Source organism: Cryptomeria japonica, chromosome 4 (genome assembly GCF_030272615.1).
Source record: "Cryptomeria japonica chromosome 4, Sugi_1.0, whole genome shotgun sequence".
Classification (NCBI taxonomy): domain Eukaryota; kingdom Viridiplantae; phylum Streptophyta; class Pinopsida; order Cupressales; family Cupressaceae; genus Cryptomeria; species Cryptomeria japonica.
Genome location: NC_081408.1, coordinates 195,794,799 through 195,866,887, shown reverse-complemented (window position 1 = coordinate 195,866,887; position 72,089 = coordinate 195,794,799). Strand labels below are relative to the sequence as shown.

General features: G+C 36.9%; 1 long non-coding RNA gene across 1 annotated transcript; it reads left to right on the top strand.

Moving 5' to 3' along the window:
* The first annotated feature begins 33,830 nt into the window (after positions 1-33,830).
* On the top strand, positions 33,831-71,567 carry LOC131076293 (uncharacterized). Its single transcript, XR_009113343.2, has 3 exons — positions 33,831-33,997; positions 36,231-36,908; positions 70,928-71,567. It is a non-coding gene; the product is annotated as an uncharacterized LOC131076293 (long non-coding RNA).
* The last annotated feature ends 522 nt before the right edge of the window (positions 71,568-72,089 follow it).

Genomic DNA, 72,089 nt, shown 5'->3' with positions numbered 1-72,089 from the left:
TATAATCATGGGAGATTTCACTCAAGTGCATCGTAACATGTCCATCCCCAATCAGTTGTTCAAATTCTACCTGGAGATCTTCATAACCACTATAGCCTGCCAAGAGACATAGAATATAAGTCTCCTAAGAGAATTTGCAAGCAATCTTTCAATGCCATTAAAAAAATCGTTATTCCTAGATTTCCAAATTGACCACAGAATAGCAGAAGAGAGCACATACCAAAAGCTATTTCAACTTTTTGACAATCCTGACACATACCCAATCACACATTCCCAATTAATGATATTTGTATTGACAAAAATTCCAAACATCTCCCATTCTTCCTTGGCAAATAAACAATAAAAAAAATATGCTTCACTATCTCGGGAACTCTACAACAAGAGAAAAGAATAGGACCACCATCTGAGAAGTAAATAGGTAATATGTGAAGAAGAAGGCACCAAGAAAAATATATTTGTTTAGGCTCCATCGACTTGGCCCAAAGATGACCAAGAAGTCTACTCCACATAGAGGCCTCGAAGTTAACATTCCAACAATTATTAATATGATTCAAAATATCATTTATGTTAACAAGTTGGGTATAAATGTCTCTAGCTTTCACCTTAGGAAGAGGGGTGCCATTGGGCCATTCAAACTTAGAACACTTGTCTTCATTACCACAGTCTCTAGGAAGCGAGAGAATAGAGCATGCTTCTCTCAGCATAGTGTAGATTCTCCATTGGGAAAAGGGAATGCCATATTTGCTACAAAGATTAGGCCAAGAGATAAGGTGGCCATCTCTTAGGATATCCTTGAAGTATGTAACAACTTTAGTGGCCCAGTTTTTAGTCGAACATCCCTGAATGAGAGCAAGGGGTTTGCCCTTATTGTATAGATTCCACCAAACTGATCGACTACCACAAATACAATTGCCTTCATTAATGATGCCACTGCTACTAATAAGATGTCTAACCCATTCCCAAGCTCTCCAGATGGCCTTGAAGACCACTAAGACTAATGGATTGTGTTGAGCATCAAATCTGAATTAAGTAAATATCTTGATTTGTTGAATTAAATCACAAGAGCCCTCTATTTTAGAAGAAATCATTATTTTCATTGATATCATAATATCCCATGAGTTGTCGATCAAGAGTAATAGAATTCTATCGAAATATCCAAAATTCAAATAGTATTGATCAGACCCAGCAATGTCTCATCGATATAAAAGGGGTATCGAAGAAAAGGGAATACCGATGAACTCTAGAAAAGACTCACCGAAAGCAATGATTCCACCGACAAAGAGTATCGAAGAAAGCAGAGATGGTTTTCACCGATGGGAAAAGGCTTTCAAAGAAACAAAACTATCGATGCAACATGAAGGAGACTTACCGAAAGAAACTTTCTTATCGACAGAATGGTACCAATCAAACAGAAGGAACCTACATCGAAAGAAAATATAGATAAGGATATGAGTTTCGAGGAGACTAAAGGGCATGTTACCGATACGTGGGGTTCACCGATGAAACTTTATCAAGGAAGATAACTAATTTGTTCATCGATGAAAGATAATAGTGGAAGCAAGTCATCAAAGAAAGGAGGGTTTTGATGAAATGATAGACTCATTCATTGAAGGGGTGTAGTGATGATAGAAAAAGTGTTTCGACAAAAAGATAAAGGAAGTCACTGAAGCCCAAGGTTTCTTCGATATGAGACCCAATGGACATCAGATATATGTCGATGAGGAGATGGCTATAATGATTGAATGCAGTATTTTGATGAAAAGGGAAAATGCCTATTCAAAGTAATATTCGAAGCAAGTGTTGTTGATAGGAACAAAGAGATCGATGGACTGAAAAATAAATGATCGGAAGACATATTCTCATCAAAATGATTATTGATTGCCGTGAAGATCATAAATGAATCCCAGGGAGGTCACATCACCATTAAATTCAAACGTGTGCCCAAGTAACCGTTGTTAAAGTTGCCATTACTAAATGATTAAATTTGCCATAAGTGATGAATTGATACCAAAGGACACAACATTAAGGAATTCACAAGCGATGAGCTAGAAGTGGAAATTGGGCGGGTTCACAAATAAAGCTCAGTGATTCCAAGTAGTTTATCCATACATAGAGCCCCTTTGTAAATTCAAATGGAATCATCATCTAAGGCTAGTAAAACCAGAAAGGGAAAGGAACCTCTTGCTGCAGAGGAAAAACCCAACAGACAGAAAAGGGAAGGGCGTTCTTTGGCCCAGGACCTGATTGACCAATGGCCATCATCCAGTTTAAGGTCCAAGAAGATTAGAGCTGACGAGGAATGCCTGGAGGACCGGTTTGAGGACCTTGGAGATACATCGACCGAGTTGAGAGGGTATGAATTATTCATATATGGATACAACAGATTGCCCCTCAGCCTATAAATAATCTATGGCAATTCAACTTAGGCAGGTTAGCTGTGGCTAATGTCTTCATAAATGTAGAGCTCATGAAGGCATTGGCAAACAACTATGATCCTAAAACCAAAACCATATATAACTATATGGGTAAACCAATTCTCACAATTACAAAAGAAGTTATCGATACTGTGTTTGAATTGGATTGGGGGTTCGAAGAATTGATTGACCTTGAGAAATTGACAAATGAGTATTTTAACCTAGAGCACATTTACAAAACATGGAGACTCCCCATACACAGGCCTAGAAATGCAGGGTCCTTAGTGCCATTAGGTCAGGATGACAAGGCCCCCTATGATGTCAACTCTTTTCATCCATAATTTAAATATACTTACTATAGTGTTGCTCAAGTTTTAGGGATAAAAGCCCATCCTTTAATGGATATTGCAGCCATGGTCATTTGTGTCGATTTGCAGTCTAAGGACCCTCGCTTCTTTGATTTTGCTGCTTACCTAGTTGAAGTTTTGAATCATGGGTTAGAAAAGTTAAAAGGGGATGTCATTAATGTGCATTTTAAGCATTATTCCTTGCTTATGCATATGCTATTATATGTTGGCCAAGATGAAGGATTGTGGCCAGAAGAGTTATGTGTCCTGAGGGCATATGACAATGCCAGAATAAGAAAACCAGTGCAACTATGGGTTTCTTCATGGGACCAGAGGTATGCAAATAATCAATATTGGCACTTTGAGGAGTTCTTTTTCAAGACAATATATAGATTGTTGGGTTGCTTGTATGATCATGCCCTTGCACCAGAGATTCAAAAGTTCTTGAGACCAAAGGATTTTGCTGAAGATTCCTCAATTGAACATACTTGGGGAGATTGGTATTGTTTTTTAGACTGCACACAAGTAAGGGTGTACGGGTTTGAAGGGATACCATACCTATTACCACTTACAGTTCCTAACAGAGTGGCCTGTCTGGAGATTGTAAGGCAACTATCAATAGTGAGTACAGAACATCTGACAAGCCACGGGAAACAATCAATTATGCCTGGGTTGTTAGTTTTCTCATATTTTATTGTGAAAAGTTCTAAGAGTTATAGCTTACTGCAGACAAAGTTGGATTATTATGGCATGGCTATGGGGGATCCAAGGCCAAATTTTGATCCTGAGAGATACATAAGGACAACCCGGTCATCACAGAAGCTGAAGGCTAGAGAGCATAAATCTTACCTGATGGATGATCTCATTAAGAACATTGGAAGAGAAGAGGCCAGAGTAAAGAGGTTAAAGTTTGAGAAAGTAATGCAGGCTTATAAATGGAAGCTTTTCAGAAGGAAAATGGATAAGAATGTATTACAGAGGATTGAAGACCCCTTGGAGTTAGTCAAAAAACTCATCAAGCATGAAGTGGAAATACTTGAAGGAGTTCCACATCATGTCTTTGGGGAGTATATTGATACTATTAAAAATACAGAGCCTTTAGCTGATGTGTCTCCTACTTCTACATTTGGCATTTTTCCATCCACTCCTCGAGAGGATTACCCTCCTAATTATGAAGAGGATAGATAGATAGATTTGACAACAGGACAATTGAATGTCCGAGAAGTTGCTGATATTAGATTCCTGGAACATGAGGATTTCATTGCTAATAGTGACTTTATTGCTTCTAAAGAGTTTACTACATTCCTCTATCAACATAAAGGATTGCAGATCAGAAACAACATGAAAGATAATAATGAAGAGTAGAAAGTTCAAAAGTTACAAGAGGAGATGGATCTTGTGATGAAAGAAATGACACCTGAAAAGGGGAGACAATTGCTTAAGGAGGCCGGTGTGTTGTTGTACTCTAGATGGGACATGAAATTTGCCCTGTTGTTTGATGGATTCCTTAAGAAATAGGACCCAAATAAGTAGATGATGCCAAATGAGATTGATAAGATCTTCAGGGGGTCAGGATATGATCCAGATTAAAAAACTCTTCTACAGTGGGCTATTTATCCCAAAGATAAAAGACCTACATTGGTTGACACAGAAAAAGCTTTCAGGCATTTGACGGTACAACAAGTTGGGAAGACTGACCCTAGGATCACTACCAAACTGAATTTGGATGTGGCTAAACTGAACCAGGATCAAATAGAGTTTCTTATCAGAGAGAACTCTACGTACAAAAGTCTGTATGAGAAGGTCAATGAAGAAAAACAAAGGCTGCAAGCGAGATTACTTCAGATTGATATAGGCACTAGTCAAACAGGGATGACATATGGTGTTGACAGAGATGCCATGGATGCTTTCACAGATGCAATATATTGGAGGAACAAAGCCAAAAAGACATCTCAGAAAGTAGAAAAGATACAACAAAAAATGGACAAGTTAATTCTTGAGATCATTGAACATAGAGTCAGAAGTATGTTGTAGGTTGTAGAGAACTACTGGAAGACATACATTGGAACAACCAGAGCTTTGAAAGAACATGAAAGGCTCAGGTCACGGTTGCAAGACATGATGAATGTTAACAGTTTGATGAATCCAAGTGAGAGAGTTGAAGCCGAGGCTTACTTGAAATCCCATGATGAGTTTGCAAATCAATTAAGGAAAGAGCTTTAGAGGTTGGATGATGGGAATACCCCTAGGGTGCCCTCTTTTTACAGTGATGGTGAGTTGGCATCGTTAGAACAGTGGAAATAAGAGTTCGTAAATGAGAAGAATCGAGCAGTGGCAGAGTTAGATCGGGACAAAGACTTGCCACCTTATGTGAATCATATTTTATCCAATCACCTTATGTGAATCATATTTTATCCAATTATTTCCTAACGGAAAATGACATGAGAATGCTAAACAATGATATTGTAATGTATAAAGATGACAAGTACATTGAACACATAGGGGTGCTGAATTTGTTTATCTTCCAGTTTGTTAACAAAAGTGTTAGTTAATAGTTATGTATTGAAAAGCCACGAATCTTGGTGATAATGTATACTCTCATATAAATGAGGGAACTTTTGTAATATAGAGAATCATTAGAGAAAGGAGTAGATTATAGCCTCAAGCTTACCACTGTACTATTTTGGTGAATATATATAATATAATCAGTCATTTTTCCTTTGCATATGTGTTGCGGATTACTGCATTTTTTGCAGGCAGTTGCTTATGATATTATCTAAAGGAGATAAGGTTATTTGTGTTCTTCTAGTGAAATTTTGTGTTTCATATTGTAGATTTGGATCAAAAAAGATTTACTTGTGAATTGTAATTGTTCCTAGTATTTCTTCCTTGGATGGTCTCTTAAAGTTAGGGTTAAATTCATTCAGGCAGTTTACAATATAGACATTGAAGTTGAGCTCATAAGAAATAGTAACTGACAGACTCATCGAGAGGGGGTGGGTTTAAAAACTGTCTCATAACTTTACACAATAAGTCCTAAAGAAATATAAAGACTTTGTAGCCCAAACAGCAAAGAAAGGCATTGGTCATCTATAAAATACAACTCATCAATTAATTCTTTCACATTAAAAGTAATAGGAGTAGCCGAGTAGGAATTCTAGAATAAATTAGCAACAGTGTATATATATAAATTTCAAGCACAAAGATCAAACAACTTCTGCAACAACAATCTTGAACTCATCAGCTATATCTCCATCCTAGGAACTTATGCCATTCTGAGATAGGAGGAAGTCAGACCAAGACATAGACCAAGACACTAAATTTTCTATAAAAAGCATTAGTTGAAGGAACAACTAGTGAGTAGGTATACCCGCCTAGGTCCTGCAGAGCCTAAAGTGAGAGAGTTAGTAACCAAATAGGTTCACTCTATAAGTTGGCCAAGTCAATTGGAGGGTTTGATCATAGGATTCGACATTTCCTTACAACCAATCCAATTTGTTGATTTGAGACCCAACAGATTGGCGACTCTGCTGGGGACATTCATTTAAAAAGAAAAGGTACTCTGTTGTGGGAAAGAACTCATACACAAAATACAATTTCCTTTCAAGAAGAAAGGTAGTGACTCTAAGATAAGAAAATTTATGTATGGAAGAAGGTCAATAACACAAGGCCACCCAATAATCCAATTAAACTTTGACCAGAAAAGAAATAAAAGGAATTCAAAAGAGAAATCAGTAAATAATCCGATGGAGCCCAAAAATGACTTCATGAATGGAAAGTATAATCAGTACTATTCCGAAAACCATTCACATCCAGCCCTAAATAAACTGAATTATACAGCTCCCATGTACCTTAGAGATGAGGACTTGCCAGTTGTGGATAGAGCGCGGAAAGGGAAATTCCCCCTGGCTTTGAGAACCATCGTCTGAACTCAAGGATAGGAATTTCAAGTTCCTCAGGTTCAAGCAAGATGGATGCATCAGATTGTATGGCAGACTTGATGAAACAAATGATGGAAACAACCATTGAAATGAAGGATACTAGAAGAGTACAAGAATGTGTAGAATTATGTGCTAAATTGGGCATAAATATCAATCAGGATGATATTGATCATGATTTGGAGAGATATAGGGTGAGGTGTGAACATGTGGCCCAAGGATCAAACAGAGGGAGAAGTAATGGAGATAAAACCAATACAAAAAACAACACCTACAAGGTATCTAAAAACCCTTTATATGATCATAGGTGCAATAATCTTCCATATGCCAATACATTTCTTGAGCACCAGCACAATCATTTCAACAATTTTCCATACACCAATATACCTCTTGAATATCAGCATAATCATTCAAACAACTTCATATATCAAAACCATTTCCAACCACAAAATCAATTTCCCCCTAGTAATAACAATATAGGTTAGAACCATGCAAATTTCTTTCAAGGGGATATGGATTGATAAATGTGGAATGAATTAGGCAGTTTGATTTTCAGGGATGATGATGTATCCTCATCCTATTCCAAATGAAATTAGAACTGCAATACCAAAGTTCACTGGGAGCAATGCTATTTTAGGGGAAGCACATTGCAAAGCCTTTGATACAGTCATGGAAGATTTTTGCCTACCATATGAGGATGTTAAAATGAAACTATTCATGTAGTCACTGATAGAAGATGCACGAGATTGGTTTAGAGCACTGCCAAACTTTTCAATAAGTAGTCTTACAGAGTTTTAAAGACTTTTTCTTGAAGATTATGGAGATCACAATAGCCCTGAGTTTGTGCTACATGAAATCATAAGCATCAAGAAGGAACCTAATGAAGCAATGGCCGATTTCAATAAGAGATTTAACAAAGTTATGAATAAAATCCCTAATAGAATAAAATCGGTCCATGAAGTGAGCATCTTATACTAAATAAATGCTTTTGACAGTAAAACAAATTATGAGCTCAGAACAAAAAATCATACAACTCTTAAAGGAATCATGAAAGCGTCCATAACTATAGAGAATAATAGAAAAGCAGCTAGAACTATAGGAAGAAGAGAGGATGCAAGGTTGTTCAATCCAAAGGCCCCTAAACAAACAAAGGATGATGACAAGTTGGACAAGGTGCTGAATGTCCTCAAGGATCTACCTGTTAAGGTAAATAAAACAGAGAAACAATAATTCTATCGCCACGATAGGCCCAAATTGCATGTTATGCCTTATAATACCACATGGAAGGATGGGAAGCCAGTGGACAAGAATCTGAAAGAAGGCAACCAAATACTAGATCCTTTAAGAAAAGTGGTGAACCAGGTAGTTGATGAAGATATGTGGTGCTTAGCGTGTGATATGTCTCATTCCCCCTACCAATGCACGGTGGCAATGAAGTTTCAGGGAAGAGAGGAAGAATGTGAAGAATGTGCAGATGATTATGCAATAAACTTATTGTCCCTTTAGGAATATGATTCATCTGAGGGGAGCGAAGGAAATGATATAAATTCTAGGCGCATCAATCAACAGTGTTGTATGCAACAAATATTCTTAGATGAGGAAGATGAAGTCAAGCTAAGGATCCCTACAAAAGAAAAATGAGAGAGAATTACCATAGCTGCTGTTGAACAGGCCAAAAGGACTTACATGCTAAGGAACGGAACCATAAACCCTGAACAAGGCAAATCATCAGGTAGGTTCATAAGGGAGAGTAATAAAAGATCTAAACCAATAACTAAGCCAAGTAAGATACAGGAAGAGAAAATAAAATTAACTAAGGAAAAGGAGTCGCAAATTTCTAGGATGCAAAAGGGTGAAAAGGACGGGACGATGAACACTCCAGTACTGCCTGTTACAACATCATTCGATATTGTCAACACCTTGACACAGATGAAGGTCTTTGTTCCATTACTTGAGATGATGAAGTTCCCAGAGTACCGAGAGAAAACCTTGAAGGTGATCAATGGTGTATCTGAAGAAAAGACCAAAGAACATAACCAGAATGGCCAAAATAGTAATGACCCTATACTTAGGGTCAACAACCATATACTTAGGGTCAACAATAATAAAAAAATCCTTCTCAAGTAGACCCATTTTATTTAACTCTGATGATCAATAACAAGATGATAAAAAATTGCATGATTGACTCAGGAGCTGCTATAAATGTTATGCCCGTAGGAGTCATGAAGGAACTTGGAATGGCAGTGGACAAAAATTTTGGTAAATGTTACGCCATGGATAACCACTCCGTCCCAGTGGTTGGTGTCATGAAGGATGTTGAATTCAAATTAGTAGCATGTCCAGAAGCATCTTATAAAATGGACATCATTGTGGTTGATGTCCCTCCTAATTATGGCATGTTGTTATCCAGACAATGGTTGAATCTAATAGGAGCCCATGTCCAGTTAGACATATCATATGCTACTATACCGGTAAATGGACAGGAAGTAAGGATTGAGAGAGAACCTCATTCTGAATACATTATCGAGGAGGCAGAACCTGTTGAGACGGTATGTTTCATCCAGTTAGATATAGATAACTTCAAAGTAGAGTTGACAAAAACAAGAATCAGAGGCTTGACTCCAATTGAATTTTTAGTCGAGGAGAATAAGGATCAAGTATGGAAGATGCACTTTGATGGATCATGCAGCAAGGAAGGAAGTGGGGTTGGAATCATATTTATTCCACCAGATGGAGAGACATTCAAGTATTCTTTCAAACTGATGTTTGAGTGTACAAATAATATTGCAAAATACGAAGCTTTACTCACTAGACTTAATGTGGCTACCAAGCAGGGAATTAAATTGCTCAGTGTCTTTGGGGATTCGGAACTAGTAATATCTCAAATCAAACAAAAGTATGCCTCCAAACATCTTAGGTTGAAACAATACAGGGATGCTGTATGGGATACCATGGAACTGTTTGATGCTTTCCAGATAAGTTGGATTGACAGATCAAAGAATATCATGACTGACTTCTTGGCCAATGTTGCTTTGAAGGAAAATGATATAACACTGAATGGAGTCTCAGAGATGGAAATAAAAGTCAGGCCTTCTGTTCCAGATAACTTATACAACTGTCAAGTTTTTCATGATGACAATGATTTGTTAAAAAAATTTACACTATGTGGATCACTACCAAGCACAAGCTATCAACTTCAATGATTTTGTAGAGATGGCAGATGGGAAAGAGACTCTGTTGGGACAAGAAATCATACAGTTAAAATCTAATAAAATACCTAGAGGACTAGTCGCACTAGAAAGAGATTTCAACATACAAGACAAAGTTGAAATCAAAGGAGCCTCAATCAAAGAAACTAATGTTGAGCAGATTAATTTGGGAAGCAAAAAATCACCAAGACATGTTTTTATTGGTAATAAATTGACTCCTAAAATGAAACAACAGTTAGTAATGTTACTCAAAAAATATAAGCATGTATTTGCATGGTCTTATGATGACCTCAAAGCATACAAGGAGGATCTCTTCCAACATGAGATACCTCTTAAGCCTGATACTAAACCATTCAGACAAAACCAGAGGCCTATAAATCTGACTTTACTCCCTAAGATGAAAGAGGAAATAATAAAAATGAAAGATGCAGGGATAATTAAACCTTGTAGATATTCTACTTGGGTTTCAAATTCGGTACTTGTCAGAAAGAAAAATGGGGACATAAGACTATGTGTAGATTTCAAGAATCTGAACATATCATCATTAAAAGATAATTACCCTTTGCCAAACATGGATAACATGCTACAGAAAGTAATTGGATGTGATCTACTATCCATGATGGATGGGTTTTCGGGGTATAATCAGGTAAAAGTTAAAGAAGCTGAATAGTATAAGACAACCTTCACAACACCATGGGGCACATATGTATATGCAAAAATGCCATTTGGATTAACAAATGCAAGGCAACATTTCAAAGGGCAATGGATGTAGCGTTTGCAGAACTGATTGATGTAATAATGGTGGTGTATCAGGATGACTTAATAGCTTATTCAAAAAGGGATGAAGACCATTGTGATCACCTTAAGAAGGTATTCAAGAAAGCTCTGGAATATGGAATTTCCCTCAATCCAAAGAAATGTCATTTCATAGTTGAAGAAGGGAAGCTCCTGGGACATATAGTGTCCAAGGAAGGAGTGAAAATTGATCCTGAAAGAGTAGCTACAATAAATGAAATACCTATCCCAAAGACTATCAAAGCTATTCAATAATTTTTGGGACAAATCAATTTTGTCAGAAGGTTCATCCTTAATTTTATAGATATTATAAAACCTATAGTGAGGATGTTGAAAAAGGAAGCTAAAATGGATTGGGATGCAGAGGCATTGGATGCATTTATAGATATACAGAGGGCAATATCTGAGGCACCCATATTGATATCCCTAGATTTTAATAAACCTTTTTTGATTTTTTCATTTGCATCTTGTCATACAATAGCAACAGTGTTGCTACAAAAGAACTAGGACAATTGTGAATAACCTACTGCATATTTCAGTAAGTCACTGAATTCATCTAAAATTAAATATGACCTAAATGAAAAACAAGCTTATGCCCTGGTAAAAGCAGTAAAACAATTCAGACCATATTTGGTAGGTGCAGAAGTTATAGCATATGTTCCTAATGCAGCAATGAAGGACATATTTAGGCAAACTGAGGTCACAGGAAAAAGATGCAAATGGATCAACCAGATTCAAGAATTTAATATTGAGCTCAAGATCTCACAAGTTATCAAAGGTCAAGGATTGGCTAAACTTATGGCAGGAGCAGGGGTTGAAGAATTTCAGGTAAATAAGGTTGGACTAGATGAAGCCAGTTTCAATATTGAAAATACAGCTTGGTATGCAGACATCATGTATTATCTCAAGCACATAAGGTGTCCAGATGATATGACTGATAATCAAAAGAGAACATTAAAACTAAAATCTGCAAAATATGTGATCATCAATGGAGACTTGTATTGGAAAAATAGAGATGGGATATTGTTGTTGTGCCTAGATGAACACCAAGCAGAGAAGATCCTACAAGAGATGCATGAAGGGGTTTGTGGTGGTCATTTCTCAGCCAAAACTACAACACACAAGATATTGAGAGCTGGATATTTTTGGCCATGTGTCTTCAACAATTCCTATGCTTATGTTAGAAAATGTGAGGCTTGTCAGAAATTCTCGGGCAAAATGAAGTATCAAGGATCACTTCCACTAAGACTGATGTAGGTTGAAGAACCATTTCAACAGCAGGGAATAGACTTTATAGGAGAAATATCAAAAAAGTTGAGTGGAGGACACAGATGGATTTTGGTTGCCACAGACTACTTTACCAAATGGGTGGAAGCAATACCTACTAAACAGGATACCAGTAAAGTGGTGATAAAATTCAAACTGGAAAATATCATTACTAGATTCGGTGTTCCTCCAAGGATCATCTCTGATAACGACATGTCTTTCAAGTCTGAAGAATTCAATACCTTTTTTGAAGAGTATGGCATAACAATATCTCATTCATCCCCTTACCACCCTCAAGGTAATGGGCAAGCTGAGTCAAGTAATAAAAACATCCTAAAGATCATCAAAAGGGTGTTAGGACAACATAAAAGGGTGTGGGACTCAAAACTGAATTTAGCATTATGGGTAGATAGAATAACAACAAAAAAATTTACAGGGAGGTCTCCATATGAGCTAGTCTATGGTAAAAGGGCCAGACTCCCTTTGGATAATCTCTTACATGTACATAGATTCATATCACAAGAAGGGATAGAGATTGATGATCCTTTACAAGAGAGGCTGATACAGTTGGTAGAGCTTGATGAAGTCAGGGTGGAAGCTCGGGAGAAGAACATCAAAACTCAAAATCAGATGAAAAAATTGTATGACAAAAGAACAACAAATAGAAAATTTGAGGTTGGTGATCTAGTTTTGATGTGGAACGCCGGGAGTCAAGATAAGGGTAAGCATGGCAAGTTTGAGGCTATATGGCTTGGACCATATGTGATTATGGATAAAGTAGGGGAAGATTCTTATTTTCTCCAAAGTGTTACAAGAGAAGATCAAGAACTGTCAGTACATGGACAATTCTTAAAAAACTTCTTTTCTTGACAATAGCCTTCACCATGTATAGTAGTTTAGGTTTCGCTCCCATTGTAAAAACCACATTTCCTCTAATTTTTGCCCTATGTAAACCAGAGAGTCTGGATCCTTGAAGGTATCTAGTGTAGGAGCACCTTTCTATGGTCTTTCCCCATGTGCCCTTTGTTGGAATTTTGCTTCTTTAAGAAGCCATGTAAATGTAATAAGAGCTAAGAGCTCATTGGTTTTGTTTAGGTCCTAGTTTAGGTCCTAGGTTCATAAGTCTAGGTTGAGTTTTCTTGTGCAGTAGAAGGTAGGTGTGCCTTTGATGTGTTTGGGGTCCTTTTGACATGGTTGTATCCATAAGATAGCCCAAGGTAGGCTCAAAAACCAAGAAAAGCAACATTGTAGAAGTTGCTCAAAAGTTGTAAAAAGTTGCATGACAACTTTTCAAAGTTTTCATGCAACTTTTCCTCCAAATAGGTGATAACCTTAGTTTGGTGTTAGGAACTCTAACTAGGTCACACCAACCAAGGCAGAGACACTATAAGCTGTAGCAAACCCTAAAATGAGGGGTTGGATGTCAGATTGTACGACCAAGAGAAAAGACCTTGACTGTGACTGTGTTTTTGTTTGCCAGTCGGCACAAATGAAGCATTAACAGGTTGATAATGGATTGTTTTGTAAATTGAAAAGTGTTATGAATCTTGCATTGTGTTTATCCTTTCATTTTGAGCACTTTGGGTAGGTTCTTGTGCAGGTTTGTGTGTGTTTGTAATTATTTTGTGAAGTACTCTGTCACTATCCAGTTTTGGACTGTTTTGTGTAATGGAATGATAACTCCTATCCCCATTGTGGAAACACCATGAAACCATGGGGAATAGGAGTGAAAACCTTGTACAGTATACCAAAGCAAGCAGGGCCCTTGAAGATGTAGGAAAGTCTTTCAAAGACCCACCCCTAGGCGAGACTAGATTGTGCCCGGCTAGGAAGGGTTGAAGTTGCAGAGGTCCATGAGAGCAAGGTAGGGCAAGGAGGGAGGCACCCTTTGGAGGAGATGTAGAGGGATATGTGAAGCACCATTGGTGAGAAGGAGGAGCTTCCACCAATCCAGATAAGGTGGCAAAGATAGTAAACCATCACTGTGACCCAGGCAGGCCTTAAAACCCTTGTAAAAACCCTCAAAAACCCCAAAATTCACCTAGGGCAGTGTACAGACACTTGGAGGCCCAAAACCAGAAAAATATTTGAGCCCTTGCCAAATGATTAGTATTCCTTTTGGGAAATTTCACAAGTTTGTGCATCATTTTCAAGAGGGAGTCCTAAAAGTCTAGAATGGAGGCCTAATTGGGCACATTCCTTGTAGCCCTATTTTGTAGGAAAAAAACAAAATAGTGAGATCAGTAATGAAATGGAAGGTTAAAACCTCTTGGGGGAACATGAATGGATGGATAACCATGTCAGAGACCTATCCTAACCTTGCTAGGACCTAAGAAGGTGAAGGAGGAGATAAACCCTTATTAGCCTATGTGAGGGTTTTTGATGCTTGAGAGTAGATGTGACTTAGGGAGGAAAATCATAGATTGTTGGTGGGTGGATTGGGCAAGGTTAGGGGATTCCACAAGAAAGGGAAGTCCTAGAGACCCTAGGGTGTGGTTGAAACACCTAGTGATCCAAGGAGAGGATCAAGGAGCATAGACTAGGCTAGTCTATCCCATTCCCATTCCCATCAGATTGGTATCAGAGCACAAGTTAAAGATTTGGTGGACCATGCATGTCTCTATATTCTGGTGAATCAGTAGGGGAAAACATAATGGTCACTAAAGTAGAGCTGGCTACAGAGGTAGAAGAGCAAAAGGAGAAAAATAGACTCCTTAAAGATACTATGAGTGAAATAAGGAATAAGTTGCAAGAAGTGGTTGATCAGAGAGCACAAGAACTCTGGGGTGCGGAAACTAGTGACAGAGGCAAGAAGGCAATTGATCTTGATGACATCATACCTGAACCAGACCCCTTAATCAATGAAGAACCTTTTGTAAAGGCCATCAAGGATTTGAATACAAAAGCTTTTGAAGGATTGTCACATTTCAGTGGAAGGATGGACATTGACACTGTCATGGAATGGATTGAGGGTATGGAGAACCACTTTGAGTGTGAAGGTGTGATAGAAGCTCAAAAGGTTAAGGTTGCCAAATCAAGACTAAGGGGAGCAGCCTTGACATGGTGGAAGTACTTGCAAGAAGAGAAAGTTAGCATAGGAAAGCTACCTATAGCCAACTAGAAGGCCATGGTGAGTAAGATCAAGGAGAACTACTTACTAGAGGATTATGAAGTCCAACTTCATAAGAAGAGATAGGGATTGAAGCTGAAAGACCTTGATGTGACCTCCTACACAAAGGAGTTTCAAAAGCTTTGTCTTAGATCAAAAGTCCAAGAGGAGGAAACTATCAAGGTGGCTAGGTATCTAAGTGGCCTAAAGTGGAACATCCAAGAGGAGATAAGCCTATGGACTCCTACTACTGTCCAAAAATGTCATTAGCTTGTTGTCAAGGTGGAAGAGAGGAACAAAAGGAAGGGAGACTCTAACAATAGGGGTAGAGGCAGAGGTAGAGACCAAATGAATCACCGAGGTGGTTACCAAAGCAAGGCAAATGAGCAAAGGAATCAAGGAGAGTCCAAGTTGACTGAACATAGCAGTGAAACCAATCTCAGAGGAGGCCATTCTAGACGAAGAGGTGCACAAGGGGGTCCAAGTAGGGGTAGAGGTATCGGTAGGGGTAACTCCTACTTTGCAACAATGAAATGCTACAACTATGGTCAATTGGGACACTAGACCTATAGATGCCCTGACAAGCCTACCTCATCAAACAGTGGAAAGAGGGTTGCTTATGCTCATGAAGACACATCAAGCAGCAAAACACCTAAGGTGGACCATATTGAATCAGAGATTGGGGAGAATTTGATGTTCAATAGAGTCTTGATAAGACAACTGGTTAAGGATGAACCTAAGAATAAGAGAGCATTGTTTAGGGTGAGATGCAAAATCTTTGGTAAAGTTTGCAAGGTGATAGTTGATTTAGGGTCAACTGACAACATCATATCAAATGAGGCAGCTAAGAAGTTGAAACTCACAAAGATACCCCACACTAGCCCTTACAAGGTGACATGGTTGAATCAAGAGCAGAGTGTGCTTGTTAATGAACAGACTTGGGTGGAGTTTTCTATTGGAGGATACAAGGACAAGATCTTTTGTGATGTGTTACCTATGGATGCTTGTCATCTGCTACTAGGTAAACCCTGGCAATTTGATAGGAAGATGATCTATGATGGAGAGGAGAACTCCATTTCCTTCAAGAAGGACAACAAAACCCTTAAGATTCAGTCTCTGATAGAGAATGATGAGGGAACCTCAAGAACACCTAGTGTTTTACTTAATACTGGTAAAGAGTTCTTACACCTGCTACGTGAAGAGGAGACAGTGGGATGTGCCATCTTTGTGAAGCCAAAGGAGGAGGAAGATTAGTTGCAGACAGAGGTACCTAAGGAGGTAAAACAAATGTTGCAAGAGTATAAAGATATAATGAGTGATGGAGCACCTGCAACACTTCCACCAAGAAGGTCTATTAGCCATCAAATAGACTTTGTACCCGATGCATCCCTGACCAATAAAGCAGCATATAAGCTCACACCTGACCAAAATAAGGAGGTGGCAAGGCAAGTGCAGGAGTTGTTGGATCAAGGACTGATCAAGAAGAGCATCAGCCCATGTGCAGTCCCGATAGTACTAGCAACAAAGAAGGGAGGCAAGTGGAGACTTTGTACTGATTCAAGGGCAATCAATAGGATCACCATAAGGTACAGATTTCCTATTCCTAGAATAGAGGATTTGATGGACTATTTAGGAGGTGCCATGTATTTTACCAAGTTGGACCTTAAAAGTGGTTATCATCATATTAGAATTAATGAGGGTGATGAGTGGAAGACCACTTTTAAGACCACAGAAGGGTTGTATGAATGGCTTGTGATGCCATTTGGACTTACTAATGCCCCAAGCACCTTCATGAGGTTGATGAATGAGGTGTTGAAGGACTTCACAGGAAGGTTTGTGGTAGTGTACTTAGATGACATACTCATCTATAGCAGAACCAAAGAGGAGCACCTTCAACATTTGAGGTTAGTCCTAGAGAGGTTGCATGAAGAGAAGTTGGCAATCAACTTAGAGAAGTGTGACTTTTTGAAGAAAGAGTTAGTCTACTTGGGGTTTGTGGTGTCGAAGGGAACCTTGAAGATGGATCCAAGCAAAGTGGAGGCAATCTTGAATTGGCCTGCCCCTAAAACAGGGACTGAAGTTAGGAGTTTCCATGGTTTAGCCCAATTCTATAGAAAGTTTGTGAGGAACTTTAGTGGCATATGTGCACCAGTACTTGACACCATAAAAGGAGGCCTTAAAACTAAGTTCAAATGGACTGAACAAGTGATAAAGCATTCCAATTATTGAAGCAAGAAGTAGCCACAAAACCCATCCTACTCTTACCTACTTTTGACAAACTATTCACATTGGAGTGTGATGCAAGTGGAATTGCAGTAGGGGGTGTATTGAGTCAAGAGGGAAGGCCTGTGGCATTTTTCAGTGAGAAGCTTAATGAGGCAAAGAAGAGGTATTCTGCATATGATCTAGAGTTGTATGCACTAGTTCAGTCTCTCAAGAAGTGGAGGCATTACCTACTCCCAAAGGAATTTGTGGTGTTCACAGATAACCAGGCTTTGAGTTACATCAACACTCAAGAGAAGCTTAGCAATAGACATTTGAAGTGGATGGAGTACCTCCAATCCATTACCTTTACCATCAAGCATAAAAAGGGATAGCTTAACAAGGTGGCAGATGCTTTGAGCTGGAAGTTGTTGACTGTCCAAGAATTACAATTGCAGAGCATAGGGATAGAAGGTTTCAAGGATCTCTATGAAGAAAATGAGGACTTCTCATCAGCCTACAAGGTCTGCAAGGAGTTTGAGAATCATTTTCATGGTGAGAATGCAGATTACACTCTCCAAAATGGTCTCTTGTTCAAAGGCAATCAATTATGTGTACCTAGAGGATCCATGACAGAAAATCTCATGCAAGAGAAACACAATGGTAGTCTAAGTGGACACTTTGGAGTCAATAAAACTTTGGATCTAGTACAGAGGTACTGCTATTGGCCTAAGTTTCCAAGAGATGTGAGAAAGTATGTGGAGCAATGTGGTGTGTGTCAAAGGAAAAAAGGAGGACCAAGTAATGTAGGCCTCTATCAACCATTACCAGTCCCGAATAGGCCTTGGGAGTGTGTGAGCATGGACTTTGTGGTAGGACTCCCCAAGACAAAGACAGGTATGGATAACATCTATGTGGTGGTGGACAGATTTTCTAAGGTGAGCCATTTCATTCCATGTAGAACTACTTATGATGCTAGCTATATTGCACATCTCTTCTTTTAGGAGATTGTAAGGATTCATGGACTCCCATTAAGTATTGTTTCAGATAGGGATAGCAAGTTCATGGGCCATTTTTGGCAAACCTTATGGAGGAGACTAGGAACTAATTTGTCATTCAGCTCAGCTTACCATCCACAAATTGATGGTCAAACTGAAGTCATTAACAGGGTGTTAGGCAACTTGTTAAGGTGTCTAACCAAGGAGTATGGGCAGACATGGGATCTATTTATTCCACAAGCTGAGTATGCCTACAATGACAGTGTAAATAGGACCACTGGAAGGAGTCCTTTTGAGGTTGTCTATGGCAGACATCCAAGAGGAGTGTGTGAACTAAGAGAACTTGGTTCCATGGAGATGAAGAGTGGGCAAGCAGAGGACTTCACTCAAACCATCAAGAAAGTCCAAGAACAAGTCAAGAAAGCCATCCTAGAGTCTACTCAAAAACTGAAAGCAAAAGTGGATGAAAGAAGGAGAAAGGTTCAGTTCAAAGTAGGTGACTATGTGATGGTCCATTTAAGCAAAGCTAGAATGTAGAGCGACAAGCCTACTAAGCTACAAATTAAGAGGGTAGGACCTTGTATAATTCTATCCAAATATGGTGAAAACGCCTACAAGGTGGATCTTCCTACAGATTTGGCTATATCACCAGTCTTCAATGTTGTTGATCTGATACTATACAAGGGTGAAATAGCAGGGCAAATTGAGAATCAAGCAAAGGTACTACAAGACTTGGATGTGAATGCCTTACCTCAAGTGAAGCAACCCATAGAAGAAGAGATCTTGGAGTCAAGGTTGAAGAAGTCTACTAGACACCAGATCTACATGGAACACTTGGTGAAGTGGGTAGGTCAACTGGAGTCTGAAGCCACTTGGGTTGAAGAGAGCAGGTTCAAGAAATTTGGTATTGACTCGGTTCTCATCTCTCCCCTAGTTCCTTAATTTTGTGCAGAGGGGGAGTATGGTGTAGGACCACCTTTTTATGGTCTTTCCCCATGTGACCTTTGTTGGAATCTTGCTTCTTTAAGAAGCCATGTAAATATAATAAGAGCTAAGAGCTCATTGGTTTTGTTTAGGTCCTAGGTTCATAAGTCTAGGTTGAGTTTTCTTGTGCAGTAGAAGGTAGGTGTGCCTTTGATGTGTTTGGGGTCCTTTTGACATGGTTGTGTCCATAGGATAGCCCAAGGTAGGCTTAAAAGCCAAGAAAAGCAACATTGTAGAAGTTGCTCAAAAGTTGTAAAAAGTTGCATGACAACTTTTCAAAGTTGTCATGCAACTTTTCCTCCAAATAGGTGATAACTTTAGTTTGGTGTTAGGAACCCTAACCAGGGTGCACCAACCAAGGCAGAGACACTATAAGCTGTTGCAAACCCTAAAATGAGGGGTTGGATGTCATATTGTACGACCAAGAGAAAAGACCTTGACTGTGACTGTGTTTTTGGTTGCCAGTCGGCACAAATGAAGCATTAACAGGTTGATAATGGATTGTTTTGTAAACTGAACGATGTTGTGAATCTTGCATTGTGTTTATCCTTTCATTTTGAGCACTTTGGGTAGGTTCTTATGCAGGTTTGTGTGTGTTTGTAATTATTTTGTGAAGTACTCTGTCACTGTCCAGTTTTGGACTGTTTTGTGTAATGGAATGATAACTCCTATCCCCATTGTGGAGACACCATGAAACCATGGGGAATAGGAGTGAAAACCTTGTACAATATCCCAAAGCAAGTAGGGCCCTTGAAGATGCAGGAAAGTCTTTCAAAGACCCACCCCTAGGCGAGACTAGACTGTGCCCGACTAGGAAGGGTTGAAGTTGCAGAGGTCCATGAGAGCAAGGTAGGGCAAGGAGGGAGGCACCCTTTGGAGGAGGTGTAGAGGGATGTGTGAAGCACCATTGGTGAGAAGGAGGAGCTTCCACCAATCCAGATAAGGTGGCAAAGACCCTTGTAAAAACCCTCAAAAACCCCCAAATTCACCTAGGGCAATGTACAGACACTTGGAGGCCCAAAACTAGAAAAATATTTGAGCCCTTACCAAATGATTAGTAGTCATTTTGGGAAGTTTCACAAGTTTGTGCATCATTTGCAAGAGGGATCCCTAAAAGTCTGAAATGGAGGCCTAATTGTGCACATTCCTTGTAGCCCTATTTTGTAAAAAAAATAAAAAATAGTGAGATCGGTAATGAAATGGAAGGTTAAAACCTCTTGGGGGCACCTGAATGGATGGATAACCATGTCAGAGACCTATCCTAACCTTGCTAGGACCTAAGAAGGTGAAGGGGGAGCTAAACCCTTATTAGCTTATGTGAGGGTTTTTGATGCTTCAGAGTAGATGTGACTTAGGGAGGAAAATCACAGATTGTTGGTGGGTGGATTGGGCAAGGTCAGGGGATTCCACAAGCAAGGGAAGTCCTAGAGACCCTAGGGTGTGGTTGAAACACTTGGTGATCCAAGGAGAGGATCAAGGAGCATAGACTAGGCTAGTCTATCCCATTCACATTCCCATCAGTATCCATAGCATACCCCCATCCCCAGTCAGAGCCATTGTTGAGCATCAAATCTGAATTAAGTAAAATATCTTGATTTGTGGAATTAAATCACAAGAGCCCTCTATTTTAGAAGAAATCATTATTTTCATTGAAATCATAATATCCCATGAGTTGTCGATCAAGTGTAATAGAAATCTATCAAAATATCCAAAATTCAAATAGTACTGATGAGACCCAGCGATGTCTGATTGATATAAAAGGGGTATCAAAGAAAAGGGAATACCGATGAACTCTAAAAAAGACTCACCGAAAGCAATGATTCCACCGACAAAGAGTATCGAAGAAAGCAGAGATGGTTTTCACCGATGGGAAAAGGCTTTCGAAGAAACAATACTATCAATGCAACATGAAGGAGACTTATCGAAAGAAACTTTCTTATCGACAGAATGATACCAATCAAATAGAAGGAAGCTACATCAAAAGAAAATATAGATAAGGATATGAGTTTCGAGGAGACTAAAGGGCATGTTACCGATACATGGGGTTCACCGATGAAACTTTAGCGAGGAAGATTACTAATTTGTTCATCGATGAAAGATAATAGTGGAAGCAAGTCATCAAAGAAAGGAGGGTTTCGATGAAACGATAGACTCATTCATCGAAGGGGTGTAGTGATGTTGATAGAAAAAGTGTTTCGACAGAAAGATAAAGGAAGTCACCGAAACCCAAGGTTTCTTCGATATGAGACCCAATGGACATCAGATATATGTCGATGAGGAGACAGCTATAATGACCGAATGTAGTATTTTGATGAAAAGGGAAAATGCCTAATCGAAGTAATATTTGAAACAAGTGTCGTCAATAGGAACAAAGAGATCGATGGACTGAAAAATAAATGATCGGAAGACATATTCTCATTGAAATGATTATTGATTTCTGTGAAGATCATAAATGAATCCCAAGGAGGTCACATCACCATTAAATTCAAACGTGTGCCCAAGTAACCATTGTTAAAACTATCATTACTAACTGATTAAATTCACCATAAGTGATGAATCGATACCAAAGGACACAACATTAAGGAATTCACAGGCGATGAACTAGAAGTGAAAATTGGGCGGGTTCATAGATAAAGCTCAGTGATTCTAAGTAATTTATCCATACACATAGCACCTTTGTAAATTCAAGTGGAATCATCATCTAAGGCTAGTAAAACCAGAAAGGGAAAGGAACCTCTTGCTGCAGAGGAAAAACCCAACAGACAGAAAAGGGAAGGGCGTTCTTTGGCCCAGGACCTGATTGACCAATGGCCATCATCCAGTTTAAGGTCCAAGAAGATTAGAGCTGACGAGGAATGCCTGGAGGACCGGTTTGAGGACCTTGGAGATACATCGACCGAGTTGAGAGGGTATGAATTATTCATATATGGATACAACAGATTGCCCCTCAGCCTATAAATAATCTATGGCAATTCAACTTAGGCAGGTTAGCTGTGGCTAATGTCTTCATAAATGTAGAGCTCATGAAGGCATTGGCAAACAACTATGATCCTAAAACCAAAACCATATATAACTATATGGGTAAACCAATTCTCACAATTACAAAAGAAGTTATCGATACTGTGTTTGAATTGGATTGGGGGTTCGAAGAATTGATTGACCTTGAGAAATTGACAAATGAGTATTTTAACCTAGAGCACATTTACAAAACATGGAGACTCCCCATACACAGGCCTAGAAATGCAGGGTCCTTAGTGCCATTAGGTCAAGATGACAAGGCCCCCTATGATGTCAACTCTTTTCATCCATAATTTAAATATACTTACTATAGTGTTGCTCAAGTTTTAGGGATAAAAGCCCATCCTTTAATGGATATTGCAGCCATGGTCATTTGTGTCGATTTGCAGTCTAAGGACCCTCGCTTCTTTGATTTTGCTGCTTACCTAGTTGAAGTTTTGAATCATGGGTTAGAAAAGTTAAAAGGGGATGTCATTAATGTGCATTTTAAGCATTATTCCTTGCTTATGCATATGCTATTATATGTTGGCCAAGATGAAGGATTGTGGCCAGAAGAGTTATGTGTCCTGAGGGCATATGACAATGCCAGAATAAGAAAACCAGTGCAACTATGGGTTTCTTCATGGGACCAGAGGTATGCAAATAATCAATATTGGCACTTTGAGGAGTTCTTTTTCAAGACAATATATAGATTGTTGGGTTGCTTGTATGATCATGCCCTTGCACCAGAGATTCAAAAGTTCTTGAGACCAAAGGATTTTGCTGAAGATTCCTCAATTGAACATACTTGGGGAGATTGGTATTGTTTTTTAGACTGCACACAAGTAAGGGTGTATGGGTTTGAAGGGATACCATACCTATTACCACTTACAGTTCCTAACAGAGTGGCCCGTCTGGAGATTGTAAGGCAACTATCAATAGTGAGTACAGAACATCTGACAAGCCATAGGAAATGATCAATTGTGCCTGGAAACGATAAACTGAACCAAGATCAAATAGAGTTTCTTGTTAGAGAGAACTATACATACAAAAGTTTGTATGAGAAGGCCGATGAAGAAAAACCAAGGCTGCAAGCGAGATTACTTCAGATTGATATAGGCACTAGTCAAACAAGGATGACATATGGTGTTGACAGAGATGCCATGGATGCTTTGATAGATGCAATATATTGGAGGAACAGGGCCGAAAAGACATCTCGACAAGTAGAAAAGATACAACAAAAGATGGACAAGTTAATTCTTGAGATCATTGAACATAGATTCAGAAGTATGTTGCAAGTTGCAGAGAACTACTGGAAGACATACATTGAAACAACCAGAGCTTTGAAAGAACACGAAAGGCTCAGGTCATGGTTGCAGGACATGATGAATGTTAACAGTTTGATGAATCCAGGTGAGAGAGTTGAAGTCGAGGCTTACTTGAAATCCCATGATGAATTTGCAAATCAATTAAGGAAAGAGCTTTAGAGGTTGGATGATGGGAATACCCCTAGGGTGCCCTCTTTTTACAGTGATGGTGAGTTGGCATCGTTAGAATAGTGGAAATAAGAGTTCGTAAATAAGAAGAATCGAGTAGTGGCAGAGTTAGATCGGGACAAAGACTTGTCACCTTATGTGAATCATATTTTATCAATTATTTCCTGACGGAAAATGACATGAGAATGCTAAACAATGATATTGTAATGTATAAAGATGACAAGTACATTGAACACATAGGGGTGCTGAATTTGTTTATCTTCCAGTTTGTTAACAAAAGTGTTAGTTAATAGTTATGTATTGAAAAGCCACGAATCTTGGTGACAATGTATACTCTCATATAAATGAGGGAACTTTTGTAATATAGAGAATCATTAGAGAAAGGAGTAGATTATAGCCTCAAGCTTACCACTGTACTATTTTGGTGAATATATATAATATAATCAGTCGTTTTTCCTTTGCATATGTGTTGCAGATTATTGCATTTTCTGCAGGTAATTGCTTATGATATTATCTAAAGGAGATAAGGTTATTTGTGTTCTTCTAGTGAAATTCTGTGTTTCATATTGTAGATTTGGATAAAAAAATATTTACTTGTGAATTGTAATTGTTCCTGGTATTTCTTCCTTGGATGGTCTCTTAAAGTTAGGGTTAAATTCATTCAAGCGGTTTACAATATAGACACTGAAGTAGAGCTCCTAAGAAAAAGTAACTGATAGACTCATCGAGAGGGGGTGGGTTTCAAAACTGTCTCATAAGTTTACACAATAAATCGTAAAGAAATATAAAGACTTTGTAGCCCAAACAACAAAGAAAGGCACCGGTCATCTATAAAATACAACTCATCAGTTCATACTTTCACATTAAAAGTAATAGGAGTAGCTGAGTAGGAATTCTAGAATAAATTAGCAATAGTGTATATATAAATTTCAAGCACAAAGATCAAATAGCTTCTACAAGAACAATCTTGAACTCATTTGCTATATCTCCATCCTAGGAACTTATGCCATTCTGAGATAGGAGGAAGTCAGACCAAGACACTAAATCTGCTATAAAAAGCATTAGTTGAGGGAACAACCAGTGAGTAGGTATACCCGCCTAGGTCCTGCAGAGCCTAAAGTGAGAGAGTTAGTAACCAAATAGGTTCACTCTATAATTTGGCCAAGTCAATTGGAGGGTTTGATCATAGGAGTTGGAATTTCCTTAGAACCAATCCAATCTGTTGATTTGAGACCCAACAGATTGACAACAAAATGTCCTGCAACCAAATCATCCAAAGACAAAAGCCTCCAACTTGTTTTGGGATTGATTAAGCAATGTTATATCTAATCAAAACCTTCCATGGTTCTTTAACTTCTAAGGCCTTGAAGATCCATTTAGAATCCAATGCCATGCCTTGAATCTGAAGGTCTTTCAGGCCAATCCCTCCTTTAGACTTACTTATAGTGCACCAATCCCATTTAACAACATGAACCTTTTTCTTGCCTTTGCTATCTAACCAAAGAAAGTGTTTGATTTGTTTCTGAATATGAATCTGTTGATAATTGCTAAACAACCATGTAGATGCATAATAAATGTTATATGAAGAGAGGACTTTTTGACATACTTGCACCCTTCTTGCTAAGGAGAGAAAATGCTTGTTCCATTTTCTAAGTTTGGAGTCAATTTTCTCTCTAATCCAAAGCCACATATCTTTGAGATTGGGATTGACTGAGAAAGGGATGCCCAAATATTTGACCTGATGATCTGGACCACCCCATAAGATAGAGTATTTGCCAAACTAGGGGGAGGTTGGTGGTCCCAACCAAGCATAATTGACTTGGCCGAAGATATCTTGCTCCTTGAGGCCCCACAAAATATGTCCAACTTTTCCATCAGAGCTGCAAAATTGTCTTCAGATAGATCAATAATAATGGTTGTGTCATCTGTAAATTGAACATTGGACATCTCCTCTTTGTCCAGCAGGGATAAACCTTTCACCTTGGGAGATAAAATACTGTTTCTCAATAGGTAGTGCATTGCATCTATTGCAATGACAAAGAGGGCAAGGGCTAAGGGGCATCCCTATTTTATAGATCTAGAGAGCCCAAACCTTTCAAACCTAAGACCTTTCACCTCAACAAAAGCACTAGCATCAATTATCAAAGTTCTAACCATCTTGTAAAAATGTTTAGAGAAACCCAAACCTTCTAGCATCATGAAGACAAAGTTCCATTCAATCCTATCACAGGCCTTCTCGAAGTCAAGCACAAGAATAATTATGGGTTGAACTGAGTCTTTCGCCCAATTCATGGCCTCCCAACAGGTAACAAGGTTTTCCAAAATATATCTCCCCTTAACAAAACTACTTTGGGTATGATTAATTACTTGGGAAGAATATCTTCCAACCTTCTTGTAAGCACTTTTGCTAGGATTTTATAAGAAACATTCAAGAGGGTGATAGGTCTCCAGTTCTTGAGTAGAGATATATCACCCTCTTTAGGGATAAGCTTTATGAGACCACTACTGATCTCCATGCCCAATGATCTAGCAGAGATAACCTCCTTGTAAGCCCTCAACAACACTTCACCAATCCATTGAGAGTTTTTCTTGTAGAATTCAATTGTAAGCCCATCAAGCCTGGGGGATTTGCCATTGCCAAGAGAGGAGATGGCATTCACAATCTCTTCCATTGAAATTTATCTGCTTAACCTGTTACCGTCATCCCTACTCACCATGTTAGGAACGATAGAATTGATTTTGACCTTGACTTATGGGAGTTATTGTCCTCCGAACATAACATGGAGGAGTAGAACTGTTTGAATGCATTGTGGATAGCATTAGAATCAGAGATGGTTTGACCTTCTACCCAAATATCACCAATCTTCTCTTTAGTTTATTTATTCTTGAGCATCTTGAAGAAAAATCTAGTGCCTTTATCCCCTTGATCCACCTAATTTAACCTAGCCTTAGTCTTGAGACCTTGAATCTTGTGGTGTTTCAACCTTCTAAGAGCATCCCTAGTGTACCAAACAGCTTCAACCAAGGCTTCATTCCTAGAGTTTATTTGACATTGTCCTTCTGCAACTGATAGTGAGTCATGCAACTCAGTTCCTAATCTCTTGGAGTCTTTGGATTTCTTCCTCCCAATAGTTTGAAATTTTTTCCTCCAACTACTAACATGTGGTTCCACTTATCTATCTTGGACACCAACAACTTGTTATGGTTATTGAACACTTTGATTGACATCATCATCTGGGAGCAACCTAAAATTCAGGATAAAATTATCTTTTTAACACTCTGTCCCCCTCTCAACACTTCCTAAAGAGACCACAATTTGAATGGGGTGGTGGTCTAAGAGGGAGTAGGGCACAACCCTTACACCATTTCTTGAATCATTCCTTTTAAAGCGAAACACCTCTTTGTTGGCATAAAATCTATCCAATCTGGAGTATATTCTTTTGCTGCCTCTCTATAAATTACACCATGAGAACAAAATATCATTGCAATCTCTCTCCTTATCAACCATGGGATCAAATAGCTTCAGCTTGTTAGTCATTCTGTTCCAATAGAACTTCTCATTAGCTTTCCACTCAAACTTGTAACCTCCCATATTATTAGAGGGCCTTTCTATTATATTGAAATCTCCACCAAGCAACCAAGGGACCTCTTCTAGCTGAGAGGCCCATCTCCAAAGCTCAATCCTCTCTCTGAAGTCATTTGAAGCATAGACTAATCCAATTCCAATTTCCACTTAATTAAACTTAAGAATCACCCACACTAATCTATTGTAGGGAGAGCACCCCCGTCTCACTATGGAGTTCCTCCATTTATGACTAATCAGGATGGTTGCCCCTCTCTTATCCTTTTGATGCTTAGTGGTGAAACATTCTGCATCTCTTCATATACATTTCAGGTGGATTGTCCAGAGAGAATTGAACAACCTTAATCCCTTGGAGAAGCAACACATTAGTGTTCTTATACAGTTTGAGGAATGTCTTTACTACATATTTTCTGTCAGGGGATTCTAATCCCCTAACATTCCAGGATACACAATTCAACTCTGTCATTAAGGATCAAGAATATGTATCCATAGGTACCCTAAAGGTTTTAAAGCACTCAGGTATCTGGTTAGGTTTACCTTTCTTGCTAGGCCTAGAGGCAATAGAGTTACTTGGCCTACCCCTCTTCCTTTTGAATTCAAAAATTTGTTCAACTCCTAAGTCTTGAGAGACTTCCTTTTTTTTACTTCCCTTTTTATTTTTCACCTTTTTAGCACTGGCTTTTTGGATACAATAGGCTTCCATTGCTTCAACTAACACTTCTTGGTTGGGTTCTTTAGAGTAAGGGACAACTGCCCAAGAGAATCTCTTGTCTTCACTAGATTTATTATCATCATGACCCTTCTTCAGAGGGTCTTTGTAGTTAGTTGCTTCCATACAACCTCCTAGACCCGACCCAACACCTTGGGTAACATTTCCTCTATCTCAACATCTTGCCCAACAAGGGTGCAAGTGAGGGCACATGCCTTGGAACCACCAATATTCAGATCTGGAGAAGCATTGAGGGTTCTAGAACCAGAACTATAACAAGTGGTGGAATGAAAGTCTTCCTAAGATTTATGGCAGCTAACTGAAATGTCGTTCCCCTCACTGGCATCCTTGCACTATTCAAGGATGGGCTTAGGGGAAGGGTTATCTAAGGTGTTGCCCACAGATTTGGCAGGGATTACAGATCAAAATTATTAATTTGATCTTCAATTATTTTTTGGTAACCATCATTTTAAAATTTTTTCCATCACAATCTGTTGAGCATTCAAGTTCCTGGTTTTAGAAAGAGAGTCCCAAGCATCATTTCCATTCATGACTTCAATAATATTGTCCAGAATGTGATTGGGTGAGGTTTTGGCAGCTTCCTTAACCTCAACATGAAGAGCATCCAACTTTGAGATGGTATTACCCTTATTCACAAAGGGATAATGCCCAAAATCAATTGTATTGATTATGTCTCTTTTAGAAGGGGAGACATCTTTATGTTGAGATGTAGAGGGAGGGAAGAAATCAAGGGTCTTCATAGGCCCACTATAATGAGAGTTATCACCCACCTTATCACCTCAACTAGGGATGTTATGATTAGATAGGGGAAGAAATTTTTTACCATTAGAAGACTTATTTTTTAGTGTTTCCCAAAAGTGGGCAATTCTTCTAGATGTGCCCTTCTTTTTTACATAGAAAGCAGTCATTAATGTTGTCAAGGTATTCTATTAAGCATACAAATGCCTCCTCATCAAGTTCGAACTGAATCTCGTTCAGAATATCAACCCCGGGTTTAATGGAGATGAGCAATCTTGCATTCATGTGAGGGAGGAGAGATGGAGAGTTGTCCATTCTTATCACATTGCCAATAGAAGCCAGGGCCTTAGGGATCCAATTCCACAGAACAAGAGGAACATTTTTCACCGTGACCCATCTAGGGCATGATAGGGCAAGGATTTCTTCATGATTAGCCTTAGGAGTCCACCCTATGGCTCAAAAACAACCATTACCAACATACCAAAATTTCTTTTTGACAACTTCTTTCTGACTATTCATATCTTTTAAAAAGATAATGTATAAACCTTTATGGATCATGCGACAGAAATTGAAATGAAACCCTAACCTATTAACCCAAACATTCTGCAGCCAACTATTCAAATAACTTCTAGAACTGGTTTTACTGTGGTCTAAGACAATTAAGAAAATGACAACATCTCTTAATCTAGCACTCTCTTCATGCAATAAAGCATTCATTTTGGAATTAGGCATAATGGTTAATATAGCATTGGAAGATTCCTTACCTCTTCCTCGGTCTCTCGCTTGCAATCCATCTACAACAGATTGCTCCACTAGAAAATGAGTAGTGCCCTTCGATTTGCTTTGAGAGCTGACAAGCACCTATAGGAAATTCTTGCTGTGCCCTTCCAATGGCTCCGCCTAAGAATAGGGGTTGCCATCAATAGAAACATCTCCCATAAACTCTCTCCCACGCTTGGTGGGAGGGATTAGTAAATGCAAAGGGTATGGGCCAAGGAAGGCCACCTTTGCCAGGCTTCGACTCGTGTGATGTTGGCCTCAGAACAAGTTGCAGAGCCAATTCACCCGAAAAATATTTGTCCATAAATAATTAATTATAAAAATAGAATGAAATTTTAATTTATTAGAATTAAAATATTAAAAAAATATATACCTTAAAAATATAAATAATTCAATATAAACAATATTGACATTAATGGAAAGATAAACTCTATATTAATAAAAAATATATTATAAATCTTAGTGTACATAATTTTTAATTTTGAAATAAATTAAATTTAAATAATTAAAATGTTACTTCTAATAAAATATTTAAAAAATAAATAAATTATATTAAAATTGTTATAGTTAAATTTCAACTTTCACCTTTAAAAAAAATACCAAACTTAAAAAAATTAAAAATAAAACAAAATCTATAATTTATTAATTTATTTACTATAACTCGTATATATAATGCTATTATTATTTTGGCTTATTTTGTCATCTTATATCCTCTAGTTTATTTGGAAGCTTAGAAATGAAGATAAATTTCAAGGTAATGGCAGATGTCTTACTGAATCTTTTCGTAGACTCACTTTTTCCGTAGACTCACTCACTTTTTTTAATATAGCTGTGCATATTTGTTTTGTGATGAATGTCGAAAGACATAAGTTTCTCCGATTCCTCAAGGACAGGCACACCGCTATGTTTATTTATGCAATGAATGATGAATAGGTCATAGACAACCACACTACTTTCGAAGAGGCCCTCAACAAGCTGCACAAATCGGAAGAAGGTTGTTTGGCTGGAGGGATCTAAAGGATGGACTATGTGGGTGGAATCCCACGTTGACGTTGCTCTTGTCTTTACCCTTTTGCTTCTGCGATTTTTGTATCTCAGAGATAGTTATGCTTAGACTCTTTTTGTAGTTCTGCGATGGCTGGCATTGGCTCGCCCAACTCTTTCATAATTATGCTGTTCTAAGTTCTCTGATTGTCTTTTTTTTGGTTGGAGGCTGGACCTCCTTGATACTCTTGTAATCCCCCTTTTACTCTCGATATTTAGTACAAAAAAAAAATGTACTTATTAAAGAATTATCACCATTCAACTATATATATTAAAATTAAATAAGATTAATATTAAAATAATATAATAATTACTAAAATAATATCTTCTTTATAATTACTCTAGTTCTTGTCACATGGTTATTTTAAAATGTAAAAAAGAAAAGCTAAAAAAATATTAAAAAGCTTAAAACAAAAGTAAAATTGAAAGGTTGACTTCATTATTATTAAATAATAATTACTAAAATAATATCTTATTTATTCACTACTTCTTGCACATGGTAAAAAACATGTGAACATTTTTAATTGTTAAAAGGAAAAGTGAAACCTCTATTATAAACTTAAAACAAAAGTAAAATTGAAGTGTTTGCCACTATTATTATTATTAAATAATAAAAAGCTTAAAACTAAAGTAAAATTGAAAGGTTGACTTCATTATTATTAAATAATAATAACTAAAATAATATCTTCTTTATTCACTACAAAAAGTAAAATTGAAGTGTTTTGTCAATATTATTAAATAATAATAATAATCACTGAAATAATATTTTCTTTATAATGACTCTTAACTCTTATCACATGGCAAACAACATATGGATATTTTAAATTGTTAAAAAGAAAAGTGAAACCTCTATTAAAAGCTTAAAACAAAAGTAAAATTGAAACGTTTACTCAAACCAAAAAATACATTAGAAAAAAATAGTTTGATAATGTGGATCTCAACAAATTGTAGGCTCATGCATGTGCTGTAGTCATTGCCCCAAATTTTTTTTATGCCCTACTTTACCTTTCTAAATTATATTTTTTATTTTATTTATTAAATCATAATATGATACTAATACTTTGTAAAATTTTAGATATATGATATATTTTTAAATTAAATTTTAAGTTACATTTATTAAAAAAAAAATAATGTCATTTAACCAAGTCTTTTGAAAGAAAATCATAAGTGAGATGACCATCACTAGTGTGAGTTAAAATGTGGAGTATATATGGTCATCGTTTAAACACGTGAGTTGAAGTAGGATTGAATTCCACACTTATAATGGTAAAATCACATAGCTATTAAAAATAGATTTTTAAATAGTATACTTTTCCATCAATAAATTATTCTTAGTTTTTTTTGATGTCTTAAAAAATTATAAAAAAATTAATTTTCATGAGATGGGTTCTTGTGAATTACTATTTATAGAATTTGGGTTGAAGACTTTTGACTCAAAATTAAATAGTTGAATCTTTAAATTTTTTTATGAAGAAAAAAAATTAAAATTTAAAAAAATTAAAAATATTATATTTTTTTGAAAACAATCTCATCCAAAAAGAGCCTTAGCAAGATTACCAAGGAACCAGCCCGAAAAAACTTATAACAAAAAGGAAAAGTTTCAACCATTAATTGTGTTTTTCAGTTCCCATGTGCTTAGAGAGCATAAGCCCCAGTTCCTTAGTGAAAATATAATATATCAAAATAAAAAAAAGAATTTTAATTAGTTTGAAATTAAAACATTTAACCACTAATTAAATGTCGCCCTTGTGCTATAATTCCACCACAGGGACTAATAATATTTCTTAGTGTTACATCATTTAAAAGAGAAGAAAATATTTATAGAGAATGAAAAATACGAAAAGAGTTATGAGGGTTTGGTTGTTTCAATATTTAATATTGTTTTGTTGTTCTATTTGGCTTTGATTATGAATCTTTATTTGAATTGTTCACCCCCTCTATGTTTTAGGATCTTATCTAATGTGTGGTCTCAATCATTTTTATGGTCGTATTTATTCAACTATTATAGTCACCATCTTATGTCTCTAGATGTTTATATATGGTTGTCTTATATGACCATTATTTGTCTTTAGCCATTTGTATTAAAACTTCAACATTATCACTTGTAAGTCTTTAAGATGCTTGTATATGGTTGTCTTATATGACAATTATCTTGTCTTTAGTCAGTTCCATTAAAACTTCAATATTTGAATTAAGTAGTATCATAATTATTTTGAGGATTTATCTTAAAGAATTTTGAATAATAGAATTTATTTCACAAGAAATTTTACAAACATTAGAATAGGAAATTGTTTTAAAAATTATTCATAAATATGAAGCATTAAGTTTTTTTGATAGTTTATGATTGATTAGGTATTCATGGATATTAAAATTTTTGTAAATATTATGAAATCAACGTTTTCAAATCGAACTTTATATTATGAAATCAAGATCAAATTATATATTAAATCATCATAAAAACTCATCATTAAAAAGTGTGTATAATAGATTATAAAATCAAAATCAAATTTCAAATTAAATTATCATAAAAAATAATCATTGATCTTTCACAATAATATAAAACATATAAATAATTTTGAATGGGCAATACCAATATTTTAAATTATCATTTCAAATATAAAATTTGATTCAAAATATTAATTTAAAAAAAAATTAAATTAATTAATAAAAATTAAAAAGCTATATAATAAATTATATATAGTTACTAAACAAAACAAAAAAAGCGGCTACATGGAACCTTTCTTTTGTCTCTTCCCGTTCATTGATCTTTCACAATAATATAAAACATATAAATAATTTTGAATGGGCAATACCAATATTTTAAATTATCATTTCAAATATAAAATTTGATTCAAAATATTAATTTAAAAAAAAATTAAATTAATTAATAAAAATTAAAAAGCTGTATAATAAATTATATATAGTTACTAAACAAAACAAAAAAAGCGGCTACATGGAACCTTTCTTTTGTCTCTTCCCGTTCATTGATCTTTCACAATAATATAAAACATATAAATAATTTTGAATGGGCAATACCAATATTTTAAATTATCATTTCAAATATAAAATTTGATTCAAAATATTAATTTAAAAAAAAATTAAATTAATTAATAAAAATTAAAAAGCTATATAATAAATTATATATAGTTACTAAACAAAACAAAAAAAGCGGCTACATGGAACCTTTCTTTTGTCTCTTCCCGTACAATCAAAGTAAATCAGCGTGCAACACATGGACAGTTCATTTATGGCGATAGTAATATTACTATATATAATACCTTCTACTTTCAGTTTTTGAACCCTCTGCAATAATGGCGATGCTTCTACGATTTCTTAATGCAACGGGGCAACCCTTCAAATCAATCAGGTAGGCACAGAATTCTGCCCTTTCTTTATAAATCTTTTCGCTGTAAACATTGCAATTTGGGAGATTTCCAATAACATGGTTGGTAGTAAAATAGTGTTGGTAAAGAATGATAGAACTTGAAAGATTTGGAAAAACCAGATGTTAGATTGTTTTAAAAAGACGATGAAATAACTAGTATTTTTCAAAGATAAAGGAAATTTACCAGATGTCCCGAAACTTGATGGAACAGTGAAACTTAAAGATCTGGAAAAAAAATAGTTAGATTTGAAAAAAGAACAGTGGAATTTAACAGATATGGAGAAATTTGAAAGGACAGTAAAAAGATAGTAAGATATGGATGAATTTCGGGAAATAGCAGTATTATTTGAAAAAAATTCTTTGATGTAGTTCAATTATTTGAAAAGAATGGAGTTGTTCTATGACATTTTTTTGAAAAAGACAGTTAACTTTGAATCTAATGGTTAAATTGTAGGAATGTGTTTTCTAGTACATGAAGATAACAGTAAGAGCTTCTGGATTTAAACTGTACGGTTTCTAAAATGAATATGTTTCGGATTCATCATCAGGATGAGGAGCCAAATGAGAGTTGGATTACAAACTTAACTCCATAAATAGGCTGATTTGGCAAGAAAGTGAAAAATGGGCATGGAAAAACAGGGGGCTATGAAAATGAGAGAGAAAAGGAAACTGATGATATGGTACAGTGCTCCAAAGTACAGATGTGTCGAGTTGGTCTTCTGAATTTTGCTGTTGCTTGGCCAATCTTGGGTGGTGTAATGCTTCGCCTTTAACATGGGCTGTGAAGCTTGAGCCACAATATCAAGATTTAGAACTATGTACCACATATTTGTTACTACACAACCTCATCACCTGTCCACTGGGATTTATGGGATGACTTAATGTGGGTAGAGGATTCAATCCTGAATCATGGTCTTACGAGCGACATTATTTCCGGCACACCAGAACCCTTGGACTGCTGTTATGAATTTAACTGGAAGCCGTTTCATTTGTAATAAATTTCTAGCGAACTTTTCATAAAGATTTTTTCTCATCAACGAAAAATCTCACGAAATCATGTGATTTATTCAGGTATCCAGTCTCATGACCTGGCTTCCACATATGTAGAAAATATTGAATGATCAAACTGAGTTTGAAATCATGTATGGGAATTAACTTACTGGGCTATACTGTTTAGCCCTATTTATGCCTGTTATAATTTATAAATATAAGGGAAGTTTACTCTAGTAGATCGAGAAAAATTGGTTTGTAGGCTCGCTTAGATAAGTGAGGTGTAGGTTTGACTCCCAAGTCCAACCCTTGAGGTTCCTGAAATAGGCTCATTTTGTTGACTTTTGAAAATCAGCGCAGCACCCAGAACTATATTTATATGAATTGTTTGCAATACCCAAGAAAGCAAAAGTGGTTTCATCACCTAAACTTTCATGACCATTTGCTTTTTGAAACAATTTTGGATTGACAGTTCTGATTTAAGCGTGTTTTACTAAAAGGAACTGGCATTTACCTACCTAAGAAAGCAAAAGTGGGTTTTATCGCCTAAATTTTCTTGACATTTGCTTTATTATTCTATTTTGAATTGATAGTTCTGATCTGGGTCTGTTTTACTGTAATGAACGCTATGCGTATTATTTATTTAGTTTATCTCCAGACAATGCGTCATTTGTATTTGGTGCCAGTGTTTAGAACTGGACATACATTGTTAATGGGGTGAAAGAAATAGTTGCATGCCAGATAGTGAACTTTTATCGTTTTTATCAGAAAAAAATGACGGGTTGGTGGAATCTGTGTGTCAGTTTTCTGGCCTTGGATCCAGGAAAGCTTATGTTTTCCTCCAGGATCCTTCAATCAAAAGCAAATAGTCTTCTTTTCAGTTTATCATTTTGCAATAAGCATCTCACTTTCCTACAGATATATGATTATAATATTATAAAGTGACTGCGCACAGAAATAAAGAGTTTGTTATGGTCTAAACTCTAATAGGATTCTCTAATTATGACTAATATGTAAGGAGTATTGGCTGTAATATTCTAATTTTATGCTATTTATTTACATGAAATTAAATTGTAGAAACTAAATTATAATTTGAATGAAAGGAGATTTTGGTTACTTTTGGAGTTTTTAGATTGCACTGCAAAATATAGTTTTCTAGGATTTCTAATGACACTGTAATTTTAGTCTTGGCCTATGGTTGCTAATATTGAATAATATGTTGCAGGTCCAACATATCAAGTAAAATGATTTCTTGGGGGCATTTATAGTTACTTGGTCAAATTCGACAAATTCATAGTCCGGAGGCAATGCTTAATGTGGTTGAATTTTGAACATCTCCAGGCTTTTTAGTGGATCAGAGAGGATGGTCATTTCAATTTTTTCTTAAAAGAATACATAAAATTGAAAATGGTGGCTCAAGATTATTACTAGCCAATAGGGGGTAAAGATGTGGCTATTTATAGTGAACTGGTCTGATCTTGCAATTTTTATTGCAAAGAACTTTAGTCGTGTTTCATGACTGCCACAATTTGCCCAGCAGATTTTTTTTTGGTTATTTAAATGGGTATACTTTCAGCTGTTTGTCAGTGCTTTCTTGTGACTATCAGAAGTTTTTGGTCTCTGCAAGAGCAGCGGTTTGCTTCGGTCTACAATTCTGTCAGCTCAGTTGTTGCATTATTGTTGCAGTATGTTTTACCACACAGGATGTCCCGAAGGAGTCGTGCCTAATTACTATCAAAGTCATTATGTTCCACATCTAGTTAAAATTACGACAGTAACCAGTCAACTCTGTGTGGCTGACCAGTTTGTTTGTTTGGAGGCCAAAGCATGTCAATATTCAAAGGTGGTAACATGGTTCATCAGGGCTGAACTCCTCAGAAAGCTATTCAGTCTTGCTCTCGAGGTATGCATTGATAGTTTTGTATTTGATATTAAGATTCATGTCATCCCAGAATTTGAGAAATTTCTAAAATTAAGATAATTCGTATTGTGCATAACCTAACTGGTTCTGAAACTTCAGAAATACTTTCAATTCAGAATGTTGCTTACTGATATTTCTAAAATCTTCTGAAATTTTGACTGGATGTTTATCATCGCAATTTTTGCTGGAACTGGCATCATATTCCCCATGTGAGATTTTGTGAATCAATATGTGGAAATTTAAGTCATGACTATGTACTAGGCTAAGAAATTAAGTAATAAACAGACGCATAACTGACATTTAAGATTTCTGTCTGCATTAGATAAACTTTCAGGTTGAATTGAAGCATCCCTTTGGCCTGAATATTGTAATTGTAATTGTTGCCTAAGCTTTCAATTTTTTGAAGTCTTCTGATGTAACAAACTTGCAGTCTTGCATGGCTGATTTTATGATTATTGTGCTTGTATTACTTGTCTAGTTTCATTCATGTATCACTTTTGTTTATTTTAAAAAACTTTTGTTGTTACAAGCATGTTAAAACAGAAGTGGGTGACTTGATGGGACACCAGAAATTAGATTGCTAATTATAAACTTTCAAAGGATACAAATCAGACAAACTAGTTCATAGGATGTACTTCCCTTAGTATCCTGCCAGTTGTGATAAGAGTACAATATAGGCCCACAACAACAGAGTGCAGAGAATGAAGGATTTGCAAAGGGCCAAGATCAAGCACGAACCATGTATATTAGTTAGTCTGCACTGGACATTTGATGACTGCCATCCTGTCTAACAAATTGTGGGTGTTTACCTGTCATTGGGCGTCTAACTGATGCAAGCTGGGTAATGTTAGGAACCTCACATAGAATAATAGAAATATGCAATGTATTCACAAATGATCAAACCTTAAGTCAGGGCAACAACATATGATAGCTACTTCAGAGGGGGAAAACTCCTATAGAGCATGAACTCTAATTACCTACGTTACTTGGGGACCCGTCCCCGGGCTAAAATCCCCCGTCCCCGTACTGGGGACGTGGGGATGGCCAGGGGACGTCTCCTCCCCGTCCCCAAAATTGCAAAATCTGCGAGAAACATCCTAGAAACTTGGGGATGGCTGTGATTCTCAAAGGAGACGTCCCCCCCTGTCCTCTGGATGATTGGGGACACCTGTAATGTCCCCTAACCATCCCAGGGACGGCCAGACGTCCCTCTTTTCCCAGCACTTTTAAAAGTAAAAAGACTGCAATGCTTAATTTTTTTTTTATATTTCTTTTTGTGGTCCCCACACCTCAGCAATAGTACATTTCGAGGACGGGGGATTTACTGTATTTTGATAGTGAAATATCGATGGTTGCCATTTTTGTTCAGTTTGTTTCAGTAAATAAGTTATTATATATTTGAATCTATCGGTTGCCCACATTTGCAAGGCATGTTGCATTATATTTACAGATCAGACATTTAATAAATTTTTGGGAGGTAATTTTGATCAGGTAATTTTGCTATATTGCTTCTTCAGCAATAAATATTGTTGATACAGGAAATGCTTACAGTCAAAGGTGTTTATTCAGATTTAAAGTTGAAGTACTGCAACCTTTAATCACTGCGAATACTAATATTTTGTACTCCTTTACAACCCTTACATCCCGAATGTTCAAGTGGAAACTTCATGGCAGCCTTGCAAGGCCATGATGTTGGAGACTGATTTTGCTGGAATCCTTGCATTTGCCATGATTTCAAAATCTTATGCTATTTGTTTTTTGATATTTTGAAAATGAAACTATATGGCAGCAGTGTAGCCTTTGGGCATTTTGTATGTTAGGTTTTTAATATCACATACATATTGACAATGAATTCTAATTTCTGACTAATGAATGCATATTGTATTATTGAGTATTGAGTCTTGACAATGAATTTTGAACACAAATGTTGTATGTTAAAACTTAAGGTTCTATAATGTTTTCATGTGCATGCTATATCCATGTTTTCATTTGAATATAATGTATATATGCATGCTTTATCCATGTTTTCATATCAACATTTAAAAATTTCCCTATATATTTAAAAATTTTCCTATATTTTATATCGCCGTCCCCTTTGCTGTCCCCTTGCCATCTTGGAACCTCGTCCTCCGTACATTGTCGTCCCCACCCCGGAAACTTGGGGTAACATAGATATATACATATTTACAGCCTCAAATCAAGAATATGAGACAACACACACACACACACACACACATATATATTTCTTAATATTTTTAATGTCTAGTAATATTTTTAAGCCTTAGTTTATACAATATTAATAAAATTAATTATAATATATAATATAATAGAATAATATTAATATATATTATTAATTTATTATTATTAAAAATTTGTTTACATAAATTCTGTTTTGATATGTAAAGTTTATATTTGTATTAATATTTCAGAACAACGTACATATATCAATATCCAAAATGATGAATTAAACTCTAAAAAGTCCATACTATTTAGTCCCTACCTCCAGCATAGGAATTAATTCCAAATACATAAACATACTATTTAAAACTATATAAACCGAAAGGGGATTAACCCCAATACCATTTATTGACAAATTTGTAAAAACAAATTACCCCAACTACCCAAAAACTATTTTAACTATTGTTCCCCTGATTAACAACATGTACACACCCCTTGCAGAAGTCTTATAACAAAACTTTTACAAAACTATGACAACAAAGCATGGAAATTAAAATTTCACAATTTCATTTTTTTCTTGCCCGAGCCATTAATCCAGTAGTCTTCTGGCTCAAAATTCGTCCTCTTGGCCGCTTCTTTCTTGGTTTCCCTGGCCTTGCGCAACTCCACTTCCTTGTCCCAGATGAAATCTTTCAGGTTCTCCCAGCCAAGTTGAACTTCTTCAGTTCTTGCCTCTTGATTTGCATTATCCCTCCACAACAAGAAGGGTATGGATTTAGCATCAACACCATTGTTCACAGGCATAATCCCTTCACCGGAGGGTCGTCGCTACCCACGATCCACCACTACCCGAGCCATTAAAGATGTAAGACCACACAAAGAGTGATCAAGCACACATGCCTTCGCAACCCACACTACGTCCTCCGTCCCAAACTTCAAACCCCACTCCACCAACATGGAAATGATGTCCATGTTGGTGCGGTACCGAAATTCAGAAAGCAGATATTCTTCTCCCAACAATGCTTCAATAATTTGCAAAAATAGGTCATCATCAAACTTAAAAATGCCTCCCAGCCTCTTCTTCGAAACCTTGCCAAAGAAGGCCAGCTGTTGTTTAATCGAATGAAGTGAGAAATTCGCTTCCATGGGTGTCGTCTATCTGGTTTATCTTCTACCCTCTGTCACCTTCTAAAAAACGCTTCTCAAATTTATGAAGTGAATGACAGCCTTGCATCCACTAAAAAGGCCACGACTGAAAATCCTATCACATTTGCTATAAATGCATCCTCATTTCGAGGACGTCTATCTCAGCCCCTATAAAAACAATGAAAACATCATACGTGCCACCCCCATCTCATCCCATCAAAAACCTCCATGTAGGTAGGCGAGCACAAAATGGCGGCGTACTATCGTTGGGTGCGATAAACACACACAGGGAGCCCAACCTTGCATTGTCCCAAGGAGTGAAAAAACATGCCATTACAATCAAACAAAATATTTAAAAAGATTTTGCAAATTTTAAAAATTCCTTCCACGTGTTCCTTACTGTCCTCCCACCACTTCACTACTTGGTTGTCTAGCTCACACCCCCACATTGGACAAAGCATCTACCTCCAAGTTTCCTTCTCTTTGAATATGCGAGATTTTGAAAACTTGCAAATTATTGATTTTTTCCCGAATAGTTTGAATTATTTTATTAATTCTCCAACAATGTGAGGCCCCTTTAGCGATTGCATTCGTTACAATTTTCGAGTCACGCTCCAAATGTAATTTTGTGACCGAAAGTTTCTCTACTAATGTGATTGCCAGAGTGCAACTTGCGCCTCAGCTTCATTATTTGTTCCCTTTGGTAAACGTTGTGCTCCTTTGGCTAGAATTTGCCCATTCTCATTTCTTGCAATACATCCTGCTCCAGAAATCCCCAAATTACCTCATGACGCCCCATCAAAGTTTATCTTTATCCACCCTGCTGCTGGTTTACTCCATTCTGTACTTTGTTGTTTAGCACAAATAGGATTTACCCTACCAAGCCCATTAATGGGCTTGAACTTCAAAAGAGGCCATCTAGATTGTAACAATTTATCCTCCATGTTGAAAGGAAAATTTTTATAATTATGATTTGGTGTTGTCACATTCACTACTTCTAAAATCGCATGCTCAATCCTACTCCATACTCTCTTTGCAAGACTGCTCTTTCGCTTGGAAGATATGCCTGTTTCTTTCTTTACAAATCTCCCAAATCACAATTGAGGGAGCAATATACCAGATATCCGAATACACCGATTTGGAGATTTCCCCCTGCCAACTTTGAAAAAGCTCAATTAATTTTGAAGGGAAAGGTAACACCTAGTTTAGTTTTTGCACTAATAGCTTCCAGCAATATTGAGCGAGATCACAATTGAGTAATAAATGATTTACATTTTCTACATCTTTTTTACACAAACAACACCAAAAGGGGCCATGGAACCCCAGCTGACAAAGTCAATCTCCTGTAAGAATCCGCTCTTTCAAAGCAAGCCATGCAAAGGTGCCTGCCTGCTTTGGGCAAGCAGTAGTCTTTCGAACATAAATTGTAAGGCCATGAGGCATCCCCCATCTCCCTTAACAAAAGCTTGTAGCCCACTTTGGCTGAATACTGCCCCGTTTTAGCGTTACACCATTTAATTTCATCTTCTGCATTCGAAAAGAGGGGCGTTCTAGACCGTAATGCATTTTTGTAGAGCTCCACTTGTTGCTGAGGAAGATGAAAATCCAGCAAATCTTTCCATTTCCATGCATCAGTCCCATTCTCTCTTGTCCATTCCACATAGTTTTGTACTTTGTTTTCCCATCTCTCCTCTGTGATATGTTTTACCTCTTCCAAACTCAACTCATCACCCATAATGGGAAAGCCTTCACATGAGTCCTTCCAGAATTCAGCTTTATCTCCTTTCCCCAATTGCCAAGTTATGTGATTAGTAATAAGACTTCTACAAGACATCATGAAATTCCATATTGCCGAGCACCTTGGTGGATTTTGAATAGAGAAAATGCGTTCCCTTTCTTGAGAGTCCAGATATTTAGTCGCCAATATCTTAGCCCATTTCTGATTGGGGTTTACATAAATTCTCCAAATTAATTTAGCACCCATCACTTCATTAAGTAGGCTCCAATTTCTCAAACCTGCACCCCCAACCGTTTTTGGTTTATAGACTTTATCCCATGCCTACAGCGGGATTTTGTCTTGCTCATTCTTTCCATTCCAAAAAAACTTTTTCATTTGTTGATTTATGAGATGTATGATTTTCTTAGGAATCTTTAGATGCATCATTAAGAAAATTGGTATAGCAGATACCACAGTTAAGCAACAGGATTCGGCTAGTAGATGTGAGCCATTTACTCTTCCAACCCTCAAGTTTTCGCACACAACAATCTACAAGTTTTTTCCAAACTTTAGCTCTACAAGTACTAGCAAAGAGGGGGGTTCCAAGAAAGTGTCCAGGAAGACATCCCGATTTAATGTTCAGGATTCTAACAATCTCCCTTTGTTTTGTAAGGGCATATTAAAAAATAAGCCCTGTGACTTCAACCAATTTACCTACTGCCCCAAAGCATCACGATAATTATTTAGGGCCTTCTTATGCATCTAGCTTCCCTTAATGAAGATTCTCCAAATAGGATCGTATCATCAGCAAATTGCTGATGAGTAGTAGCCTCCAAACCTGCTGCAATTTTCACACCTTTCCACTTTCCTTCCATTCTCAATTTCTGAATTAATCTTCCCAATGCTTCAGCCAAAATGATGAAGAGGAAAGGCGATAAGGGATCGCCTTGCTTGAGACCCCTAGAAGTTTGAAAAAAGCCTTGCGGACTTCGATTTACTAGAATTGAAAACCATGGGGAGTTAATACAACTTCTAACCCAATCAATCCACTTGGAACAAAAACCAAATTTCTCCATGATTTGCCAAAGAAATTGCCTATCCACCATGTCTTAAGCTTTTTTAATATCTAGTTTAACGAGCATTCGTTCCACTTTTGACTTTCTGATTGTATGAATTGCTTCATGGGCAATAATTATGCCTTGAACAATTGAGTGGTTTGGGACAAAACTGCTTAGCTCTTCAAAAATCAAAATTGGTAAAATTGACTTCAATCTTTGCACCATTACTTTAGCAATGACTTTGTACACCACGTTGCAAAGTGAAATAGGACGGAAATCACCAAAGGATTTCACATTTTCAATCTTTGGAATCAAAGCCACCAAGGTGCAATTTAACTCTCTTAGCACCTGTAATAAACCCCCTTAATTTTTTTTATTTTTTTTCAATGAGATTTATAGAGCAAACACAATAACCCGTTAAGGTTAGAGAAATAATCCAAAACAACTGAAAGGGAACCCTTCCACCTTTTGTTCACCAAGAGCCCAATCTGGGAGGGTGCATACGGTGTTCCGGGGATTGTTAGCACCATAAACCAAACTGAAATTACAATGCACGGGCGACAAGCCAACCCCTTCTGCTTATCCAATAGGATAGTAACTAAACTTCTTGGCGGTAAACCAGCCAAGGGAAACAACAAGAAACTTAAACACAATCACTCTACCGCGTATTTCAGCGGGAGGATAATACATAAAACTATCACTCTACCGTATATTTCAGCAGGAGGACAATACATAAAACTATCACTCTACTGCACATTTCAGCGGGAGGACAAAAGTTACAAACTGGAATTACAAACACTAAGGCGGCCCAGCCAGCCTCTTCCACTTATGCAGTGGGGATTACAATGAGCACTTCAAGTTCAAATATAGAGGTTAGTACTATTAACCAATGATACAAGGATGATTACAATGAAGTACTACAAGATTACAAGAATTATCTATAGCTGATTTCAAGCCACTATCACAAAATAACAAGTCTGATATAAAATAACAACAATTCCAGAACTGGACCAGCAACACTGAAAATGCTCACAACTCATTCCAATCCACTCCAAATCACACCAAAACTGAAGCAAATGAAACTAACAAGTAAGGCGAACTATCTCAAACCTCAAACCAGCACAATGGAAGCTTCAACCGTGATGCATGCAACCCGAGACACCTCTCGAATGGTACGGCCTGCTGTAGAATTCAATGTGCAACCAAAAATCACAATCACCTCGTCCCAGTCTGCAAATTGGTGAAGTATATCGCCCAGGGAGTATGGTAAGATAGAGGCAATACCCAGAATGCAACGCTCAATAGGCAGGGAGATATGAATGAAATGATGCTTCAGCCACCACGTCCAGCAACACCAACAAAACACAGCAGCAAACAACTCTTCAAATCCACACCAAATGCAATCTATAGGAACACCAAGCAATTGACAAAATCGAACCACAGCTAGGAGTGATGTCTCACACTCGAAACTGCAAAGGAAAATCTAGGAGGTTTTCACCCTCGAAGAATTTTAGAGTCATTCTGACAGCATAACATTATAATTTCTCTGGATGATCAAATGAGAGGCCAAGCACCTGCATAAATAGATTTCCAAGTCTGAAATTCAAATTTAATTGCCTCCAAATTCACCCCTTCTAATTTGCATTTCATTTCCAAGGTGGACCCAAGTATGGCATCCCCCTTAAGTCAAAACCATGCCTAGCAAAGGGGACCACAATTTTGGCATGAAAAAACACTTTGTTAAATACAAATAAAGTCTCCACATTCACTTTGGCGTCCCCCTCCATGACACAAATATCTCGCCTAACAGACTTAGGAAAATCATATTATACACAATTCTCAATAGCATTAATCAGTAATAAAATAACTAAATATTAAACCTTAGGATAAGGAAATAATATTTAATTAAATAACTTATAACTCCAACACTGATTATCATAAAAATCAAGGATGAAGCTGTGCAATGAAAACTACTGAATTGAACTGAATTAGGACCCTATCCATGATTGCCAAAAATAGAGATGCTCAAACTGCCACTTACTAAAAATAGTAAGTCCTGAAATACTGCTCCGAAAAACATGATCTTCGCACCCAGAGAAAGAGATTGGAAAGTTTAGTAAAACTGCACCATCCAAACAGCCAAACCCTAACTTACTAAAAATGGTAAGTTCACACTTCACTGTAGAATCAATTGCATGTTATGCCACCCTGGAGTTCATGGAAAACCCATAAGGAAACCATAAGCAGAATTGAAGAATTCCCTCCTAACAAACCCTAAAAAGCTCTTGCAGAACTCCACAAAAGTTGGAAACCCTAATTCTCCTTTCCAAATAGCCTACGGGTCTCCGGAATAGGCCACTAGACTATTGAATGAACATCACTGAGAAGGGGACATTACATCACCATAGATTCCACCCTAGATTCTTCAACCACTTCCCTCAACTCCCGTCCCACCAAATCCTAGAAAATTTGAAAAACGAAAGTTGGGAAACCATCCAGCCCCAGAGCCTTATCTCCCACCATCGAGAAAACCGCCTTTTTGACCTCCTCTAAAGAGTTTGGTTTACACAAGAGTTCATTTTGTCTATCCGAAATTGAATTGGGGATGTGTTGTAGGAGTTCCATTCTATGCTTTGCATTATTGCCCCCTTGACTTGACAATAATTCTTTGAAATAATCCACCGCTTCCTTATTAATTTCAGCTTGAGTTGTAAGCACATTATCATTTCTATCCTTTATTTCTGTAATTTTATTCCATGATTTCTTGACCTTTATTGAATTATGAAAAAAAATTGTGTTATGATCACCCTCCTTCAACCAACATTCCCTAGATTTTTGCCTCCAATATACTTCTTGGGCCAAAATTTCATAATACTTTGATTTCAAATCCTTTTCTAACCAATATGTCTCCTCAGACATCCTTAAAGCCATAATACTATCTTGCACACTAGAAAGATCTTCCTCAATACGCTTCTTTTCCTCAAAAAAAATTCCAAAGCTGATTCTGTTCTATTCCTTAAGTTTACCTTTAATGTATTGAAGTCTTTTGAAGAAAATAAAGGCCTTCTTACCAGTCACTGTGGGAGCTTCATTCCACCATTGTACTATCAACTCTCTAACCTTGTCACCTCTCAACCACATTTTTTCAAACTTGAAAGTGCTTCGAACTGGGATCCCATCCAACTGAATTATTAGCTCCATTGGGAAATGATTTGATGCTGTCAAGGATTTGATGGAGGCCTCAAAGATGAGGGGTTTTGTCTCCCAATTTTCTCCCACAAAAAACCTATCCAGCTTCTCCGGAATTTGCCTTGCTCCCCACCTCCTGTTGGACCATGTGAATGCACCCCTGTTTGTTTTAATTTCCCACAGACCATTACTAACAAAATTTTGAAAAGCTCTTTGAGTATCACCTAATTCCATCCTCCCTTCTAATTTATCCGCTAGTTCTAGGGTAGCATTAAAATCCCCCCCCCAGAATAACCAAAGCATCATTTAGATCTTTTAAAACCTTTGAAATCTGTCACCAAACCTCAATCTTCTTCCTATTCAGAGATGGCTTATAAATATTGATCACAAAGAAATCACAATTTAGGCTTAAAAGAGTGAGAATCTTAACTAGTTTCTAGTGTTTAGCTGATAGTCAATCTTCTAAATTCATGTTGACAGGGTTCCATAAAAAACCAAGTCCCCTAGCAGCTCCAACCGCCTCAACAAAAGAACCTTTCCAACCATTCCAACTTTTGAGTAAATTGTCAACTTCTGAGCTCCCTCATTTTGATTCTTGGATCAATACTAAATCGGGTCGCATTTGATCAAGACCTCTCTTGATCAAATGCCTCTGTCAGGGGCATTTCGTCCCCTAACATTCCAACTTAAAAGTTTCATTGTTATTTATGAAGGGGGCCCCCATTCCCTATTGTTAATTTGCACTGTCCCTTGGCACAACCAACTAATTCAAGTCTTCCTATTAAACTTTCTCCCTCTCGACCTTTCTTCCCCCAAACTGATTTTTCCAGACTTTGCCTTTGTTTGCTCAATGGTTTTGTTTCCACTATATCTTCCTCATCCACCAGACCCCAATCTTCCTCTTTTTCCGAAGAATCCCATTCCTTACTTCCCTTATCATATTCGATCAGGTTTTCCTTGCCACTATTTGAATCCAACCCTAAATTTTCTAGGGGGAAATGCCCTTTTTGACCTTGGTCATTTCTAACCTTACTCAAAACTTCTGTCCCAATCGCTTCCATGACTTTTTCTATTGCCTCTCCCATCAAAGAAACCATTACTTCATTGCCACTAATTTGATGATCAGGAACCTCATCTATTGGTTGTACCATCTTCGGGGGAAATACCATCATTAATCATCATTCTTTGATCCTCAACATTTCCATCATTTGTCTGAGTTGCAGAAACATGTGGCACATGCTCCAAGTTCTCCATTCGATTTCCTTGGTCTACATCCATACTCCCCTGCAAATTTTTCAATTATTCCCCAAAATGATATCTCTGTTTGTTTGCATATTGACAACATGCTAAGGACACTCTCCTTGATCTGGTTCTATACCTTGACCTTCTTCATTCTTTTTTCCTTGCTCCTCTATGCAATCTGACATCTTTAAAAGTTGATCTATCAATCGATTGTCCTCTAATGATTTTCCTTTGGATCCCACTATATAGAGATCATCCGTATGCCCTTCTTTCTTACACCTTTTAAAGTATTCCAAATTTTCCTCCACTTCTATCTGTTGCTGCCAATAGCCAACATTCATTCTGATCTCCACAACTTTTGACAGGGATGTATGGGGCTTCTAGCTAATGCAAATTCGAGCATACATACTGAAATCTTTCTTTTCTATAGCTTCATCCACCATGATGTAAAAACCCAATTTATTACCATTTAATTCAAAGGTGTCTTCGTTCCAATACTCTCTTGGGAGATTATACAGCCTAATCCAGATTGGAATCTCTTCCATGTTTGCATTGAGGGGATTAAAGTTTGGCTCCCAGTCCCAGAAATATATCCCTTTTCCTCCTATAAAGAAAGGTCCATTCTTTAGGACCCATTTCTTGTTAGAACTATTTTCGGCTATTGCTAGAAAGAACCCATTTTGCATTGTTTTTAAAGCCACTTTAAAGTTCTAGTTTTCTTCACACCATTTTCTAACTCTACTGAAGGCAGGCCACTCACCTCCCCATTTAAAGAAAGAGGCTCTTTCCTTGGAATTTCCGTTTAGCTTCTGCATCTTTTTGGGTCGCCATTCCTTTGTTTTGATTTTCTCCCATTTTCCGTTTTGATCCTCCGACAGGCTTTCATACCCTTTGAAGGCATTGACGGGTTTTTTCCGACCCCAACCCTACAACAGCCCTCTAAACCCGTTTCTACTTTGTAATGCCCGCCAAAATACCCTAGAGAAACCAAGCATCTAGCATACTAAATGGAGATAAAAAAAATTTAACATCTAATGCTACACATCATATCATCTATGCAATATGAATCAACCTTCATTATCATTTAAGCATAAGATCATAAACCATTTCACATAAGTTCATTAACCAAATACGCAAGCGGAATAAACATCACAATCATTACAACTATCTCTCTTTGGTACCTTAACGTCATTACTTATTACAACTATCATAAGCAATAACATTCTACTCACTTGATTACCACACTTATCATCAATTAATCCTTAATCTTAAACAAATGCAACTCATATACTTCCTTTCGTTACTATATGCATTCTATTTGATTATTTAACCATTATGAGATGCCACTCTACACTATCATCCAACTACATGATATGCTTACTTTTTCAATGCAAAACTAATCCCTTCTCTTAAGTTCATTTTATAACCAAATCCAAATGTGCTTACACCCTTAACCATTTCCTATCTACACGATCTTTATCCATCCATAATGATAATGCAATATCTAATGCATAAACATAGTCATCTTATCCATGCCACTTATGCATCTAAATTCCTAACATGATCATTATCTTTAACATAAGTTCCAAATGCATAATGCAAGAATCCTAATGCTTTCCTTAGATACATGCCATACATAATCTCCTATCTTTCCAATGCAATCACGTGAATGACATCATTACCTAACATGATATTAACCAACAACCACAATTCCTACATTATAAGCATTCCATTCTCTCAAGGTTCTTTCACACATTTATCTACATCCTAAATGATAACCATGAAATTTCTTTCTAAACTACTACAAATAATAACATAAATCAATTCCCTTTCAAATCTAAATCTATTACATGTTGATGTATAGCTTCGGTCGGACTTCTCAAGGCCGACTCAGCCTTCAAATGTGTGAAGGGCCGAAATGGCCTTACACATTTAAAATATCCGATTTCTCATTTATGTCATTTATAATAAAAGACTTGTTAATAAATACACCGATCACATTCACATTGGAAGTCGTGACCATTGGCATAAGACGTGATTACGAAGAGTCAAGTTAATCATAATATAACCGATGCCTAATAAATGAGACGTGTTGGTTGAAGCCAACTTTTGATATAAGTCGTGTTGCTTGATCATGTTGAGATTGGGTATATAGATCGGTGCATTCCATCTCCTTTGGTAATTCAGATTAATCATCAAGCAGATCGTATTCTTCATCTACAGCAGTTCATGATATACCTACAACAGGTTGATATACACCTATAGTAATTGTATGTTCACAGCCGTTGGATCATAGACAGCGAGTGGACTGCACTTCTAATACACAACAGATTGTATACATTCCTCTCACTTTGTGAATGTTGAATAGAAGTGTTCAATATTGTAAAGACATATTGTAAATTGATAAAATACAATAAGAAATACCATTGCTGGGTTTTTCACCTTCAAGAGGAAGGTTTTCCGAGGATAAACTTTGTGTAGTTGTATTTAAATTATCTCTATATAATCTGATCATTAAAATTTAACATGGTATCAGAGCCACGGTGAAAGAAGATCGTGATCAGATTCTAGAGAACTTCTAAGTATTCTCTCCTCTCTCTCCGTCGAGCAGTATCTCAAGTCTCGAAAATGGTGAACGGTCTTAAAGTCGAAGATAGGCTTGAAGGCGCATCTAACTTCACCTCATGGAAGTTTAGAGTGCTCATTGCACTTGAAGAAAATGATCTTCTTCAATTCATAGAGGAAAAGGATTTATCTGAACCTGAAGATCATGAGGAGAAACTGCAATTCAAGAAAAATGCCATCAAAGCAAAGAAGATATTAATCGACTCCGTGAGGGATCACTTGGTGCCTCTCATTGCCAAGATGACAACTGCAAGAGATATGTTCAAGACCTTGGAGGGTTTATATGAGATTAACAACGTAAGTAGGGCTCTTGCCTTGAGACAACAACTCCACCAAGTGAAGATGGCGAAAGGAGATTCAGTCATCACCTACTTCATGAAAATTTCAGAATTGAGAGATCAACTAAGCGCAATTGGAGATCAAGTGATAGATAAAGACCTTGTTATGCTAGCCTTGAATGGTCTGCCTCATTCATGGGAGCCATTTATCCAAAGCATAAGTGGAAGGTCCAAATTACCCAAGTTTGATCAACTCTGTGCAGATTGTATTCAAGAAGAATCAAGATTGACTGCTAGAGGAATTGTCAAGAGGTTTCAAAATGAAGATACACATGTTCTTACCACTCAATCTACCAAGAAACGAAAGTATTGGAAGAAGGGCAACTTCAAAAAGAATAGAGATTTCAAATCAGATTTTGCACCTGATTCTAGGAAGAGGAAGAAAGATCTCTCTCGCATCCAGTGTTTTAGGTGTGACAAGTTTGGTCACTTTGCAAAGGATTGTTTGACAAGACCTAATCATCAAGGAGCAAACATCAATGAAGTCTCATCTCAGAAGGAGGTTGAAGATAACTCCAATGGTTTTCTTTTCATGTCAGCATTATCAAACAATGTTCCTACAGACAGTGATACATGGTTAATTTATAGTGGAGCCTCTCGACATATCACCGGTCATCGGGAGCACCTTTCTGATCTAGTGGAGAAAGAGTTACATCTCCAAGTCATTATTGGGGATGATGCACGCTATGTTGTAAGAGGAGTTGGTGCTACATCTCTAAAACTTGAATCTGGAGTTTCTCTACACCTAAGTGACGTATTGTTTGTACCAGGGATCAAGAGGAACCTTGTGTCTATTTCAGCCCTAGAGGATAAGGGCTATCAAATTGCATTTTCTGAAGGAAGAGTTCTTGCTTGGCCTAAGAACTCCAGCATCAAGACTGCTCGTGTGATCGGAAATCGACATGAGAGTATACAAACTATCCACTCTCCCAGTTGAAGCTCTTATTCATGATTCTTCCAGTTTGTAATGTCCCCTTCTCGATGATGTACTTTCAGTGGTCCATTGGCCTATTCCTGAGACCCGTAGGCTATGTGGAATGAAGAATTAGGGTTTCAAACATTGATGAGGCGAGAACTTACTATTTTTCATAAGTTAGGGGTTGGCTGTTTTGATGATATTGTCCTACTGAGCTTTCCATGCTCTGTCACTGGGTGCAAAGTTCATTCTTTTCGGATCAGTAGTTCATGACTTACTATTTTTAGTAAGTGGCAGTATGAAGTATTTCTATTTTTTGCAGTGGACTGGGTCCTGGTCTTGCAGCAGTTCCTTGGTCTTCTTCACTCTGCTTCATCCTGGTTTCTGTTAATGATCAGTATGGGAGTCATAAGTAATTTAATTAAATATTATATCCTTGTCAAAGGTTTAATATTTAAATATTTGCAGCTACTGATTAATTGTGGAGATGAATTAGGAAAAATAATTAATTAATATTCATTTGATTATCTCCTAAGTCAGAGGGCGAATTTGTGGTGGCCATTTAGGGGATTAAACATCTTTGGTCTAATGTTTATTATTGCAAAAAAAGACGCCACCATGAGGAAGTTCGAACTTGCCTAGGAAAGGTAAGTGGGCGCCAAGTTAGTGGGGAGACAAGGCGAAATGAAGTTGAGTTTGAATGAAGTTTGGTGCCATTTGCATTTGCATTTGGGGAGGCATGGAGTTATAAATATGAGCCTTGGGCTCTCATTCTGGACATCTTGAAAATTTGCATTGTTATGTTGCCGGATTGGCGTCAAAACTTTGAGGCTTTGGAGTGCGGGTCCCTAGTGCTTTCTAGTTTCATACTTGAAATATAGTACCTAGCTATGTGCTGTAATCTATTAAAATTTCATTGCATATCTCAATCTTTTTGGTGTTCGGAGTGATTTATGGAGTTGCTGGTTTCCCTGTGGCTGAAGCATGTTTTTTATCACACCTCTTTGCTCGAGTGTCTGGTCATTCTGGGTATTGTTTCAATCATCCTTCTTATTGCTGGCGATTCATACTGTAAGTTTATAGCACTTTTCATTGAGTATGGAATTTAATATTGCAAATCGAAAATACCTGGTTAGGAATGTTAGGATTGATGATAGTCCAAAGATACTGAGAGGGGGGGGGGTGAATTAGTATCTAACCGGTTTACAAAATATTTAACCTTATTAAGTATTTTGCATTCCAAAACAGTGTACCGGTAAACAAGAATTAATGTAGTAAATAGGAACAATAAAGACAACATAGAAAGCACACCATAACACAAGATGTTTAACGAGGAAACTCGGTGTGGGAAAAACCTAGGTGGGATTTGTGACCCGCAATATTCACTCACTTGACAATGAATGGATATTACTTACAAGAGGGGCTTGCACATGCAGGAAGGCCAACTGCCTAGAGCTCACTGCTCAATTAAAAAAGGAAGTCTCACTGACTTACAAAATGGATTATGAGAATCCAATATAATGTACTGCTATAATTCAGCATCTGCCATGCCTGGTTCAGTACCGGTTTAAGCTCATACTATATCCATAAACCCTTATACAAAATTTGCCTTAATATTCGCTTATCACTTCTACATCCATGCTACCTTACTGTTAAAATGATTTACAAGATCTCATACATATATGAGTCTTATTACAATATGCCATGTTGGCTTACAAAAGATATTACAATTAAATACAAAAAGTTGTTCTTGTCGGCTGGGATGTCGGTGAACATTGTTGTCGTTGCTGGTGAAGTGCCTGTCGGTGCCGCTGCCTGTGCCTGCCGGTTTCCACAATGCTGCAAGGTTGCCATCAATGACAACACCTTCAATCACCTACAATTCTCATTGGAGTGTGCAATGCCAACAAGGCATGGGGTTTAGAGGGTGCATTGGGATGCATGCCAATTAAATGGGGGTGTTTTGGTAGCTTACTTATGGTTTGTCTTCATCGCTGCTGGTCTAGTGTTGGTTTAGGATTGATTTTGGGTAAACTGAGTGAGTATTGACAGAGATATGATTAATTTAGTGGGTTTATATGTTGTTGGTTATGCATTTCTAGCCTGTTGTTTTTGATGTTGGAAGAGTTTCATTATCATTATCTTTATGTTCAGCATTATTCTTCTTCTCTCACTTTCCCTTTCATTGTAAGGTTAAGTAGTAATACTACTAACCCATTTTGGATTGTAATCTCTCATCCTGTTGAAAAGTGGAAGAGGCTGGCTTGCCGCCTACATCTGTTAAATTGTAATTCAGTCCTCCCGTTGCATAAGCGGTCGAGTGATGATTGGTTGTAATGGTCCTCCCACTGCATAATCAGTTAGTTGAATTGAGTATTTTGTAATTCACTCCTCCCACTGAAATATTGCGGTTGAGTGATTTGTGTCTGCTATATGTTTCTCTTGGCTGGTTCACCGCCAAGTTTCTTGCTTTCCCACTGGATAAGTGGAAGGGGCTGGCTTGCCGCCCAGTATTGTATTTACTTTATCATTCCAGCAGATTTGTGATCTAACGATCCCCTCTTCACCGTATGCTCTCACCTTCCCACATTGGGCACTTGGTGATCAGAAAGTGGAAGGGTTGCATTTTCAGCAAGCTTTGAGTTTATGCTTTCTAACCTTAACGGGTTATGTGTTGGTTGATAATTCTTATTGCTCCTAAAAACAAAAAAAATTATCCAGGATATTACACAGTTTCAGCGAACTCTGGCACAGAAGAGTTGGACATCTTCACTTCAAGGCTCTTCCATCTTTGGAGAAGATGGTAAAAGGTATTCTTAAACTTATTCATATAAATGATGGTACTTGTAAAGGTTGTGCTATGGGTAAAAATATTAAAAGTTCTTTTCATAGCAGTGAAAGTAGGTCTAAAGAAATACTAGATCTTGTACATTCAGATTTATGTGGTCCAATGTCAATTTCATCCCTAAGTGGATGTTTGTATTATGTAACTTTTATAGATGACTACTCTAGGAAGACTTGGATTTATTTCTTAAGGTCTAAAAAATCTGATGAAGTCCTAGGTAGCTTTAAAGAGTTTAAAGCTCTTGTAGAAAATATCTCTGGAAAGAAAATTAAAATTTTAAGGTTTGATAATGGAGGTGAATACACCTTGGGTAGCTTTCGTGATTTCTGTATTGAGGCAGGGATCAAGAGGGAGTTATGTGTTCCTTACAACCCTCAACAAAATGGGGTTGCTGAAAGGAAGAACAAATCTATTGTTGAAGCTGCAAAAGCTATGATTCATGTTCAAGACCTTCAGATTTTTCCTATGGGCAGAAGCCTTTAGAACAACAGTGTATGTTCAGAATAGATGTCCTCATCGGATATTACAAAATACGACTCATGAAGAAGCCTTCTTAGGTATCAAGCCTGATATTAGCCACCTGAGAATATTTGGTTGTCTTGTGTATGTTCATATTCCCAAGGACAAGAGGACCAAGTTGGAGCCTTATGGCAAGAGAGGAATATTGTGGGCTACAGTGAAACCTCCAAAGCTTACCGTATTTACATTCTTGGTCAGAAGCAAATAGAAGTTAGTAAGGATGTCACATTTGAGGAAGATGTTGCATTCAGGAAATCAAAGGGCTCATGCATGGAGATAGATGATGAGACTCCTCAAGACATGGATGCTGATCTTGCTCTTGAGATTCAGAGGGAGACTACAGAACTAGATATGAGTAATGACCCAATTGAACCTTTGGATCCCACTGATGGGCCTAGAGATATTGTTGTGTCTCGAAAGAGACCTCTTTGGGCGCGAAACGCTATGCATGAAGCAAAACAATTTGCTGCTCCTAGAGGCACATTCAGGGAAAGCAAAAGACCACAAAGATTTTCTGGTTATGTTGCATTAATGTGTAATCTTATTGAGTCTGAACCTTCTAGTGTAGAGGAAGCCGCAAAACAAGAAGTTTGGAAAGATGCAATGGATGAGGAGTATCAATCCATTCTCAAGAACAATGTGTGGGATATTGTGCCTAGACCAAAAGGGAAGTTTGATGTATCTTCCAAGTGGTTGTACAAGATAAAACATACAGTTGATGGCAGCATTGAAAAGTACAAGGCTAGATTTGTGGCTCGTGGCTTCTCTCAACAAGAGGAAATAGATTACGAAGAAACATTTGCTTTTGTTGCTCGCTATACTTCCATTAGAACCATCATTGCCATTGCAACAACTAAGGGATGGAAGTTGCACCAGATGGATGTGAAGACTGCCTTTCTCAATGGTGTGATTTAAGAAGAAGTCTACTTCGAGCAACCTGAGGGGTTCGTGATTCATGGGAAAGAGTCTCATGTGTGTAAATTGAAGAAAGCCCTATATGGCCTTAAATAGGCTCCTTGGGCTTGGTATGAAAGAATTGACAAATACTTAGTAGGTTTGGGTTTCTACAAGAATGACGCTGATTTAAACCTTTACTTCAAGGTATTCAATGTTGATATGTTGATGACCTATTTGTTACCGAAGAAGATCGTCTCATTGATCGATGTAAGGAGTTGACTTACGAATTCATGATGAAGGACTTAGGACTCATGCACTTCTTTCTAGGGTTGGAAGTTTGGCAGAGGCCCAATGGGATTATCCTAAGTCAAGGAAAATACACTATCGATATCTTGAAGAGATTTGGAATGACAGATTGTAAATCTATGTCCACACCAATGGAAACTAACTTGAAGAAATTAAGGGAAGCTGCAGCTAGTTCAGATCTTGTGGACCCTACTATGTACAGGCAATTGATTGGGTGCCTGATGTATCTAGTTAACACTAGACCAGATATTTGTTATGCTGTGAGTGCACTTAGCCAGTTCATGAGTGAACCTAGACAGATACATCTAGTTGCAGTCAAGCATATCTTGAGATACTTGCGTGGCACAGTTGGATATGGCTTGAAATACTCTTCCAGTATGGACTTGATTCTTGAAGGATATTTTGATTCTGATTGGGCAGGGAGTGTTACTGATCGAAAGAGCACTTCTGGTTGTTGCTTTAGCTTGGGATCTGCTATGATTTCCTAGTGTAGCAGGAAGCAGTCTTCAGTAGCTCTGAGCACTGCAGAGGCAGAATACATTGCTGCATGTGTAGCAACTCGCGATGCAGTGTGGCTTCGTAAGCTCCTTGCAGGATTGTTTGGTCAATCATTGGAGCCTACCATCATACATTGTGATAACCAAAGCTGTGTAAAGCTTTCAGTCAATCCAGTATTTCATGACAAAACGAAGCATGTAGAGATTCAGTACCACTACATCAGAGATATGGTACAAGGAATGCTGTTATGTTGAGATATATTTGTACTGAGGAACAGATGGCTGACATTTTCACCAAGCCTCTTGCAAAAGTGAAATTTGTGCATTTTCGAGACAAACTTGGAAGTGTGGAAAATGAAGCTCTTGCTAAGAGGGAGTCTCAGCATCAGTAATTACTTGATATGTATTATAATGCATTCTTCTCTGTGAGAGAAGTTTGAGGTGCAAGCCCTTGTCATGCATTCTTCTTTGTGAGAGAAGTTTGAGGTATCAACTCTTGTTGTGCATTCTTCTCTGAGAGAAGTTTGAGGTATTAGCCCTTGTTATGCATTCTTCTCTGTAAGAGAAGTTTGAGGTATCGGCCCTTGTTGTGCATTCTTCTTTGCGAGAGAAGTTTGAGGTTCCAGCCCTTGTTCCACCCTCTACGAGTAGGTATGGTGGATTCACCCTCTGCGAGTAGGTATGGTGAATGTCATGTGAGAGACTTCATGACTTAGCATTTGTTTATACTCACCCTCTGAGAATAGCCATGATGGATATGACTATGCAACTTAGATATCGAGAAAGATTCCTCCCTAGCTAAGAGGGAGTGTTGATGTATAGCTTCGGTCGAACTTCTCAGGGCCGACTCTGCCTTCAAATGTGTGAAGGGCCGAAACGGCCTTACACATTTAAAATATCCGATTTCTCATTTACATCATTTATAATAAAAGACTTAATAAATACACCGATCACATTGGAAGCTGTGACCATTGGCATTAGACGTGATTATGAAGAGTCAAGTTAATTATAACATAACCGATGTCTAATAAATGAGACGTATTAGTTGAAGCCGACTTTTGATATAAGTCATGTTGCTTGATCATGTTGAGATTGGGTATATAGATCGGTGCATTCCATCTCCTTTGGTAATTCAGATTAATCATCAAGCAGATCGTATTCTTCATCTATAGTAGTTCGTGATATAACTACAACAGTTCGTGATATACCTACAACAGTTCGTGATATACACCTATAGCATTTGTATGTTCACAGCAGTTGGATCATAGACAGGGAGTGGACTGCACTTCTAATACACAACAGATTGTATACATTCCTCTCACTTTGTGAATGTTGAATAGAAGTGTTCAATATTGTAAAGACATATTGTAAATTGATAAAATACAATAAGAAATACCATTGCTGGGTTTTTCACCTTCAAGAGGAAGGTTTTCCTAGGATAAGCTTTGTGTAGTTGTATTTGAATTATCTCTATATAATCTGATTATTAAAATTTAACATTACAAAGATGGCATTTTCATGAAACCATTTACTTTCATTATACAAGATCATCACCATACATCTCATAGTCTCATTATTACAAATCATGTCATAATCCTAAGATACCAACTGCAATACAATTACAATTACAGTCATATGAATAATACATCATGAGCATGGCTCTTCCTAATACATCTACATCTTTACATGATAATACATTACATGAATCCCATATATCCATTATATAAATCTGCTACAAGAAACATCCATAACTGCTACAATGATGAAGAATCCACATCCACGTATGAAGAATCCAAGAGAATATCCCATTGGTTGAAAAACACCAACCACTCGACCATGTGGAACCAAAGGAACCACCCCCCGTGCTAGGAGATGACACAAGGTCCCAACTCACACTCTAGACCTAAGTTGGCACCTAACAACCAAGGAGACTAAACAATACTAGGACTCTCAAGCAAGGACCAACCACAAGCAATCACAAGAAAAAAAACTCCCAGAGGCTTACAAAGCAACAAGGCATGATTTGCAAATTTGTAAGGGGACACATGTAGGGGTGGAGTGTCATCACATGCCATCCTCTAACATAGCAAATACAATATCACAAGGCACTAGTCTGATGGACACGTGGAGCCATCTCAACCTATGAGAGACTAAGGGAGATTGACTTGCCATTGCAATGGCCTTCCCATGCCTATCTTAAAACATCCTCCGTAGGATCAAGTCGTGGGGTTCAAGTATTAATTATCTTGATTAGTGAATGTAATTACCCATCCCATTAATTCATTATTAATGTTATCACTTGTTTACAATCATGGTAAACTTCCATTGTGCCCTGGCGGTCTAGACTTCATGCATCCTTACTAGGAACCTCATGCAAGCCTATTTGTCGTGACCCCGGTCATCACAAGGAAGCTCACTCCCCCTAACGTGGATCCAAACAATGATAAACAATAAGAGCCTCTAATCCAATATGCAAATCTGAAATCCACAAGTGTCATCATGCAGCCATAACACATACATGAGCATCCAAAGACTAACTCATCAAGGAATCCAACAATGAGCCTCTTATCAAAATAATACATCAAAGGCCACTTAAGGCAATTAAATCTGCCACAAATAAGAAATGAAAGCTACAACAAGGCACATTCACTTGCTGGTACAACAACAATAGAGTAGCACTCACAATCATGGCTCATCAACATGAAGGAGTAAAACTCAAGATCCCATTGGTAAGGCACATCAACTTACCAAGGTGCAAAAACCACATTAAAGCATCAAAATTGATCAAAGCCAATATTGGAAAACATCAACAAACCTTCATACGCGACCTTTGGTACAAGTACAAATCAGAATGGTACAAGTACAAATCAGAAAAATACAACACAAACTGACCAAACTTAGAAAAACACTGACATAACATAGACTAGCGCATATGAACAATTCTGGGGCACATATGATCAGTCCTGTTGCGCATATGATCACTGTAGTTTGGCATATGATCAATTTTGTTGCGCATGAGACAGAGCCAAAAATCGTGGAAAATGACTACGTTATGAATCGTACAATAGAGATGCCCAAAAAATGCCAATAAGAAGGCGTAAACAAGACAAAATAACAGAGTATAAATAAAGAATTCCTCATTCAAAGATTCACATTTTTACACACAAATTTCATAGATTGAATCACACATAATGCCTCTTACGGCTAGATAACACAATAAAAAGGGCTACAAACACAAATAAAATCCCAAGGAAAAGATTATTCATAAAACAAATATACATATACAGTGCAATGGTGAAGCTCTTGTGAAGTTTTCTCTTATGGCAAAACCAGACCAAGAAAACTCACATGACAATATTTCCAGAATCCTCTAAGCACAATAAGGCACTCACATGATGCAAAAATCATTCCAAATACAAGGGAGAAGCAAGATTTCAATCATAGAGAAAATGCGCAAAGCCGTGCATTCACAACAAAAACCAAATACCCAAAAATATATTTTCCATACTATAGTTTAACTTTGTAATAAAATCCATGCACCCAAATATTTCCCTTCAGACTATAGTCCAACTATACAAAATACTATTTTCCCAAAATAAACTCACAAAGACATTTTGCAGACACGGCGAAAACACAAGTCTGAAAAATAAAAACTTCAAAGATAGGCCTCCAACCTGGATTAGAAGTGATGGAAGAAGGTTGATGAAGCGCCCACAAAAATTCCAACAAGCTCCCAAAGCCAAAATCCAACTCAAAGCCAAAAGAAGAATGAAGAAGGTAACCCTACAACATATACATGCACCCAATTAAAAGCATAACAAAAGCAAAAACCCTAACCTTAAAGTCAACCAATCAAAATATTCCTTTTGGGAATATATTTTACCTACACACTGTAGAATATATTTTTATTCCTCATCTCAAATTCAACCAATGAGAAGAAATGGTAGGTGGGATCTGTTAATGCATGGTAGCTTCGGTAAGATAAATGATTGAATGAGAGATAAATGAAGTCTCTCATTCAATCATTTATCCTATCGATAAACCATTCAGAAAACTTCAAGCTAATTCATTTGGTAATTATTCCTCATTCATATATCAAATCTACTCAGTGATCAATATCGATAATCATATTATAGCATGGCATATCGGTGATCACCGATGGTTATCGAGTTAACCATGTATCCCAATTTATATCGGATGTGTTCCCAACAATAAATTAATAATGATTATCGAGTTGCTATTGGGTGACAAAGTATGCACCGCTTGACATACATAACCTTTAGTTAGTTGGTTAACTTAGACACCGATTTACATCGATTAACAAGCCATGCAAACACCGTTTGGCATACATCGTAAATACTGATTGGCATGTACACTAAGTTATGTGGACCTCGATTAGTATTAGGCTGGTAATTAAATAAACACCGATTGATAGTATATATCAAAGGGTGCGATCAAGTAGTGTCTTGATCGGTCATGTCCATAAGACATGACCGGTCAAGGCACTGCTTGATCCTCCCCTCTTGCATAGATATATCAATTGATATTTGTGAAGAGGATATTGAAATCGATAAATACTCCTCTCACCTGCCAAACAAAGAAGATAGTCAGATTTATAATAGAGATAGATAATACATAAATATAGAGAATACAAAATAGAATATAGCTTGCTTATTGAATTGAAAATTGAACATCATTTACAGGATCAAATATAAAACATATTTACAAATACATAAGTGGGATATGATATTATTTTATTCTAAGGTATATATCCACCCCATATAAAATAATAGACAAACTATATTAATAAACCATAGGCTATAAATTAAATAATCCAAATGGGGATTCATATATAAATAACCCAAGGCTCATAAAATAAATAACCACAATAAATATTATTCAACATTAAGGTATAAAAACAATAAATAAATAATTAAACCACCAATATTAATTAAACAATAAATATTAAATAAACCATAAACCAACAATAAATAAATAAACATTAAATATTTAATAAAGAATGAATCAACAATAAATGATTAGACATTAAATCACAAATAAATAATTAAACATTAATCCTCAAATACTTAAATAATCTGAATACAAATAATCCTATAGTTAGATATTAATAACTATATAATTGCGCATTAGTTAATCAAATAAATCAATAAACATAGCATACTCACAAAACCACAACTCACTAATTGACATGGTGAATTACGCCAATACGCTGACGACTCAAGGTGAACAACTTAGAACTAGAGTATGTGGAGGGAACTCATGCTATCTCCGAACCACATGCCATTGGGATTTAAAGACAGGCTCAAACTTGTGGAGTAAGGTGGAGTTGGTGTCTGGTACTTGCAAATCCGGTAACCACAAAGCAACGATACAACATATATATATCATAACAAGCAAGTGACAGGGAATTGCAACAACACATCCCGCTCGCAATGAGTGATGTGACATCATCCCTCTCACGAAGACAATCATACAATGATCAAACATGTCGCATAGTCAACTCATCATATGTAATCATGAACTACGGTTAGTGTAATCATAATAGCATCAAATCCATGATCAATATAAACTATCATTAATCCATCAACATAGTAATGCTTATAGAATCCATCAAGCATATATGATCCATCAAACACATATATCCATCAAATCTCATGATCAATAATGATAGCGTCATCATCCATATAAATAATCAAAATAACATGTCCAAATAATATCTAGCATCATAGTGAGTAATTGAGACACATATATAATCATAATCCAAAACATCATAAATAGTCTAGCTAAGTCTATCATGCATGAAATAAAAGTCAAGTCAAGCCAAGGAGGGACACTACATACTCTGCACTCCTTCAAACTTGAAATTTCTGTTCTTATCCTCCCAGGCCCAGTTAGGTCATTTCCAGGCAGTAGAAAAGTTTTTTCTCTGGTTCCAATCATCGTTCTTTTGTCTGAAACCTCTGAACTCCCTTGGCTGCAATCCTAGCCGGCTCCTCATCGCCATTTTTCAATATGGATTTACCATAAAAAATACTTGGCAACAACATGACGAATAACATAAATCTTTATTATTAATAATAAATATTATTAACATGACAAATATTATTCTGAAATTTGGATTTTTTTTTTCCCATTCAAATTATAGGAATACTATGGATTAAGCATAGTTAACCATCCCAATGCTTTTATTTTCCTGTCCAGATGGCTTAAACAAGTATTTATTTGTTTTCTCACAATCAAATGATTTTGAAAGGTTCAGATTTCTTGTGGGATTTTTGCCCAATCTAAATTTCTTTCCGCAATTCTAAGGTTGGTATGATTTTTGCCACATCTAGGATTTTCACCCTTTTGTTTTTGCCTTTGTAAAATGTAAGACCAAAAAAATCAGAGGTTTCCAAGAATTTGAAAATTTTAAAGGCAATATACATAGTGTTTGGGGCAAGACATGTGATTTTTTGATTGGATTCCTCATGGGTTCATGCAAGTTCATTCATGATGAATATACAATTGTCCATGCACACTTAAATAGAAAGCCCCCATAAATTTGTGTAATATCCCCAAATAGGGATAATAGAAAAATAACAATTTCTCCAAAACTAGGGCACAGAAAAATCTGAAACTTTATTTTCATAAAAGAAATTCTACAACAAATTTAGATATATAATCAGATTACTGATCTCATTTTTCTGCCAATAGAAATAAATTTATGAGTATTACTAAATTTAGAAAAAGTACAGAAAAATCTCTTTAATTCTGCCCAGAAATTTTAGAAATGGATTACTTTGATTCTTTCATTTTCTTGAGATAAAGATGATTAAAATATACAGATTCAGATTTAGATGCAAATACCTCAGAATTTATCCTCAAACCTTAGCTGTCCTTAGAAAAGATTTCAAACCCTAGCTGACCTTGTCAAATTCCCTATAAACCAGTGCTACGTCTGATAAAATTGTCCTTTGTGTTGCTGTCCTCAATGATGCCCAGAAGTATGGAGATTCCTTGCTGTAGTTAGTCCAAACCTGCACCTGTAACTCTGAATGTCACCTCTAAACTGGCCTCCAAACTTGATAAACAATTGCAGCCCTGAAATATGATGTGCTAGAGTTTCACAAATTAAAGCTCTTCCACCAAAACACAGACTGGGGGAGCCCATATGTCTCTCCAAAACTAGGGATACTCAAGGGTTTTAGACCTTAAGCCAAGATTGCAGTAGCAATAGATAACAAACTCATAGAATAACATTATGAGCTCTAAAAGAACCCTAATAACTCTCTAAGAGTTAAAATTAATCTCAGCCCTTTATCATCCACCTCTTAATCCAATGCTCCAAATTAAAACCCTAAAAATGAGCCTATAGACTCCTTGAAAACCCACGTCCCCTTTGCCTTTTTGTCATATGCTTTTTTAAAATCACTTAAAGCACATAGAAGGGGGACAACTTAAGTCTTTTGGCTAGGAGTCACTTAAGTTGCCTGAAAAGACGTGCCCGCAACTTAAAATCACTTAAGTTGCATAAAAAGACGTGCCAACAACTTAAGAATAGAATAGAGGAGTCACTTAAGTTGCCTAAAAAGACGTGCCCGCAACTTAAAATCACTTAAGTTGCATAAAAAGACGTGCCAACAACTTAAGAATAGAATAGAAGACAAGCCAAAGACTCAACACTTCCCAATAATGCTCTAAGTCCTCTTGGGTAAACCAAGGGAAGGACAGCCAATGCATTGTTAAGTCTCATGGCTTGAGTTGGGGACAATACAATTGGCCCCAAATCCAGACTGGGTATGAACTGGACCCAAATTTGTGCACAAGAAGTGCCAAACCGGTACCATAGTTCAAGATTGATGCTTTATACTTGGTAAACCCTTACAATATATAGAGAGTCTTACTAAAGACAACTACTAATTTCTCATGGATGTGGGATAAATTCTTATTCTAATTAACTAGTGGGATGGCTTACAAAACATATGTACCTATACCTTTATTTATTTACTACCTAATACACCCAATTTTATATTCTTAGATATATTATAGGCAATTTATTATGTTTGAAATCTCAAGCATTCTAATTGTAGGTGGATATTTCTTTTTTATCTTTTTACCCTAGAGAATATAATGGCAATTTTACTTTAAGGAGTAAATTCTGCTATCTTCCTTTACATGAAAATAGATGGTTTCAGTTTTGGGGAGGTGAAGGGATTGTTAATGTCATGTAGTTTCCACAGTCCATAGTCTTGGATTTGTTAAGCTTTTGGATGAATTCGTGTAATATTTTTCATCATCAACGTTTGTGTAGGTAGAGGGATTTTTTCTAACTTGTATGGATGTGGTTGCCTTGGTCTGTTTTTGGTCCTAACATCCCTATCTCATCTTGGCCTAAAAATAGATTTTTGGAACTATTGTTTGTTAAATCTTTTTATATGGCAACTTAATACTTCTCACCTTTCGATCTTCAACAAGAACTTAGATATGCTGACTCAACTGCAACCTTAATAAACAGTTTGCTTTTTTACATGCTGATATGAATTCTATCAATAGCCTGGAACGTTCCTCCTTCTTGTTGTTAAAATAAGAAAGCAAATTAGAGAAGTTGCTTCCATTTTTAAAAGGTTGCAGAGCCTTAATATACTCTAAAAGAGAAGAGCTCTGAATAATTGTAATGCTGGATGTGTTGTCAGCAAATCTAGCAACTATTCTTAATGTGCTTTGTTCTTTGGTGGAATCCAAGGGAATGGTTTTTTTTTGGGTTGACTGCTTTTCTTTTGTAATGACCCCTTTTGTAAATGCCCTAGTTTTTGCCCTAAATTACAATTCCAAGTAAAATAAGAAATGGTGTAGAGTTAATGATATCATTTACTTGTTTGAGATCTTGCAAACATGTTAGGTAATCATTGAAACCTAATCCATAAAATAGATCTTCCCTTTTAGAAACATTATTTTGAATCAAAAGCATGGATCTTTCCTACTAGGGTTAGGAACATTAACTCAATCAAAAGATATATCTAATTCATTAATAGAATTCAATCATAGCAGAGTTTTAGGATAAGGAGGCATGGTAGGGTACCTAAAACAATCCTCTACCCTAGGCACAGGAGCGGATATACCATCCCTCTTGGCCTCATGTGGCCCTTTGCCATCCATATGAGGGGGTGTACCTAGTGAGGAATCCTATAGCCATTCCCCCTCTTCTTGCCACCATTATTATCCTCACTAAGATTGGGGTTTCTTTATCCATTAGTCAACCATGGTAGAGGTTTGGGGGAAACTACAATAGGGTGTCTGGAACATCCTTCCTTTCTAAGCCCAAGGGCGGGGCACTCCTTGCACGCCGTTGGCCTCATGAGACTATTAATCACCACTATGAGGTGGTGTGCTTAGAAGAGGACCTCATAATTGTTTCCCCTCCTTGTAGTCCCTCACTATCTCTATCATGGTTGTTTGTAGAATTTAAACAGACATATGAGGAATCACACATTATTGTCTATATTCCTTATATAAGGGATCATATAGTAATATAATATCATTAGGTTGCATACATAATATTCATATGTGAGTAGTTATACATAGAATTACATTAGGCCGCCTACCACAAGAGTTACTACTTCATACCAAATCACTTGCGTAATGCTCAAGGGCTGCATGCCTGAATCTTATATCAGATCTGTTCTTCTTTGATGCCCTTCTAAATTCAAGGTCTTCTATTTTTATATCCTTCTCTTATTGTTGAAAGGTTGTGTCTTTTTGGGCGGCCATCTTTTCTTGAAGAGTGGCATCTCTTCTAAACTACATTGCTCCCCTTCCAAAACTTGAATGCTTCCTTGTTTTGCTATTTTTTATGATAATCAATGCCTTAATCATATGGGTTGCTGTAGACTGGTGCAGGTTTAGGAATCACTGTTCTGTAATAATTAAATGTGCCTTTTTTGTATCCTGCTTGTTGTATTCCAATTTTCCTATGCCTCGGCCATATATATATGCCTTTGTTTCGGGTATGGTCAGCATATGAGTCGGCCCTTATGTTATTGATTTTATTTTGCTTTCAAACTACTTCGTCTCCTTAAGGCTAGGTTTGCCCTCTGCCATTTTTTATCCCCTTTGTTTTTGTTCCCATAAGGGTTGGCCAGCTTTTCTTTTTACTTATTTAGTTATTTTCATAAAACTCAAGGAGGTTGGCTAGATATAAGAAAACTGTGATGTCTTATAGATAAGGCAATTTTCTAATCAATGATATTTATCAAATTTGAGGAGGTATCAGGGTAGGGGCGCGACATTCCGCCCAACCTGAGATCGCTTGTCCTCAAGTAAAGTTAGTTTTCATTTCGTCCATTGTATTCTTTTGTTATTGTGAAGATCCCAAACCAACCCTTAGGGTTTGTGGTGTTATTAACTTCTGCTGGGTAACTCTGATGTTACCCTAGTTGCAATTTTGAGCTAAGACTCATAACAACAATATTTAGAGTTGGCAAGGTTTTTAAGTTTCCGTCGTCCTTGTTTCTCATCACTTCGATTAGGTTGTCGCAAAGTTTGCATCATATCATAGATATCTCTTAACGCTAAAGAAAGAACTTATATATTAAGATGAGGATTAGAAGCATGACAGACATCTACATCTTCATATTCTATATCAGCAAAAAAAATAGAAATCTCATGATGATAGGAATATGTTTACTGTAATCATAGATACTCATGGGTAGACATGCTAGAAACACATCAGGTATGAACCAAATACTGATCATACACATAAAAACACGAAACATACACATGAATATTTTGCAGACACGAAGTATACTTGCAAATACACATTGTTAGATCCCTTCTTGTTGACTAGAATGCATCTATTGATTTGTAATGTCCCCTTTTTTGAATGCCCTAGTTTTGACCTAAATTACAATTCCAAGTAAAACAACAAATGGTATAGAGTAAGCGATATCATTTACTTGGTTGAGATCCTGCAAACATGTTAGGTAATCATTGAAACATAATTCATAAAATAGATATTCCCTATTAGAAACTTTATTTTGAATCAAAAGCATAGATCTTTCCTACTAGAGTTAAGAACATTAACTCAATCATAAGATATATCTAATTCATTAACGAAATCCAATCATAGGAGAGTTAAGATAAGGAGACATGATAGAGTGCCTTAAACGATCCTCTACCCTAGGCACACGAGTGGATATACCATCCCTCTTGGCCTCATGTGGCCATTTGCCATCCATATGAGGGGGTGTACCTAGTGAGGAATCCTATAGCCATTCCCCCTCTTCTTGCCACCCTTATTCTGCTCACTAAGATTGGGGTTCCTTAATCCAATAGTCAACCATGGTAGAGGTTTGGGGGAAACTACAATAGGGTGTCTAGAACATCCTTCCCTTTTTAAGGCCAAGGGCAGGGCACTCCTTGCACCCCTCTTGGCCTCATGGGACTATCAGTCACCACCATGAGGTGGTGTGCTTAGAAGAGGACCTCATAACTCTTTCCCCTCCTTGTATTCCCTCACTATCCCTATCATGGTTGTTTTCAGCATTTAAACAAACATATGAGGAATTACACATTATTGTATATATTCCTTATATAAGGGATCATACAGTAATACAATATCATTAAGTTGCATACATACTGTTCATATGTGAGTAGTTATACATAGAATTACATTATGCCTCCTACCACGAGAGTTACTACTTCATACCAAATCACTTGCGTAATGCTCAAGGGCTGCATGCCTGAATCTTATATCAGATCTGTTCTTCTTCGATGCCCTTGTACAATCAAGGTCTTCTATTTTTATATCCTTCTCTTATTGCCTAAAGGTTGTGTCTTTTTGGGTGGCCATCCTTTCTTGAAGAGTGGTGTCTCTTCTAAACTACATTGCTCCCCTTCCAAAACTTAAACACTGCCTTGTTCTGCTAATCATTTATAATAATCAATGCCTTAATCATATGGATCGCTGTATACTAGTGCAGGTTTAGGAATTGCTGCTCTGCAGTAATTAAGTGTGCCTTTTTTGTATCTTGCTTGTTGTATCTCAATTGTCCTATGCCTTGGCCCTATATATATGCCTTTGTTTTGGGTATGGTCAGCATATGAGTCGGCCCTTATTTTATTGATTTTCTTTTTCTTTCAAACTACTTCACCTCCTCAAGGCTAGGTCAGCCCTAAGCCATTTTTATCCCCTTTGTTTTCGTTCCCATAAGGGTTGGCCAGCTTTTCTTTTTACTTATTTTCATCAAACTCAAGGAGATCAGCTAGATATAAGAAAATTGCGATGTTTTTTTAAATAAGACAATTTTCTAATCAGTGATATATATCAGATTTGAGGAGGTATTATGGCAGGGGCATGACATCTCTTTGTAGAGCTGAGGACACTGAGTTGTCACTCTTTTAATTTTGTATCAAAATTTTATGCCTTAACTACAATTCATTTTCTTTGATGTTACTTTTTTTGCTTTCTTTTGTACAAATTAGTTTTCATTTTTGATAATTATGTTATTACATCATTACTTTCACCCACTCTATTAATGTACAGCTGTTCACAGTTTCATATCCAGGTGCAAAGAAAACTGTTTTTCAGATAAGTTTAAACTAAACAGAGTATTCAAGCACATTAAAAACGTTAAGAAAATATTTTGCAAAAATAGGATACTGAACATTTCTGTTTGTGACTTGTTCAACTTCCAGCTAAATTGGCATAAATGTCGAAGGCTGAAAAACAAGTTGTATATTGTGTACCAGGCACCTTGTATCAGTGTTTCTCACTTCAACTTACTATGTCGGTGATTTGAAGCAACTTCCTCTTCAAGGTTGAGATTGTTAATTCTCTTGCTTGCGCAGACAAAGAATTTTCCCTCCTTTACTTGCACGTAAGAGCGATTTTGGCAATCTTATATCTCTCCCAAGAATCATAAATGAGTGGACACCTGTTTGAGTCTCAAGCATCACCAGCTCAAAACGAGAAAGCCAAGCTTGATTTTTACATTTTCTATGTGGCTGATTTAGTTCTTGTTATAACTTTCTTGCATCAGCCTAATCTATAAGATACCTAAGTCTAGGTTGGCCTTCAAGGGATGCACACTAGGGAGGGGTGAATGATATATTATACACATGCTAGGGAGGTTTGATGGCTTCTGGCAGTCACATGAAATTTAGCTTTCAGCTGTTGCTTTAATGCTCTGTTTTCCATGGACAAATAACCCGTGGAAAAAGCCTCATGATTCATGACTTATGGGCCTGGCATGGATGTAACAAACATTTTACACTTGGGCTCTGTAAATGAGCATTTGATATGTTTAATTCATCATTGCTGTGTATGTTTTGAAGACATAAGGATTGCATTTTTATGGTTTGGGCATGGATATGTAGCATATACTCATTTTTAGTTTTAATCTGAACTGGGGTTAGAGGGCTCAAAGGAATTAAGAGGAAACGTGTTCCCATAGTTATGTGATAGGATTGAGCAATAGGTGATTGATTGTTGGTGGAGTGACACTGGATTTAAGTAGTCCTTATTGTAACAGTTATGCTCTTATGGAAGTTCTAAGATGGTTATGCTTTTCTCCAGACTGCTTGTGTAAAATTCTCCTAATACATTGTAGCTTCAGGGTTGTATGCACCATGTCAAGTTGCTCTATGATAAATAATTTTCTTTCCTGGACTTACCATGGTTTTTAATATCTTTTTCTGAGAAGAATAAACATAAATAGTTTTAAGAAAACCTAAACGTTTGTCTTGAGACCCTCGGATTAGAATTTGATCATTTATGGTCCATTGGTTGATTGGTTGATGTGTCACTCAAAACTTACTTAGCTGTAATTTTAATTCATAATCCTGTATATTTCCTTAGTAAAAAAATTCAAATGGGAAGAATATCATAAAATGTTAGTTGTGCTCTATCATATCATACTGGCTGAAGTTTTTTGTTGGCTTATGGGCTTGCAATTGTATTTGCCTTAGATGCATTTATAATTTGATGATTTATCTTGAAACCCTTGTGATTAGAATTTGATCCTCTGTGGTTCATTGGTTGATTGGTTAACGTGTCACTTCAAACTCACTTGGCTATAATCTAGGATAAAGGTCCTCCGGAATACTGTTTTTTCTATTTCTTTCAAGTTCTTGTATATGTAATTGTTGATGGATAATCAATTATATTTCCATAGTAGGATTTATCAAATGGGAAAAATATCACAAAAATGCTAATAATGCTCTATCTTCTCATACTGTTTTGAGTTTTTAGGTTGGTTTATTGGCTTGCAATAGTATTTTTGCGTAGATATATTTCAGTTTGGTGATGTTGGTAAATTTAGATGTGGCCAAGATATTTCCTTTGTGATATTCTCGTGCATATGCCTACAAAAATCTAATAAAGCAAAAGTGAAATGTTAAATGTTTGATCCTGTCTTGTTATACTCCTAGCAAATTTTCTGTTGTGATTTATGGGATTACAAGGCTATTCACTATCAATGCAATTCTAAATTTTTAAATGTTTCCAAATATTGATCTGGTTGTTGCAGGTTATATTTTTCCAGTGTGCAGTCAGGACATCAGAACTCCATGAGACAGGTCTGGACAGACAGAAGACTGGAGAAACTGGTAGAATGCTGAGTTTGTGCTTTGGTTTACTCACAAATCTAACAAGATTCGGTATATTTTTGTTTTATAATCCTGGGGAATATTGTTGTTGCATATATAAATTCTTTGGTAACCCAAGATGATGATCCCTGATATAGATCTTATGCAAAGACAACTGAAGGAAGCAGGAAAATGTTATTGAGATTACAAATTTCTCTACTAAGATTAAGATACAGACATTTGGGATGCAGTTCAGTCGCAATGGCCTTTCCTTAGTGAACAGAAATGGTTCTCTTGCACAAAGTTCCACTTCAATGGAAACTGAAGGATATATGCATTATGAACAAGATGGACATTTATTTAGCTGACGTATTTAGGAGGGAAGTTTACATTTTTTAAAAATGTATGACAATCAATATTTTGGGTCTGGTTTTTTACAGTGAAAACTATTTCCCACCATTTCATGTCAATAAAACCAACTTGAAGTAGTTGATGAGCCTATTAAATTGATCATATGGACACATCTTTCCTCTATAATATAGCAGTGAAGGATTTAAATAAAGGTTGTGCATTTTAATTTTTCTTACAGGTATTCACTGTTCATATTGCATGGTATTTTGAATAATGAAGGGACCTATCATGGAAGGAAATTCTGTAACCAGAATAAATAAATTGTGCTGTGACTTAGTTTTAACATGTCTTAAGGAAAAAAGATAATTTTATGATGATGACTAAAAAAGATCGGTAAGTAGTTTCCAGGAAAGTTCACGATCACTAGCAACCCTTCTTTATTGATACAAGAATCTCATCAATACAGTAACTTGAACCTTAGAGAAAGACTTCTTTATGTGTTTGTATCTTCAGTTTCTCATGAAGTATATCTTGAATTGTTTTGGGTATAATGCGCTATCACCTATGACATAAGGAGAAATATACTCTGAACTTCAAATATAGGAAAGAAACTAGATTCTGGTTTGAATTTTTCCATACAGAACAATCTGGCATTTACTTGACGGTCCTGAACTCGTAGGAAATTGTTGAATCCTAGATGCCTGGATTTTGCCCATTGTATTTAATATATATAATTATTTTATGTGGTGAGCA